General features: G+C 44.3%; 2 protein-coding genes and 1 long non-coding RNA gene across 4 annotated transcripts; 2 read left to right on the top strand and 1 right to left on the bottom strand.

Annotated features, from left to right (window-relative positions):
* Nucleotides 1-5,769: 5,769 nt before the first annotated feature.
* On the top strand, nucleotides 5,770-15,651 carry LOC307209175. Its single transcript, XR_013835381.1, has 5 exons — nucleotides 5,770-6,289; nucleotides 8,766-8,873; nucleotides 11,681-11,787; nucleotides 11,938-13,021; nucleotides 13,399-15,651. It is a non-coding gene; the product is annotated as an uncharacterized lncRNA (long non-coding RNA).
* An 8,679-nt stretch (nucleotides 15,652-24,330) lies between these two features.
* GPR27 (G protein-coupled receptor 27) lies at nucleotides 24,331-26,509 on the top strand. Its single transcript, XM_079967779.1, has one exon. It carries the CDS (start codon nucleotides 24,459-24,461, stop codon nucleotides 25,608-25,610), a length of 1,152 nt encoding a protein of 383 aa, XP_079823905.1. The 5' UTR covers nucleotides 24,331-24,458; the 3' UTR covers nucleotides 25,611-26,509.
* A 7,784-nt stretch (nucleotides 26,510-34,293) lies between these two features.
* PROK2 (prokineticin 2) lies at nucleotides 34,294-46,046 on the bottom strand. 2 transcript variants are annotated; one of them, XM_079957347.1, is made up of 4 exons: nucleotides 45,841-46,046; nucleotides 39,744-39,869; nucleotides 35,532-35,586; nucleotides 34,294-35,127 (listed from the first exon to the last, which is right to left on the bottom strand). In XM_079957347.1, the coding sequence occupies exons 1-4, from the start codon at nucleotides 45,910-45,912 to the stop codon at nucleotides 35,078-35,080; spliced, it is 303 nt and encodes a 100-aa protein (XP_079813473.1). In that variant the 5' UTR covers nucleotides 45,913-46,046; the 3' UTR covers nucleotides 34,294-35,077. The 2 variants fall into 2 exon arrangements, with proteins under 2 accessions (XP_079813473.1, XP_079813472.1); XM_079957346.1 differs by lacking the exon at nucleotides 35,532-35,586 and having other exon boundaries at nucleotides 45,841-46,040.
* Between the last annotated feature and the right edge of the window lie 25,760 nt (nucleotides 46,047-71,806).

Below are 71,806 nucleotides of genomic sequence, written 5' to 3'. Positions count from 1 at the left end.
ATTATGGCCTTGTGGAAAAAGATAAAGTTTAGGAGCTCAGATAACTCTTTGGTTTTTTTAACCAAGTCAAGCTATTTCTCCATTGTCTGCTTCAGCTAGTCAGGGATAAGGCTCTTTCGGTAGATCCTAGTTCTTAATACCTTATTTCTTAATACCTTATTTCTGGTTCCTAGTTCCTTACTGAATCGTTTCTGCTTTCTTATTTAAGATCCATCCTACACACATTAGGAATGCTTGTGCTCAATGAAATCAATTACTTGGGCTGCAATCATACTCGGGAGTTTGAACACTGAGGCTTATTTCTGTTTCAACATGAATAGGATTTACTCTACATGGCATCCAGAATAAGACAGAAATGGATTTAGATGCAGCGTGCATATAAAAAAACCCCTTAAGATTTCAGCAGCTCTGGGCCCCAAATAATGTTCAGGCCACTCCAGTCCATGGCACCACAACACTGTCCAGCATGAACTGCTCTGGTATGCCTAACTCAACGCTTAATCTAGGAACAAACCTAGGCACAAGATCTCCCTTGGTGAGCCACTAAGCAAAGCAAATTCAGAACACAATACTGTATAAATTGATTATATAATCTGGCCATTAGAGGGAGCTTCAATGGTTTTTTATGAATGGAACCAAACAACTTTCCTGGTTTGCTTGTGCTTCCACCAAGGCTGCATACTTATTGAAGCAACCATATGCAGCACCATTGTAGATAAATCAGATTTCAGAACAGTAAACTACCTCTGGCACTGGCATTTACTTTACGAAACCTCATTCCCAAAAAAATCAGCAGGCTCAAAAGAACCAGGACTTTATTTCGATGGATGCCTATCTCAAGTGTGCAAACTGTATTCTCCCATAAGTTCTATGGTATATGAGCAATGTTAAACCTTATGCAAAAATTCAAAGGGGATAAATATTTATTATAATCAGTGTTTGTGAACTAGTCTTTCTGTCCACATTCTGCTCCTTTAATAATAATAATAATTTATTTATTTATTTATTTATACCCTACCCATCTGGCTGGGCTTCCCCAGCCACTCTGGGAGGCTTCCAAAAAATATTAAAATACTGCAATACATCAAACATTAAAAGCTTCCCTAAACAGGGCTGCCTTCAGATGTCTTCTAAAAGTCTGGTAGTTGTTGTTCTCTTTGACATCTGGTGGGAGGGCGTTCCACAGGAAGGGCGCAACTACCGAGAAGGCCCTCTGCCTGGTTCCCTGTAACTTGGCCTCTCGCAGTGAGGGAACCGCCAGAAGGCCCTCGGTGCTAGACCTCAGTGTCCAGGTATAATGATGGGGGTGGAGACGCTCCTTCAGATATACTGGACCAAGGCCGTTTAGGGCTTTAAAGGTCAGCACCAACACTTTGAACTGTGCTTGGAAACGTACTGGGAGCCAATGTAGGTCTTTCAAGACCGGTGTTATATGGTCTCGGCGGCTGCTCCCAGTCACCAGTCTAGCTGCCGCATTCTGGATTAGTTGTAGTTTCCGGGTCACCTTCAAAGGTAGCCCCACGTAGAGCGCATTGCAGTAGTTCAAGCGGGAGATAACCAGAGCATGCACCACTCTGGCGAGACAGTCCGCAAGCAGATAGGGTCTCAGCCTACGTACCAGATGGAGCTGGTAAACAGCTGCCCTGGACACAGATTTGACCTGTGCCTCCATGGACAGCTGTGAGTCCAAAATGACTCCCAGGCTGTGCACCTGGTCCTTCAGGGGCACAGTTACCCCATTCAGGACCAGGGAATCCTCCACACCTGCCTGCCTCCTGTCCCCCAAAAACAGTACTTCTGTCTTGTCAGGATTCAACCTCAATCTGTTAGCCGCCATCCATCCTCCAACCGCCTCCAGACACTCACACAGGACCTTCACTGCCTTCACTGGTTCTGATTTAAAAGAGAGGTAGAGAGGTAATTGGGTTTGGCCTCCCTTTTTATTTATTTAGAAAATCCGATCCCAATTCTTCAAGTGTTTCTTCATTACTCCTGCTTATGACCATATTCCCAAGAGAAATTTAGAAAATACCTGGGGAGGCAGACTTACCTTTGTGACACTGGCAGCAATCAATCTACTCCCTCCTCTTCTCACACCTATTTGCATAATTACAAGCCCTATTGCCAGCCATGCAATACTGTTAGATCAAATGGTTGCCTAGCAACCGATTGGCCCTCAGTGCTAATTAACCTCATGTAGTTGAGGCCCTTGTCTATTTATGCTGCACTGAGGTGCCCACCCTTCACCCCTGACATTCAAAGGGGACAATTAACAGCATTGGGAACATAAAAAGCTCCCTTATTCCAGGCTACACAACACCTCCATCTAACCCCAGGGTACATGGGGAACCTTCTTCCACTTGAGAGCTGCATTCCCTTCTGTAGAGACATGCAAAATAAAGTTTATACACATCTAAATCCAATATTGTGGACTGTCATTTCACTACCTGAAAACTCTCCACACAATACAGTATCTTTTATTTTAGCTGTATGTCTAGGGGAGCTAACCCATGTCCCTTTGGATGTTGTTAGAATCCAACTTCCATGACCCCTGTAACTATATTAAAAATGGTAAAGGTAAAGGACCCCTGACAGTTAAGTCCAGTTGCAGACGACTCTGGGGTTGCAACGCTCATCTCGCTTTACAGACCAAGGGAGCCGGCGTTCGTCTGTAGTTTTTCTGAGTCATGTGGCCAACATGACTAAGCCACTTCTGGCGAAACCAGAGCAGCGCACGGAAACGCCATTTAGCTTCCTGCCGGAATGGTACCTATTTATCTACTTGCACTTTTGGGCTTGCTTTTGAACTGCTAGGTTGGCAGGAGCTGGGACCAAGCAACGGGAGCTCACCCCCTCACGGGGATTTGAAGCACCGACCTTCCGATTGGCAAGCCCAAGAGGCTCAGTGGTTTAGACCACAGCGCCATGTAACTATATTGGAAACCTAATTAATTGCTGGGGTGTCAGGGGAGGGATAGTACCTTTGGTGGGGGACAGTTCATGCTCCTTCTGGGGTAGTTTGCCCACTACCCAGCTCTCCCCAGTGGCTCCTAGAAGCTGTCAGCATGTGACAGCAGGAAACTGCTTCAATTGGCCTGCTAAACAGGCAAGGGTAACCAATGAGTCTCAAAGCCTTGGTGAGTTAGGGACAGCCTCTCCTTTGCATGTGAAGACAGACTCTGGTGGATCACACAGATGAGACCAATAGTTGGTCCAATGGTCAAGAAGGCGGTTTCTGCGTGTGCTGTAGAGGGAGGTGAGCAGCAGATGGGGCTTGGCAACCTAGGTAGGTAGCCCATTTAGAAGGAAAGCTGATCCTAAACCTCTGCTGCCTTGTGGGGTATCTTCAGGAAAATAAAAAGCTGAGGACTAAACCCCACACAAATCCAGAGGAGTTCCTAAGACAGCTGGATGGCGCCTTGTACGTCTCCTTCCAGAAAATCCTGCAGCCAAGCTGGTGCCAAACATATTGCTCTGCTTTCCTTTGGAGTACATCAGCAAGGTCGAGAGGAAGGTCCTGTCTTCTGGACAGCCCAGGACCCCTATACACACTGACTGCCAAGGCTTTCACCCTTGCAAGGTCACTGCTGACAACACAGCAGTTTGACTTCACCCCCAGAGGCATACTCCATTATCTCGAGACAGACAGATGCCAACAGCAATTAACTGCAAGCCACAAAATGCTTGCCTCTCACGGAAGGGGATTTTTTTTAACTCGAGAGGAATAATAGATTTAGAGCAAAGAAGTAACAGAGCTTTTAAATGCTGCAAGCTACTTATAAATGGACTAAGGAGCTTATTCAGTCATTGTATCTCCACAAGCTCATTAGCTTGTTGCTGTAGTAGTCCGTGCTGTGGTTTAAGGCAGTTAAGGCAGGTTCCCAGTCCCTCCCTGCTCAAATATATAAGGAAATAGTTGTAGGAATCAGGTAGCTGGGATGAAAAAAACAAAACGGGATTCTAGAGAGATTTGGGTAATCCTTTAAGAAATCGGATGAAAAGTCTTATGAAATCCAAACCAAAGCTGGCATAACCATAGAGACGCAATTCATGGGCAACTTGTACGCTGCTGCTTAAAAGTCAAACCAGGTGGGTTCCTGATTCACATGAAAACTCACTCGTATGAAGCAGTACCATGTGATTCAGCGATATTAAAGTACACCAGGGAAATGTCCTTGGAAGCGTTTGCTTATTACTCAAATCACACAGGGCCCACAAGTTGTTTGTCATACAGACAGTAGCCTTATCTTCCATGAATTTATCTGATTCCCTTTCAGAGCCATCCAGGTTAATGGCAAATTGCAATCGCCACATTCTCTGGTAAGGAATTCCATAGTTAAACTACACACTGTGTGAATAAATACTTCCTTCTATCCATCCTGAATCTCCCAGCTTTCAGCTTCATTGGATAACCCCAGGTTCTAACTTTTTAAATCGTTAAACACATTTTTTCTAAATTAAAATGTCCCAAGTGTTGTAACCTTTCCTTCTAGGGGAGTGGTTCCAGCACTGTAATTCTGGTTACTCTTTTATGCACCTTTTCCATCTCTACATCTTTTTCAAGTGGTAGTGATCAGAACTTCACAAACTTTCAAGTATGGCTCTACAACAGGTTTTATATAAAAGCATAATGCTTGCAGATCTATTTTCCATCTCTTTTCTAATAAATGCATGTGCAGGTAGAATATAGGGCCATATAGAAACGTTTTGATAAAAATAAGTAGGGCTCTCAAACAACTGAACCACCATTTTAATACAGTGGTACTTCGGGTTACAAACGCTTCGGGTTACAGACTCTGCTAACCCGGAAGTACGGTAGTACCTCAGGTTAAGAACTTTGCCCCAGGATGAGAATGGAAATTGTGTGGCGCCACAGCGGCGGCGGGAGGCCCCATTAGCTAAAGTGGTACCTCAGGTTAAGAACGGTTTCAGGTTAAGAACAGACCTCTGGAACGAATTAAGTTCGTAACCAGAGGTACCACTGTATAAAGCACTTTTCTATCCACCAAAACAGCAGGTCACTCCCTTTTTCTTCTGTATCTGCCTTTATTTTGTTGTTGGGTGGTTTGGAAAGTCGTGTGTGTGTGTGTGTGTGTGTGTGTAAAGAGTTTACGTAGCTCCCAAGCTGCAGAGCGAGACCCTTTGTGTGAGAGACAGAGAAGAGAGTGGGCTGCCCTAGAAGGGGGACGGTGTGCGAACTGCTACTAAGGCTATTTGATTGTTCAGATTTAGTTATTTATAAAAGTATTTGCATACTGCTTTGCATGTGTCCTTGGTTTGTATAAGCAGTTTACAACAATAAAACCATACAGTAGAAACATAAGCAAGTTAAAAGCAAAAAGGTTAAAAACAGACATCAGCAAACCATTGAGGAAGGATAGGCCTAGCAGGACAGAAAGGTTTTCAGCAGGTGTTTTCAGCAGGTGTTCAGATGGTCGGATGTCCTTTTTTTTTTCTTTTAACCAAGGCATTTGGTTAAATTGGACATGCCAAGGAACAGCAGAGGGTTGAAAGGATCGGTGCGGGGCATGCTTTGCAACACTTTCCACATGCTCCCTTTCAATTTCTGATGTGGGATTTGGACAGGGCAACCTGTATGCCAGTCATGTGACATCACAATTAGGTGTCGTCCACCCCACCCCCGGGTCTAATGGGTTGGGGAAGGTTGGCAATGTGTAGGGGGCTCCGGGCTGGGTTTTTTTTCCACCGGGAGGTGGAGCTGTAGGCAGGGTTGTGAGCAACATGAGCAGGGTGGAGTTCCTAGTTATTCTATCCAACTCTGGAGACATGGTAAGAAAGAGCCATCAGCCCACCATTTATTTACGCTTTCTGTAAGAAATTGTCTTAAGAACACCCTGTTCTCATTGATAAATCAGATGCCTCTGGAAAGCTCACAAGCAGGATGTGATCACAATACCACCCTCTCAACGCTGTTCCCCAATGCAAAGGCGTAATACCTTTGATCCTGTGAGTAGTAGTAGCCACTGATAGCTATATACACCATGAATTTGTTTAATCCCCTTTTAAAGCTTCAAGGTGACATCAGCAGAGTAACATGCAACAGCAAACACCCAGTCCATCAGTCACTCTTCACAGCTTCAGGGGTGAACTTCCGCCGGCTTACATCTACAAAAATCACCCAACTTCAGCCATGCAACATCTACCTGCTTCTTTTTTTATTTTTTTTATTGCATTTCACAAAACTAACGTTTTCTTTTTCTTTACAGAAGAACAAAGAACAATTAAGTCCAACCCAGAAAGTTGCTGTAGAAATGCATACATAAAATGGGTAAGTACAACCATAATTCAATTTATACATATATGCTAATCAGGAAATACATATTTCTTTTTTAGGTGCAGGTAAGAAGTCTTGTAAGTTGTCAGATATAAGATATAAGATATCTTGTAAGATATAAAGTCCGACCAAATCACATGTACATGTTCCACAGGTTCTTTGCCTCTGATTACAGCAAATGTTGAAAGTTAACTTTTTCAGCAAGAGACCAAATAATTTTGCACCATAATGCAGGCGGCAATTCATGTTAAGTCTTCCATTTTTGTGCTATAAGGTAGTATTGCAGCTGCCAGCCACGAAGTTAATAACTGTATTGAAGAAAACTGTTTCAGATTGTTGTCCCACACATTTTTTAATGCAAGTTGTGGAGTTGCCTGAATTTCAGACTTAAAAAATTGTGCAATTTCTGTAAATACCTCTTTCTTGTAGCCAGAATAGGCCTGGATCTCCTGTATTTATTTTACGGAATGTAAATGGGGTTTCCCCGCCCCCCATGAAAGGATTGTACTACACAAGGCTGAATCCTGGACTTGAGGGTGAAAACTGTGGCATTACAGGCAAGCATAAAGGAGACTGACAGCGTTGCCACCTTTTCCATACCTGTAGCATATTCAATGTGTATAGGCTATGCATTGTATCTAAAGTTGTTTTGGAGAGCCTAATAAAAGGAAGCACCCATATTTTTCTGTCTGGTATCATTTCACCTTCCACGTCAACCCATTTCTTATTGGATCCGACGATAACACAACTTAGCGCGAGTCATTTGTTTAAGCTTGATTTCTTCCATCAGACCTATGTTATAACAAGTTATCAGCAACTTCTTAAGATTAGTTCTAAGACCCAGTATTTTATTTTTTATTTTCCTAATGCTAATTTGAATATTGGTAGGGCTTCCTGAGGGTTAGGTAACATATACATCATGTCATCAGCATAAAAATTTAATAAATGCTATTCAACCTTTCCCCGGTAACCCCTGATACAAGAGTAATGAAACTGCTAATGGTTCCAGAGAAACAGCAAAGAGCAATGTGGACAGGGGACAACCTTGCTTTGCTCACTTGCCAATATGAACAGAGTTCAAATTCACAGCATTTGTGCTAACAGTGGCCTGGTAAGCGGCACAGAGGACTCTGATAGTAGTCATGAATGTTTTGCCCATCTGATAGTGTTCTAAGACTTTAAAAAGTACCCCCATTCTAAAAAGTCAAAGGCCTTGTAAATGTCCAGTGACACCAATGCCAGAGGGCTGGGATTCTTCCTCTTAATTACTGTCATATATTATATTGACTAACCTGCATGTGTGATCTGCATTGTGTCTGCCTGGGATAAATCTGGTTTGGTCTGAATTGACAATTGTATGGATCACCCTGCTGGAAGCCATGACTGATGTAAAAAAAAGTTGGTTGAACAGGGTGATCCATCTGTAAGATTCCACTTCCTTAGGATCTCTACCTGGTTTAGGTAAAACAATTGTTTTCAATGGGGACCAAATGTTTGGGAGGGCTCCACCCCTCCAAACAATATTAAACAGCAAAGTTAAATATGGTGCTACTGCAGCGCTATACAAAAAGTGCTACCAAAGCCATCTGGTCCATCAACTTCCGAATGTGAATTCCACCAGCATCCATCCACCTACATCTGCCAGCTTCTGCTACCAAACATCAGCCACCTTCCGGCTACTTGTCCGTATCTGCTTGGTCTGTCATTGGACATCAGCCAGCTTCTGCCATGGATATCAGCCACCTTCAGGCCACAAACTCGCCACCCACTCTGTAAATCCACTGGCTTTTCCAAGCAAACTTGCCTTCTCATCTGCTCCACAGTATCCTGATGCCAGATGATCACCTCCTTCCACCTGCCAACTTGCTTCCATCACATGTGGTCTGCATGGGAGAAAAAGGTGAAGCAGTTATTTCAGTGTGGCTCATCAAAGAACTCAGGGGCGGGGTCTAACGCACTCCACTGAATGACAGACAGCATACCCAAGGAAAAGGTTTCCACTGTGTACAAATCATGGAAATGTTCAGTTTGATACCGTCACAACCATTGCCCATTGTGTTCTGTTGGGTGAGAACAAAAGGAAAATAGGAAGGGGACCAGGGAGGGAAAGGAGGAACAACTACGCTTGCTCACAAACGCCCCTTTGTGGGGTAAGTTGCTTGCTAGAGTGGTAGCAGACCCACGTGGATGAAATTGAATATGTTGATCCATTTCGTTTTAGTAAAAAACATGAATCAAAAATCTAAAGATACATTACAGGATCTGTCTGACAGGGTTGAAAATTGAAAAGAAGGTTGAATATCTGGGGGTTTGGTTGATGAATAAAAATGCAATGTTATGTCAAAATGACTGAAAATATGAAATGTGGTTATAGTAGACTTACAGAGATGGAGAAGAATGAACTTATACCTGATGAGTAGAATCTCAGTAGTGAAAATGAATGTACTACCAAAAATGCTGTTTGTTTCAGACTGTGCTGCTGATCAATTCGGTTACCTGTTTTAAACGACAGCAGAGACATAACGGTGCAATGCCAACTTGCATTAGGATAGATTTTATTCACTCCTGCAGGTGCAAGGTATCATCTGATTATTAATTTATGAATTCTTAAGATTAATAAGATAATTTTTATCAGTTTTTATAATTCTGCTTTCCTGGTTTTTATAACTCTGTTTTTATGATGCAGTTTTATTCTATTTTTATGTTGCTGGTCTGCATACTTCTTAGAGGTTTCTAAATATTAAGTAGGTTGGAAAGGTTTTCAAATGAACAAAATAAATAAATTGTCCTCACCTTGCTGAAACTCTACAGTTCTCTTCATTGCTTTCTTTTTTACACCCCAATCAAGGAAGAAAAACTTAACTTTATTTTCATGCAGAATTATTCCTGCAGCTTGAGAGAGGCCTAAAACATGACTCAGCATTCCCAGAAGCCTGCATTTCCTTCCTCTCCCCCAGGGTTCTACTGGGCTTTTTCTTAAAGGGACAGTAACATATCAACTAACAATGATAACAAAGCTTTGAGCAGACAATAAATTTACAAAAGATTAAAGCAGGCTTAGATTACCTTCTACAGATGGTGCCTGGAAAACCTAGAAGTTCTCAGATATTCTTGGAAGGCAAACAGAGAGTGAGTGGGATATCTCAACCATGGACCTGGTTTTTTTCCACTGGAAAAAAAAGCATTTCCCTTCATATCCACTGAACTTCCATTCCTTCATGACATCATAGGTCATTAGCAGCCAATGGTAACAGCTGGTGGGGGCCATCACCATTTAGACCTATTTTATATCTATACATCGATCTATTGTTGTTGTTGTTGTTTAGTCGTTTAGTCGTGTCCGACTCTTCGTGACCCCATGGACCAGAGCACGCCAGGCACTCCTGTCCTCCACTGCCCCCCGCAGCTTGGTCAGACTCATGCTGGTAACTTCGAAAACACTATCCAACCATCTCGTCCTCTGTCGCCCCCTTCTCCTTGTGCCCTCCATCTTTCCCAACATCAGGGTCTTCTCCAGGGAGTCTTCTCTTCTCATGAGGTGGCCAAAGTACTGGAGCCTCAGCTTCACAATCTGTCCTTCCAGTGAGCACTCAGGGCTGATTTCCTTCAGAATGGAGAGGTTTGATCTTCTTGCAGTCCATGGGACTCTCAAGAGTCTCCTCCAGCACCATAATTCAAAAGCATCAATTCTTCGGCGATCAGCCTTCTTTATGGTCCAGCTCTCACTTCCATACATCACTACTGGGAAAACCATAGCTTTAACTATACGGACCTTTGTTGGCAAGGTGATGTCTCTGCTTTTTAAGATGCTGTCTAGGCCTGTCATTGCCCTTCTCCCAAGAAGCAGGCGTCTTTTAATTTCGTGGCTGCTGTCACCATCTGCAGTGATCATGGAGCCCAAGAAAGTAAAATCGATCTATAGCTATAGCTATATGTGTGTCGGTTTTTTGGGGGGAGGTTTTCTAAAAAAACAACTTTGCAGGTGATAGGAACTTTACTTTTTTGAAATATGGCAACCCTAATTTTATTCATTGCACTTACTCCCCACTTTTTATCCAAGGAGCTTCAGGGGCCACACACTGCGTTTCCCCTTTCCTCATTTAATCCCCACAACAACCCTGTGAGGTAGGTTAGGCTGAGAGGCAGTGACTGGCTCAAGGTCACCCACAACTGTTTCTTAGATTTCTAAATGTGTCCCAAGGCCCAAAAGTTTTGGGACTCCTGGGCTAGAGGGTTCAAATCCCCACTCAACCTCACTAGGTGACCTTGGGGTTGTCTGTCTTTCAGACCAACCTACCACACAGGGTTGTTGTGAGGATTAAAGGAGGCCAGAGGAGAAATGTAATAATATAAAGTCATCTCCATTGGTCATCTAGGACAAATGCTGTCCTAGGAACACTGCAAGCCCTCCTGGATCTGATTTGCTCAGGATGCCACTGCTAAAGGGGCACCTTTCCCCCTATGAACCTGCAACGTTGTTGTTGTTGTTGTTTCAGATGATGGGTTTGTGTTGTGATATTTATGGATCCACAATGATGAAGGGCATGCTAGATAATTCATTTCTAGCTCTCTCTTAGGATAATGGAGGAATCTGAAACCAAGGCTTAAAGTCATTGCTTTCTTGTGCAATAAACGAAAATCTGCCCTTATTCCCTTATGGGGGACACAAGAGTCCTTTGTTGGTTCTCCATCGGTCGGAGGAAAAAACAGAGGCCAACCAGAGAATATTGAGAAGCAAAGCAGCTTGTAAGCTTGATCTTTATTGAACTGTTGCAACAGGGTGCCCCCTCACACGCAGGAGGAGGAGGAGGAGGACCCAGAACCAAGGTGTGTCCGCCCTTGTATAGACATTTTAAATTGCCCACCTTGGAGTCCAAGACCATCCCCAGATACATCATACCTACATCACAGAAGGGGTGTAGCTCAAGACCACCACCCCAGATACATCATACCTACATCACAGAAAGAGCGGGCTAAAGCAGAAATCTGAGTGGGTTGTTTACCTCATAATCTGAGTGGGTGGTTTACCTCCTGTCTGGCAAGTTACCTGTTAATGTTTACTGGATTGATACCCTGGGGAGCTTGGCCAGTCTTTTGTAATGATAAGTACTTAGTTCCTGTGCCAAGTCACAGGCTCACCCTATTCATACACAGACATACCCTTAAGACAGGATTTGTGAAGGAGAAGACAATGGGGAGGCTCCTCCATTTGACCTTGCAGAGACAACACCTGGTCAGCCTGGGAGTCAAAATGGCTCCATGGCTGCTCTCCTGTGCAGCTTCAGGCATGTGGCCGTTTGCTTGGTACATTTATGAACCTTTATTATATACATAAGACCTTAATTTATTTATTTCACTTGAAAAACCTTCTTTTCTTATTTAAAGGACAGCATATACTTTAATAAATCTCCAGAGATCTGTCTCCTGTGTCCCAGTGAAGTTCCTGTAAATTGTGGCAGTAAGAATTGCAGCAAGGTTGAAACAGGAAAACGGTAACGTAGAAGAATCTCCCCATTTTAATTATATCCCTGAATCCATTTTGTGCAGTTAGAGCTTTGCAGTTTGAAATCTGTGCACGAGCTTTCCTACCAAAACAAACAAACTGTTTTGAAGTGGGTGTGCAAGCCTGTGTTCTCTTGCAGTTCCTAGTACAACTGAAAGGAATGGGATGTATGGAGAACGAAACACTAGGAGATCGGCCAAGCATAGTAATGACACTAAGGACTCGGCTACATTAGTAAAGAAAAAGCAATTTGAATGCGCTATAAACATGCAACACCAGATGGCACCAGAGAGCAGGAAATTTTAAAAAGCAGTTTTCAATGGAGATTTTTTCTTTCTTTCATTGTAACGATCTAATTTCTGACTTCGTCATAGTGTATGTTTTCCCTGTGTCTAGATCCACCCTAAGTCCTAGAGCACGGAAGAAAACAAAAATATCAGCACAGATAACCGAAAGCAGACATTGACAGACCACTAATACACAGAGCAATTACTCAGAAGACAAAGACAAAAGACACAGAAAGATGTATTCAATAAGAAGGTTGGGGTGGGCTAGTCTGAAAAGCCAAAGAGCAACAACAGTGTGTTGTGTGTACTTGTGATGGGTAGGATTGCTCTAATTGTCTGGTTAAGTGGTCATCACCTAGTAATTGGGCATGTATAAAAGCCTCCCTCTGACTTTTTAGGGGCTGATCTTATGTACATTTGTACTAATAAAGGCCTAATTTTTCACTCAAAGCCAGCTGGCATTCTGTTTGGGAGCCCCGGCTGGGCCAAACACTTTACAAATTTCTCCAACCATAACCTTATGCATCGGTTCCCAACGCAGAACGTAGCTGAGGGACACTCTTGAGTGTGGTTTAATTTTTTTTTCCTTTTTATATCATGCCGCTCCTCTCTTTCTCTCTTCCCCACTGCAACACCTAGGGTCTCGCTGACTTCCCTGAGCCCACCTGACATACCTTCTGCAACTTAAGCATATGAATGAAGTGTAGCTTCAAAAGATTGCCTTAATTCACACTGACAGAACACCCACTGTGTGATGACAGGAACGCAGGCTGGTTTCAAAGTCGAGCTGCCTACACTTTCTCACAAAAAATGACACTGAACTTCTGCCTCATGTCGAGATAGCCACTTGCCAAGCTAAAGTGTTTCAGGGGGATATAGAGGTAAGGCATAACATTCGTTTGCGAGCCATGATATGATTAACAATTGCCATTTTCAGTACTAGTAAAAAAGGTAAAGGTACCCCTGCCCGTACGGGCCAGTCTTGACAGACTCTGGGGTTGTGCGCCCATCTCACTTAAGAGGCCGGGGGCCAGCGCTGTCCGGAGACACTTCCGGGTCACGTGGCCAGCGTGACATCGCTGCTCTGGCGAGCCAGAGCCGCACACGGAAACGCCGTTTACCTTCCCGCTGGTAAGCGGTCCCTATTTATCTACTTGCACCCGGAGGTGCTTTCGAACTGCTAGGTTGGCAGGCGCTGGGACCGAGCAGCGGGAGCGCACCCCGCCGCAGGGATTCGAACCGCCGACCTTTCGATCGGCAAGTCCTAGGCGCTGAGGCTTTAACCCACAGCGCCACCTGCGTCCCATTTTCAGTACTAGTGGACTGTAAAAGAAATAGAGTGATGGAGATGAGGGGACACTTCTCAGGCTCCTGGCCAGTCTGCGTTATCATGCAGTGGTGGTTCAGCTGTAGACCTTCTTGGGAGAAACTGACTATCTTGACCTATTCCAGTTGGGTTCAGGACTCCTCTAGGGACACAATTGGTGTCAGGAGTGCGTGCAGGAGCCAGGCCCTGTGACCAGTAGGACTTTGCAGGACTGGGGCATTCCTAAGTTTGTTCTGAAGAGGCAAGGCGTGGCAGCACAGGAGAGGCCGATTGGTAACTCACAGCACCTGGTGGCAAGAGCCGGGAAGGGATATAAGGTCAGCATTTCCCTTCAGCTCTTTGCCACAGCAACACGCTTCCTGCATTTGGCTTCCAGCTTCTTGATCCCCGGACCCTTGACTTCATGACTGCTTGCTTCCTGCCCTTGGACCCCTGGCTTCTTGACTCCTGGCTCTCTGACCCTTGGACTCTTGACTTCCTGACTCCTGGCTTCTGGACTCTTGTTCCTGCTCCCACCCTGCCATCTTGCCCCCGGCCCCAACGTCCTCAGCCGGGACTTTGATTGCCCATAAACCAGACCATGACAATTGGCCTTGGTTGCCCTGGTGAATGACCTTCTTAGGGAGATATTAAAGAAAGCACTTATTCACGCAGCACATAGTTAAACTATGTAACTCACTCTCATAGGGGGAAGTCGGGGACACAAACTCAGGTGGCTTTGAAAGAGGATTAGACAAATTCATGGAGGAGAAGCCTATCGATGGCTACGCTCTTTCTCCAGAGTTGGAGGCAGTAATACTTCTGAATACCAGATGCTGAAAACCCACAGGAGATGGGAGGGCTGTTGCGCTCATGTCCAGTTTGCAGGCTTCCCACAGGCATCTGGTTGGCTACAGTGAGAACAGGACTCTGGACTAGATGGGCCATCAGCCTGATCAAGCAAGTTGTTCTTATGAGAGGGATGGGGAGTGTGGCCCTGCCGATTCTCTCAAATCTCCCAGAAGTGTTTGATACTGCAGGATCAGTATCTGCAGGTGCCCAAGCCACCGCATCACTCCCAGGAGAGACTCATGGCTTGGGCATGCTGCAGGCCCTGCAGTTAAGTGCTGCTCCCCGTGGTGTGGCACCCAGTGCCCCCCACCAGCTATTCCTGAGTGCAGGCCATGATTTTGTCCCCAGTGGTATTTAATACCCCTCACCTTGTCAAATTTGGTCCATTAGCAAATGACTTGATCCTCTAAGTACTTTGCCAAAAGACTACAGAGGTTCTTTGGGAGTAACAGAGGGTCACCTGCTATTATTGGGCAACCTCTGAACCATGCAGAAGAGCTTCCCTAGCTGGCAGCGAGAGGATGCAATGGAGGCAGCAGGGTATGTTTTCTTTACTGCCCTCACTACCCACTACCACATGGTGGGTACAGTCATGTGATCTAGCCCATGCTCAGTTGGCATCAGCATGAGACCTCTTCCATCTGTCCTACAGCCATGGTCTGGTACACCAGTTTGAAAGATCAACACTAGCTGCCTATTAGTGTCCAAGTTTTGTGTTATTTGAAGCCCCAAACAACTTGGGACCAGCATACCTAGCAGACCGCCTCCCCAGTACAGACCAAGCTCACCTTCAAGATTTTCTGAATATATCTGGCTGGCCATTTCATGTCCAGTGGATCTTCACTTTATGTCAGAGTGGAAGAGGGCATTCACTGTGACAGCTCCTACCCTTTGGAATGCCCTCCCTTGAGGTGGAGACAATAATGACCATTAAGTGCTCCCTTAAAAAAAAAAGATGTTAGTTACGTCTACCCAAGCTTTCCTGAACTCTGATTCTTAATTCTTGTTTTCTACATCACTCAGTTTAATTTGTGATGTAAGGTAGTGTTTTGAATGTGCCTCATTTTCCTCTTTGTTCTTAGGAATATTTACTGAATGTTGTTCGTTGTTTTATTTTTATTGGTTTTATGCAAAACACAGAATTTTTGTAGAGTTTTGTTTTGTTTTGTTTTAAAGTGCAGTGTAGTTAAGAACACTAGATTTGTTACTTTGCAGTAATCTGGGAAGCATGAATTCCCCTTCGTGGGAAACATCAATGTTTGTCCTGGTTTTATGCCAGAATTGTTTTATCCTACTCTCAGTTTTATGGCATGTAATGGATTTTAGTAGTTTTAATGTATTTTTACAATTCATGTGTTTTGATAGGAATTTTTTGCTATAAGAAATTCTGAGTTTATATTTTCATAAAGAAGGCATGTCATTTTTTTAAAAATAAATAAATTAAATTAGTAGCTAAAAGCATTGGATTGTATTCCCTCATGCTGATGGAAGTCTTTTTAACTCCACAGAGATTTTGGTCAGCAAAACAAGAGAAGAGGGCAGGATATTATTTTCTGATTCCCTCATTTTTCCTTTCAGCCTCTGCCCCACACCACTTCCCCTACTATTCCAAAATTATCCTCCAGCTCTCTCTAGCACATTTTGGGTGTGCATGCATGGGGATCTGTAGAGGGGCACGAGGAATCTTTGAAAACTGCTTTCCCTCCTGATTATGTTGATGGAGGAAACCACTGCGGGATCAGGATCAAAGAGCCTACTGGCTGGGTTGCACCCAACCCTCTACACCAAATGTCTGGAAAGCGAACCTCCATCCAACACATTTCAGCCTGCACAGCATTTGGCAGCGGCAGCAATCAAAGACTCATATTGAACAATGTGAATGCATGCTTACTGGATGATACATCCTCCCTCATGGCTCCTGCTTTGGCTGTGTCCCGTTGTCACAGGGGAGCTGTTCCACAAAAGCTGGGTCTCCAAAGAGCGGTATGTTGCCTGTGGCACACAGGCATCCGACTTACAAAAGGCAGGGATGAAACTGAATATCGGCTTATTCTCTCTCCCCCCCGCCCCCAACTCCTTTGAGCCAGCCTTTTTAGGATCCTACATGGGTAAATAAAAAAAACCTCTAAGCAAATGGAATCGATGGAGAGGTATTCATAGGCGTGCTACTCACGTCTGGTTGTTTCCAGTCAAAATAATCTCCCACTCAATTATGGAGAAGAATAGAGATGCCAACCCTGCCTGACTCACAGTCAGATGGAGAAAAAGAAGAGGAGATGTTCTTGTAGCAGAGAAGGTTTGCGGGCAGAGTGGAACTTACTCAGCAACTATTTTAAGAGCGTAACTGGGAACAAAGCCACCCATTAGGAAAACAGGATCCCGGACGAAATGGAATCCTTTGACAGGGGTGCTCACTAGATTGAGCAGCTATAGGTCATATATCAGTCACCAGTTCATAAAACAGCTACCCACTGGCATAGAGAGAAATACAGTAGTAACTGGTGCCCATTGAGAATGGAAGGGCAGAAGGCAAGGAGGCCAACAGTAGGTGGATCCAGAGCCAATGGCAAGCAGAATCGACACATTCTAGCTTTGCCCCCATCCTTGCCCCTGCTGTGTTCTTCAAGGGCAACACAGAGACTTGAGCAGGAACCAGGCAGCCGGGGCCATCCCCTAGGCTAGTTGGGCTTGGGGATTGGAGGGTCAGCAGTTTGGATCCACATGATGGGGTGAACTCCCGCTGCTCAGTCCCAGCTCCTGCCGACCTAGCAGTTCGAAAGCTCACCAGCCTCCACTGGGTAAAGAGCTCACAAAAAGTTATTGCAGAATTACATCTGCACGCAGAGCAACTGGCTTGGTTTTCCTGGTATTGAAGTGATGTCAAGCAGTGGAATTAGGGTGACAAACAAGGACCATCCTTTTAGAGCACAAGTCCTGAAAGTGGCTCTCATTTGCAACTAGCTCCTCAGCATAGCAGACTGAAGAACCACCTGGTTTCATTATCCTGACATGGCTTGCTTTTTGGATTTCAGAACACTTGTGGCCCTGGTCGTATTACCTACCCATGCTTGACATTCTCAGACCTGAACCCTGAATTATGTCTTTTCAAACCTAGAATGGTCCTCCAAAACAGTTGCCTATTTGTTCATGGATCTTTGCCTTGGCTAACTGTGAATTGACCTCTTGGTATCTACTAATCTTGTGGCATGTTTTGCCACTGGCAGGAATCAGACATTGTGCTAAGGTGATCATTCCATCAGGGCAATGATGGTCCCCCCCCCCAATGCTATTCTGGGACATCTCCTGGGCCCCCTGAAGAAGAAGAAGAAGAGTTTGGATTTGATATCCCGCCTTTCACTCCCCTTCAGGAGTCTCAAAGCGGCTAACATTCTCCTTTCCCTTCCTCCCCCACAACAAACACTCTGTGAGGTGAGTGGGGCTGAGAGACTTCAGAGAAGTGTGACTAGCCCAAGGTCACCCAGCAGCTGCATGTGGAGGAGCGGAGACGTGAACCCGGTTCCCCAGATTACCAGACTACCGCTCTTAACCACTACACCACACTGGCTCTCTGAGCCATTTGGGGGGTGGGAAGCACTGTTGCACAAATGAAAGCCCTTGTGCAGGGTTCCAGCTGACAGGACTCATTATTTGAATTGTGCCCCCTATGTCCACTCCTACTGAGTGCAGTGCTTTAACAATTCCCAACTGACATCTGAGCAGCCTTCTTGCAAAGTCACCACAGCTGACAAAAGTGTGGCTCATGATAGGGCATTTGTAGTTTCCTCGTGATTTGGCTCCATCATATGCTGAACCAGAACCACCACCTTAGCTGCTTTTCCCTCAGACAACCTTTGTGGGAGCTGTTGCCTGGCAACCACCAGCAAGGAAAGACTTGCCTCCATTGTGGGCTGTGTGAATTCTAGCTTCTCAGCCCCCTTTCCTTGGGTTCCGCTGCTTAGAAGGTGGAGGCAAGTCAACATAAATGAAGACCAACAATATAGACAGCAAATGCCACTTGGATAATCCTGTCACATGTTTGTTTCCGATACCAGACACACACACACACACACACACACACACACACACAGAGAGAGAGATAGAGATAGAGATAGAGAGAAGTTGATTTGAGACCCTCTTGGGACTATAAAGTGAGGTGCAAGTATTCTAAATAAATGAATAGCATCCTACCCCATAGCATACCTAATTCTCTCAGCCTTCCTAGCTCCATCCATCACATCTCAGTAACACAACCCAGCACTTAAAGGCTCCTCTGTGGAACTGTAGTTCAGTCAGTGTGAGTGCCAGGCTATTTTGCATTTTGATACATATATTTAATTCTGGGCCCAATATCTGAGTCTTCTTGGCAAACAGCATGGTCTCACTTTGTGACACATTTGGATTTCTTAACAGGCAATAGGAATAACACTGCTTGCACAGACCATGTTCAAAGGATCTGCAGCATTGCTTTGCCATCAAAATTCCTTATCTGGGAGGTTGTTGCCTCTGTTTTCCAGATAGGGAACTTAAGGCTAAGCAATGGTGCTTTACTGCTGGCAAACCGGGCTTTCTTGACTGCATGCAGTTTGAACTTGTAGCAGGAACCCCCCACCCCAATCATTCAGTTTGTACAAACTTCACACACACTCACACTACATACGCCACGCTTCTGTTATAAATTCATAGAAAAATCAACCATACATCGGATTTGCACTGTTCCACTTTTATTTTACTCCATGAAGGAAAGACTACAAAATGGGGAAGGTTTGATACAGGGCACCATAATCGCTTCATCATCCCAGCACATCCACAGGAGCCCTGCCCAGTTGCTATGCCAACCCTGATGGTCCTAGACAGAAGACAATCAAGATCACAAAGAACTTCCATATGGGAGTGGATTCAGCATGGACTGGAACAAAGGACAATGATCAGATCTTCCCTCAGGGGGCAGGAAACTGCGACTACCTTTTGTCTTCAGAAAATGACTCATGGGGGGTGGGGAGAAGGGAACCAGCCAGGTGACAGGACACTCAGGTTACCACCACAACTCCTCCCTCAACCCCTCCTTTCTGTAATGTATGCATGATGTTTCTGGGGGTGGGCTTGACCTAGAGGATGGGAATTTCAAAAGTTTTTATAAAGTCTTACACACCATTTTTCTGTGTCTTTCCTCTCTCCTGCAAGTGAGGGGAACACCCTGTTGCAACAGTTCAATAAAGGCCAAGCCAACAAGCTGCTGATTTGCTCCAAATTACTCTGGTTGGTGTCTTTACTTTTTGTCCAAGGGAGCCCTCGGATTTTTCCAGTAACAAACTCAGGCCTCCCAGTTACAGCCTTAACAACACACCATCCAATGGGACCACAATAGTTTCTCCTACACTGTTTATATCACTGCTGTTAGCTACCTTCTCAAATATATTGCTGCTGACTTCAGAGGGAGCCTTTGGGTGAATAATTCTTCAGCCTAGAGGGATGGTGTCCATGTACTCTCTATAAAAATGTGTGAAATGTCTCAAAAGCTGCACAAACACTAACCAACCCATTGGCAATGTACTGCATGCAGATGAGAAACCTAGCAAGTCAGACCAGCTTGTATGTGCTACTGGTAAGCAAAACCCCCAAATTCAATTATCTCTTATTTTGCTACCAGGGCAATGTCAAAAGCTGCAAAGGGAACAAAGCCACGGGTCAATGAAACCTATTTAGGATACATGACAAATTAGCCTAAATTGCCCTGGATGAGTCTTCAGGCTGCAGTCTCACATGACCGTTTCATGGCGTCATATCACATTTGCAATGGTGTAAAGTGAAGGAGACTTTGGCCTTCTGGCATACAAAAAACAGTGTTGGAACTGAGGAACAGACAGAATGATCTGCTGAATTGTGCACAGCTTTTAGTACCTTTTTATTTTCATAACAACAATTTTTATCTATTTAAAATTGTTTTATCTCATGTTCAGGACGGAGTAAATATGAATTGTTCATTTACTATTCAATAAGTCCTCTCCCAAATACCCTTTTCAGAAGTTGGTTTGGAGAAATAATAGACTCTGATTTGGAGAAAACACACACACAGAAAATATTATGTATCTCATAACCCTTCACTACAAAAGTCTCTAAGCGGCTTACAAAGATACAATATAAAAATAATCAGTTAGAAATATAAAATCAAATTTCAATCAAAATGCCTGCTGCAATAAAAATCTTCAATAGGTACTGGACGTTCAGCAGGGAGCTATCTGACCTCAGCTGGAAGGAAGTCCCACAAAACTTGTTTGTTATTTGTTTGCCATTTTTGTGCCTAATGGTATCTAGTGCTGTCAGGGCTGAATTATTGGGCAGAGGTCCAAAGAGAGCCAGCAGAATTAGCAGCAGGGCTGGCTTACCACATGTTAAAAGTGATGTACATTGCCATTTAAAGCAGGCTTCACTAACCTGGTGACTTCCAGCTGTTTTGGACTACAACTCCCATCAGCCCTGGCCAGCATGGGAGCTGCAGTCCAAAATATCTTGAGGGAACCAGGTTGGGCAAGACTGATGATCTAAAGACCCTGCCCCCTGTAAGCAGACAGTCTCAGATGACCAAAGTACATCACTGATGGCAACCAAGGAGCCTTAACAAGATCCCATTAAAACAGTGGTTCTCAACCTGTGGGTCCCCAGATGTTGTTTGACTACAACTCCCATCACCCCTGAGCTCTGGCCTTGCTAGCTAGGGGTGATGGGAGTTGTAGTTCAACGACATCTGGGGACCCACAGGTTGAGAAAGGCTGCATTAAAACATCAGCCACTGTATAATGGTTTGAATCTGTCAAGCAGCTGAAATGGTCATCGGAGGGTCTCCAAAATCAGTCTTAACACCACTCAGCACAGCAGCAGGTGGGTCTTTGGCTACCTTAATCCCAGACCATTCTGGAACATAGGAAGCAAGCGACTACTGCTCAAAGTGCATCCGTATTGTGTACACTGGCTGGCAACTGCTATCTGAGGAATCTTTCTGGGCCTTGGACCTTTCGTGTCCCAGAGCATCGTGTGCTCTCTCATGGAGGTAAAAACTAGCGCTTTCCATTGTACCTGAAAACCAACACTGTAGCTCACTGAATATATGTGCAATATGGTCATACTGGTAAATGCCTGTCAACGATCAAAACCAGCCAGCTCTTCTTAGTGAAATAAATGTGCAGTCCTACAGAAATAACCTGCAACTGTTAAAATCTGGCCCTGTAAATTACTTTGCATATAGCCCCATTCCATATTATGCTGAGAGGCCTATAATCTGCCGCCAGCTGTGTGCCACTGCTTTCAATTGCGCTGACTGCGGACTGGTCAAAATGCCAAGGCATTAATCTGGGGATTAGTGAGCATTAGGTGAGGGGTCATTTCCCCCTCTTTTAGCTGCAAAAGGAAACATTTTTACCTCTGTCCCTGAGAACATGGGTCATGAATCCTGCCTTTTAAACAGTGGCCAAGAGGAGCAAGCCAAGGCATGAGAATATGGGGCTCCAGCAATTCCCTTTTCACACGCTAAAGCAGGGATTTACGGTGACCATCAGGAATTTGAGATCCTGGCTGAATGTCAGGCTCATCATGTCAAAAGCTGCTGCGTACATGGATATCGGGCTCTGGCTGCTGAGATTTCTGAAGCCTCTGCCCTTCTCTAAAGAGGCAGAGAAGGCTGGAGGGGATCCCAAACAACCCGTTTATCTCAGCTTATCATCTCTTCTAGAGGGGCTAATTATGCCTAGGGGTTGAGAGGGAGAGAAACAGGGATGATTAAACCTTGAAAAGAGAGAGACAAGATAAACAAGGAGTGACAAACAGAGACAGGCAGCCAGCTGTTCTTGCTTCCCTGGGTGTTTGCCTTCTCTACCACCTCCAGGGGAGTTTCCGACTTCTGATGTTGGAGCTTGCCTTCACAGGGCTGTTTTTGACATCATGATGGATGGAACACATACCCAGATGCTAAATTTGCCAACCAGGTAAGAGCGTGCATGCCTAGGCCATTCTCTTTCATAGATCTTTTTAAAATAAATTTTATTTTCAATGCAAAATTACAACAAAAATTACATTGAATCCAAAATGAAACTATACAAAGAAGAAATCTCTTTTGTATATTTTGATTGCTGGCAATAGGGAGGAATGTTGAGATGAAGGTAAGAGATATTTCGGCAGAGAATGTGGGAAATGGGGCCCATGAAGTATTTGTTCACGCCAAAGCCACTGCGTACATACCATCCTTTTAAGGTAAAGGTAAAGGTACCCCTGCCCGTACGGGCCAGTCTTGACAGACTCTGGGGTTGTGCGCCCATCTCACTTAAGAGGCCAGGGGCCAGCGCTGTCCGGAGACACTTCCGGGTCACGTGGCCAGCGTGACATCGCTGCTCTGGCCAGAGCCAGAGCCGCACACGGAAACGCCGTTTACCTTCCCGCTGGTAAGCGGTCCCTATTTATCTACTTGCACCCGGAGGTGCTTTCGAACTGCTAGGTTGGCAGGCACTGGGACCGAGCAGCGGGAGCGCACCCCGCCGCAGGGATTCGAACCGCCGACCTTTCGATCGGCAAGCCCTAGGCGCTGAGGCTTTAACCCACAGCGCCACCTGCATCCCATCCTTTTAGGACCATCCTTTTAGGACACATTTAAAGCGCCTCCTCCTCTCTCCTTAAGAAAAGAATCATGGGAACTGTAGTTTAAGAGTGCTGGGAATTGTAGTCTCCAGGATTCTTGTGGGCAGGGAAACACGCTTTAAACGCACAGTGGGTACACAGCCAACGCCTCCCAAGGGTTCTAGGTAACGCCAAGATTGCAGGTTCGATCCCCGTATAGGATAGTTGCATATTCCTGCATTGTAAGGGGTTGGACTATAGGATCCCAAGGGTCGCTTCCAACTCTTAAAATTCTATGATTTTATGAATTCTGATGGGCGAGAACTTCCTATCATCGTGGGGCCCAGCCCTGGTGTTCAATGGTCACACAGCCAGTCTAGAACTCAGGTGTCTTTTAATTTTAATTTTGCTTGCTTCTCTACCGCAGGTCTTGTGGCTCGCAGGTCTTGTGGCTCGGATCTGTCAGGATGCTCACGGACGGCGGATGACTGTGGCAGCAGCAGCAGCAGCAACAACAGGACTGCTGAATGGCCATTGTTCCCCCATCTGCTGCTGAGAAACCCTCCCCGCCCCGCAGGCGCCGATGCCTCTGAGCGCTTTCGCTGGTCCTTAGAGGGAGAGGCAGAGGAGAGGCAGCTGCCGCCGCCTGCGGCTTGCCTCTGCCTCCGCGCTCCCCTCCACCTCTCCTTCCCCGCCCCTCCAGCTCTCTGCCTTCCTCTTTGCGCAGGCTCAGCCTGCGCCCCCTACTACCCCACCCCACCCCTCAACCTGATCTCCGGCAGCAGCAGCAGCAGCAGCCTCCCCGCCGGAAGCGCGGCCCCAGCCAATACCTGCCCTCGATCGCGAGCCGCGGCCCCCTGCGCGCGTCGTGGCGGCGCGCTCGCCCTTCCCCTCGGCGCTGCCCCTGGCTGGGAAGACGGCGGCGGCGGCGATGGCGCGGAGGAGAAAGTGGCCGAGGGAAGCCCGGCCTCCGCTGCAAAAGCCGTGCGGTAGGAGTCGGTAGAGAGCGAGCGAGAGACGAGGAAGCAGACAATAGGAGGAGGGCGGCGGGCAACAAAAGGCGCGATGCTGGCAGGGCGGCGGCGGCGGCAGCGGCAGCGCGCCCCAGGCCGGGGAAAGGGGACCCTCGTCGGTGCCAGCCTTTCCTCCTGCTTCTTCTCCTGCTGCTGCTTCCTGCCGGGGTCGCCTGCTGCATCCCTCCCGGGAGCCTTTTAAAGTTGGATGGCGACGGCGATGGCCGCCCCCTAAGGAGCCAGGAGCCGATCGCGATGCTGGCGGAGACGGAGGCGGCGTCGGCTCGGCGGAGCTGAGCGCAGCGGCGCGCGGGAATGGGCTGCGCCCGGCGGCGCCCGCACAGCTCGAGGTGGCCGCTGCTGGGGGGCGAGGCGCGGGGGAGCGAGCGGGGAGGAGGAGGACGATGCCGCCCTCGCGGAGAGGAGCAGATCGGGCGGCGGTAGGCGAAGAAGGCCGCTGGTCTCGCAGGCGGGAGAGCCCGGCGGGGCGAGGCGGTGGCGCCGCTAGCTGCTGTTGAGGAGAAGCCCCGTCTGCTCGCTCCTTCCGCAGCGTTTGTGCCTCAGGCTCGGCGGGGAGGTGGGCGATCCTCAGCCTCGCTCCATGGCGAACGCCAGCGAGTTTGCAAGCAGCAGCAGCAGCCCGCACTTGCCCGGCCCCGGCGGCCTCCTCAGCGCCTCGGGCCTCAAGCTGACCACGCTGGGCTTGATCCTGTGCCTCAGCCTGGCGGGCAACGGGCTCTTCGCGTGGCTCATCCTCAAGGAGCGGCCCCTGCACCGCGCGCCCTACTACCTGCTGCTGGACCTGTGCCTGGCCGACGGGCTGCGCTCGCTGGCCTGCTTCCCCTTCGTCATGCTGTCGGTGCACAGCGGCGCGGGCGCCTGGCCGCACGGCGCGCTCAGCTGCAAGGTGCTGGCCTTCCTGGCCGTGCTCTTCTGCTTCCACGCCGCCTTCCTGCTCTTCTGCGTGGGCGTGACGCGCTACATGGCCATCGCGCACCACCGCTTCTACGCCAAGCGCATGACGGGCTGGACCTGCCTGGCGGTGGTGTGCATGGTGTGGACCCTCTCCATGGCCATGGCCTTCCCGCCCGTCTTCGACGTGGGCACCTACAAGTTCATCCGCGAGGAAGAGCAGTGCATCTTCGAGCACCGCTACGTCAAGGCCAACGACACACTGGGCTTCATGCTCATGCTCGCCACCGTCGTCGCCGCCACCCACCTGGTGTACGTCAAGCTTCTCTTCTTCATCCACGGCCACCGCAAGATGAAGCCCGCTCAGTTGGTGCCGGCCATTAGCCAGAACTGGACTTTCCACGGGCCCGGGGCCACTGGCCAGGCGGCTGCAAACTGGACCGCTGGCTTTGGCCGGGGTCCCACTCCTCCCACTTTGGTGGGCATCCGGCAGAACACCACCCATAGCCAGATCAAGAGGCTGCTGGTCTTGGAGGAGTTCAAAACGGAGAAGAGGATCTGCAAGATGTTCTACATGATCACCCTTCTCTTCCTGCTTCTCTGGTCCCCCTACATTGTGGCCTGTTACCTGCGGGTCTTCATCAAGGCTAGCGCCATCCCCCAAGTCTACTTGACCACTTCTGTCTGGATGACCTTTGCCCAGGCAGGGGTCAACCCCATCCTGTGCTTCATTTTCAACAAGGAGCTCAGAGTCTGTTTCAGAGCTCATTTCCTCTGCTGCCAAAGCATACAAAATACTCAAGGCACCATTCTGTGTGATCTGAAGAATTTTGGGATGTAGTTTTATCTTTCCAATTGAAAATAGTACTCTCTATGCGCTTTTTTTTTTTTTTTTTTTGGTATATGCACTTGAGAAATTGTTATCTAAGGAGACACCTTGACTTTTCCCCACACCCTTCGGTTTTAAGATATTTATTTATTTATGTGTTAGGGGGATTTGGGGGGGGGAGGGGAGGGGAGGAAATCGGGGAAGTAACACAGGGCTCCAACTTTCTTGGCTGCTTCTAACATTTCTACAAATGATTCTGACATGGATAAAAAGGCCATAATTTTGTGTTGTTTTTTTTAAGACCCTACTGGTTTTGATAAAGGCTAAGCGATTTTATTCATGTAAGATTTGATAAAAGGCCAAGATGAAATTTTATACTAAAGTGTTATTTTTGATGACCTCAAGATATTGTATTACAGTGTTTGTTTTTAAAGGGTGACCAAGAAGGAGAAACTGTACTGTGTTTAGAAGTCGTTTCTTGCTGGGGAGCTTTTGGATTAATTTTTATTTCAGTACTTAAAGCAGTGAATTTCTAACTTTGCCTGAAATAGAGAAACGTGAGATGCTACCCTAACCTACATCTTAACCTTGCTCAAGTTATTAGGTCGTTTCCTATTGACCTGAAGAGAATTAGGTTCACTTGCTTTGACGTAGACTAACTTACATTTTCTTGTTGCACTGTTCCTTTCATAGTATTTCAGAACCCCTTTGGTGGGGCGGGGGGAGAGGAAATGATAATTTAAAAAAGCAAATTGATTACATATCAACTTTAAAAAAAAACTGTCAATATCAGGTTTTTAAAATCACACTGACTTTCATACTTTATTGGCTTTTTAAAATGTTATCTACAAATACTGGACAATACTTGTACATCTTGACTGTTTTAATAAAAACACTGTTCAATTCTCGTACATCAAATGTTTATGCTTTGCTTTCTACTCTTGTTTTGGCATGGCTTGCCTACAGCCTATGCTACAGGAAGAAAATAATAATTATATATGGGCGCATTTCTGTGGTTCCTGGCCGGGTTGTCCCAGGACTATAGGACAGGTTGGATCAATTCCTCTGATTTGGGAGACAACATGGAAGAGGGAGATCTGGTGTGGTGCCTCCCTCTCAGATGTGCCAGCTCAACTGAATCTCTGACTTAACTGAGGCTGGTGTTGTGGCACTAGTATGTCTAGTGAGGGAAAATTTCAGGGCCATTCTGCACAGCAGTTTGGCTCCAAAGCCCTTCTGGATCCTCAGCATCCCCAAGTGTGTGTGTGTGGGGGGGGATTTGAGCATTTCCCTGAATGTGTAAATTTCTCTGTCCATTGTTTCCAGTGGGAAGAAAAACCTGGGAAATGGGCAGGTTTTTTTAATAAGGCGGCAGAAGCAGATCCCCTACCCTCAACTTTGCACTGTGATTTGTTCTTAGACCCTGGTTTCGCAGGTAGCGCTGTGGTCTAAACCACTGAGCCGATCGGAAGGTTGGCGGTTCGAATCCCTGCGACGGGGTGAGCTCCCATTGCTCGGTCCCGGCTCCTGCCAACTTAGCAGTTTGAAAGCACCTCAAAGTGCAAGTAGATAAATAGGTACCACTCTGGCAGGAAGGTAAACAACGTTTCCATGTGCTGCTTTGGTTTCACCAGAAGCGGCTTAGTCATTCTGGCTACGTGACCCGGAAAAACGGCTCCCTTGGCCAATAAAGCGAGATGAGTGCCGCAACCCCAGAGTTGTTTGTGACTGGACTTAATTGTCAGGGGTCCTTATCCCAGTTCTATGCATCCTAAAAAGGACTGCACATTTCTAAATAATAATAGTAATAATAATAATAATAATTCTAAGTTCATGCTAAATAGAACTACTCTTCCCCTCCCCCACATCTGTTAAAACAAATGTCTATTTCTAAATGGCTCCTCATCTGTTAATGTCAGAAGAGTCTCTAGATAATTTGTGTATCACTAATTTTAGTAGACAAAGCAGTTCCTGCACATAATTGCTTATCTGCCTTGCACGGTAATACCAGATATCATTTTTAAATTATAAATGTTCTAGGTTTTTTTTTTAAAAAAACTGCAGATTATGTGGTAAACAGTTTCTAAAAATATCACTAAGCTAACTGTTAACTACTGTAACTACTTTTGCTGAGCTTACTTTTTGGAAATACAGGAACAGTGTGCACCATCAGATTCGTTTTTTAAAAAACAAATGAGCTTTAGTGGTATAGCAGAAGTTAACATTTTAATGTAGTTCAATAAGAAGGCGAGCAAAGAAGAACTGAATGCTATCTCAGCAGCCATCATATTAATTGCAGAGAGAGAACTTGACATGAAGGTGTGGAAAGTTCACTCTCTTCAGGGCAACCCATCCAAGAGGGAAAGACGCTTTGGTCAGATTTTGACAGTTGTGGGAAAGAGGAACATTGGGAGGTGTGGATTTCTAGGCAGCTTGTGGGGCCCTAGTCATCTGACCCTGTGGGGAGAGAGGGGAAGTAAAGTACACTAGTGGCCAAAATTGTGGAAAGCTGCATATCAACCTAAGCAAGTTGCATTTTCTTTTTCTGGTTATTTGGCTATAACTCTTGATAGAATACAGATAATTGAACAAACTTCATTGCAATACATTCTTCACTGAATTATCTTTCCATTGATATATAATCTTATGGTATTACTCCAAAAAAAGGTGGTGTTATGAGCCATCAAACCTCGGAAATACACTTTCCCCAAAAGGTTTCCACAATTTTGGCCACTAGTGTATACACCCAGAAGATAAAGAGGAACATAGACATCCAGAAGGAGCTGACAGGAGAGAGAGAGAAAGAGGAGTGAAACCGCGATTTATTGTTCTAGCAATCTGTTTTGATGTATTGGGTTGTCTATATGTTTGTATCTACAGTACTATTATAGTAAAGGTAAAGGTACCCCTGCCCGTACGGGCCAGTCTTGACAGACTCTGGGGTTGTGCGCCCATCTCACTTAAGAGGCCAGGGGCCAGCGCTGTCCGGAGACACTTCCGGGTCACGTGGCCAGCGTGACATCGCTGCTCTGGCGAGCCAGAGCTGCACACGGAAACGCCGTTTACCTTCCCGCTGGTAAGCGGTCCCTATTTATCTACTTGCACCCGGAGGTGCTTTCGAACTGCTAGGTTGGCAGGCGCTGGGACCGAGCAGCGGGAGCGCACCCCGCCGCAGGGATTCGAACCGCCGACCTTTCGATCGGCAAGCCCTAGGCGCTGAGGCTTTAACCCACAGCGCCACCACACACACACACACACACACACACACACAGTACTATTATACAGGTGTGTTATTGAGCTGTTTTACAGCCTTGTGGGAAATCTACTGCCTCATGAAATGGTTAAAAGGTGGGATATTATTATTTATTAAATTCCTACACTGCCTTCCATCTGAAAAATACAGGGACGTGGGTGGGGCTGTGGGTTAAACCACAGAGCCTAGGGCTTGCCAATCGGAAGGTGGACAGCTCGAATCCCTGTGACAGGGTGAACTCCCATTGTTCAATCCCAGCTTCTGCCAACCTAGCAGTTTGAAAGCACGTCAAAGTGCAAGTAGATAAATAGGTACCACTCCGGCGGGAAGGTAAACGGCATTTCCGTGTGCTGCTCTGGTTCGCCAGAAGTGGCTTAGTCATGCTGGCCACATGACCCGGAAGCTGTATGCCGGCTCCCTCGGCCAATAAAGTGAGATGAGCGCCGCAACCCCAGAGTCGTTTGTGACTGGACTTAATGGTCAGGGGTCTCTTTACCTTTTTAAAGATATGTAAGGAAGGTGCCAGGTGAGTGCCCCTGGGGAGAGGATTTCACAAATGGGTAGCTGCTACAGAAAAGGCCTGTTCCTGTGTTGCCTCCAGAATTCTTGTGGAAGGGGCACATGAAAAAGGGCCTCAGGTTCATATGGGGAGAGGCAGCCCTTGAGGTATAGCGGTCCTTAGACGATACAAATAAAACTGTCTTTTGTTTAGTTATGACCTTCAATACAGTGGTGCCTCGCAAGACGAAAAGAATCCGTTCCGCGATTCTCTTCATCTAGTGGTTTTTTCGTCTTGTGAAGCAAGCCCATTGACGGCTTAGCGGATTAGTGGCTTTTAGCGGATAAGCGGATAAACGGCTTAGCGGCTTAGAAAAGGGGGGGGGAACCCGCAGCAACTCGCAAGACATTTTCGTCTTGCGAAGCAAGCCCATAGGAAATTCATTTTGCGAAGCACCTCCAAAACGGAAAACTCTTTCGTCTAGCGAGTTTTCCATCTTGCGAGGCATTCGTCTTGCGGGGCACCACTGTATTTGGGATTTGGTTGTGCCATCCATCTGTGGGAGTTGCAATTTTGTTTCCTCCCCTCCCCTTGCAACTGTGTGCACTACATTTGATGCTGAACTTCTAATTTTTGGGAAAGGGTACCTCTTCCTTGGACAATATTAGCAGCGGCCACAGAGAAGAGGGTTTGTCACTTTAGCAAAAGCTTATCATTTGTGAGAGGAAGGGTGGAAATCATGATCCTTCCTAGCTAGAAAAAGAAAGATTTGAGGCTTGGAGGCATGATTCTTTGTGACAGTTAGAGAAAGTGGAGTGATTTAGTAGAGTATTACTTCGCTCCATCAAAATGTTGAGTTTGTTCCTGCCTGTCACCCAAGCTCTACAAGAAGGATGATGGGAAGGAAGTTGCTGAGCAGTACCACTGGCACAAGTAAATCAAAGGAACAGTTTGCTGGTATTAGGTTTTGCAGTCTACTACAATAGTTTCCAAGCTGGGTGTGGTGGTTGCCGTTCTTATAGCCCCCTTGTAAGCAATTAGTTGTTATTGTTTTTTTTTTTTTGGGGGGGGGGGTCATTTTTAAACAGGCACGAGGAAAGATGTGCCAGCACTTCTTCCTTGTAAAAAAGGTCTTCTTGGCAGATGATGTTGCCTCTACTTTCTGGTGCCCCCTTATCTGCACCTCTGTTATAGATTGCAACCTATGGCCAACAAATCCAGTATTGTCTATAGGCAGCAGCTATTGGGGGTCTTTGGCTCAGGTTTTCCATCACCTGCTATCTGACAGCACTTTTAATTAGGGCAGGTTGGCCAATGGGCCTCCAGGTAAATCAGGTTTGTTTCCTTTATTTCCTCTCAGACTGTGAGTAGGTGGGCATTGTTAAAATAGAAAAAAAGGAATGCAGAATAATGAAGTACTTGCTTCCATTAAAACAATGTTTCTGCCAATACATCCATGAAATGTAAATTGCTCCACAAAGAACATCCTGTCACACCTCCTAAATAGATCACTTGCATACATCCATACAAAATATAGTCCCTGTGTGTGCTTTCATAGGTTGAAGTTGAACCTTTGCTTCTTGTCAACCCAGCCAGATAGGTAGGGTATTATTATTATTATTATTATTAATTTATTACAAGCAAAATAACTTCTCAAAAACAGACACCACTAACTGCTGGCCTCTGTAGTTCATAAGAATCAGAATATAGAATATAAAATCTTCTCATGTCTGTTTCATTGTCCTGCCAATTTTTGTGATACTAACAACTCCTCCTGGGAAACATGTTCCTTTTTGTCAAGGCCACTTACTTTATACTAGAGACCTCTTCTTTAAAAGATGGTTTAAGTGAAGGTATTCTTAGCTGTTACTTCTGGGGTTTTCTCCCAAAGCACTCACCTGTGCAGCATGCACATATTTAAAAATGTGCATATGTGTGTGTGCAAGAAAGCGAGCTACAGTCATTTGAATGTGGTCCTGCTTGGAACAATATGCACATCACTATGTCTTACTATGCTGAGACGGCTAATTAGTCAGACGTCCCTTGATGAGGCACACTGGGGACGTATCCTACAATGAAGAATTCTGTCTTTCTAGCCAAGCTGAGAGGATGATTGAATAGCCAAACCTGATTGTTATATACCTGCTGCTTCTGTAAGGACACTGGTAAGCTAGAAAGGTATGTCAATTGAGCATTTGTCACGGCAGGTGCAAGATTTAAAATGAATTAACAGGGCCGCTTCCTATGTGCAGCTTCATTCTGTCGAAGCCCCATTTTAAAGCTCATGTATGTGATAGGAAATAAACAAGGAAAGGGTAACAAATGCAGTACATTATTCAGCCATCAAAGTTGCTGTCTTTGGACTTCCGGTTTGGGATCGCTAGCAGCAGGGAGCGCGGAAAAAGCCGCTGAGAGCTTTTCCGAGCTTCACGGGGGCTTGGGGGTGACGCAAAGGCACTGCGACCCCCAAAACCTCATGGGGGGCCCCCCTGAGGGATTAGCCATTCAGCAGCGTTGGAGCGGTTCCAAAGCTTTTTCGGGGTTTTTTTTTAAGGATCCGAGCGCGACGGGACTGAGAAACGCGAAATGGTAAGCTCTGCAGACCCCGTGCAGCAATGCCTCTAGCTCCCACTGAAAAAGCGACAAATACTGGGCATTGCTCAAAAGGGACAAAGGCTAATACTCCCTTGTGAAGGTAATGGAGGTGCAAAGATCTCATGGAAGAATTCTAATTAATGGTGATTCCCCATGGCAGTTGCCACACTGATGCATCTTTGAGCAGATTTCTAGACAGAGCAGATCTAGGTTTCCTAAAGTTATAGGAGAGCAAAGATTAGGATTGCAGCTTTGATGTTTTGTTGGCCCCAACTATAGAATTTAATGAAGATTGGGAGTTCTCCATTCTTCTAGATCTGGCTCACTATAAGTATATACTGCTGTAAAGTTTGTTTCATGTTTTTTTTTTTAATGTTGTCTGGGTTTATGTTTTACATGAACTTACATACGTGTGTGCAGCAAATGTATGTTTTTAATTGTGAATCTGCAAATGTGTTTTCCACAGCTGAGGAGCCACACATGAAATGGCCTCATTTTGTGGTGCTGTTTTCTCATTTGTTCCTAATTAGCAGGGAGTTCTGGCAGCAAGGTCAATACATTCTTTTTGATACTTTCAGTTGATGAGTTCTATGGGTCAATGAAGACCTGATAGTCAAGTGCCAATGGCTGTGTGAAAAATAGCTTGCTGGTTAATGAAAGGCAGCTTTAGTTCTGACAAAATTTGACCTACGTGAAATAATGCACATAGCTAAATTCTTCTCATAGCTCCATGAATCGAAAACAAATTTATTGCTGTTCCACTTTAGAAGGTTTATTGTAAACTGGTGCTTCTGGGTTTCTTCACATAATACTGAAAACAACATACATCTCAGAAGCTGAAGAAAGACCTCACTGGGTTGCATTACATTATTACATAAATCTACACATTTTGGCGAGGGGAGGGGGAAGTTAAGCAGAGAACTAAATAAGGATCTACTAAATGGGTATATTTGAGGAACACATTTCCAGAGTGACTCATATAGACAATACATGGGAACATGAACAATTAATCTTGATGTGCTATAGCAAAATTACTTGGGGAGTGTTTCCTAATGGAAGAAAAAGCCATGGAGTGCAAGGTTATAAGTCGCCACCCAACACAACTATGGTTGGTTATCCTGCACAGCTTCTGGAATCATCAGTTTTTCTACTATACTTGGTCTAAAGCTGACTTCTGATACCCAAGGATTTTCAAACATTCTTTTATTAGAAATACACCTAAGATGCATGACATGGTGTGCTTCGTCTGCCTTCAAAAATACTGGGACGAGAAGTCAGAGCCAAGTTGTGATGAATTTCCTACTCATCTCAGTCAGTTTATGCAGTCAGCTCAGCAGAATCTAATGTTAAAACTTTTCTGGACTTTCCTCACAACGAATGCAGTCCTACACAAAGGTATCTTGGAAAAGCTCAGTCTAGACTTTTCTCATGTGTTTCTCACTCTACATACCAGTTTTGTTTTTTAAAGGAAGCATTTAAATATGCAGCCATCCACCAGCAGCATAACATGGTGTATAGCTCAGGGAATGCTGCTTCCCTTCATGGTTATGCTGATGGTATAAACTGGTCCTTATTGACATCAGCTAAAGAGAATGTGCTTGATGTGATTGGCCTTAGCTACTTAACACTGCGGACTCGGGCAAATAAATGCATGTCAATTGTCTAGATACACTTTGCACCAGCTTTCCACACACAGAATCGCTACGAATATAGGAAATGTATAATACTATACTGCAGTCCTACGCACATGAAGATAAGCCTCAATTCACTAAATGGGGCTTACTTCATAATAAATATGCATAGGATTACTTTGTTACTTTTTTGTGTGTGTTATATTTAACAAGGATAAGTAAAAAAAAAAGTAAGACTGAAGACAGCTTCTATGGCATTTTATAATTTTTCATGGAGCATTGAATTGTATAGGAGGTTCTTATGTCAAATTTAATGGTAACGTTCACAGAAATCTTGAGTGATGCATACTTTCGTACATAAGTTCTCAATTTAGTGTTGATAGATAACAATAACTCACTGGAAAAAATCAAAGACCACAGTGCAAAAATAAATATATAATTTTAAATAAATAAATATACTGCCATTATTCTGATACAGAATTATTACATGGTGATATTGTTACATTTACATAACAAGTCATGTACTTTAATTAAATAGACTTTTCCGATTTTTAAAAAATATATAAAGTACACTTCAAATATCTGACAAGCTGCTAGTTTATGCCAAATAAAATGAAAAGAATTCTTTCTCTTCTCATACTCAGAGTGTATTAATTTTAAGCAGTATTTTTACTACTAAAATGCTTTGGTCTGGTTGTCATTTTTAAATAACGCAAAGAACACAGTTGAAGTGTTTAAAATAATGTTATTTCTAATCTAAAATAGCATAATTATTACAATAAATATGTACCTGGATTATCATAGTCTAACAAATTGTCTTGTTCTTAGCCCTATATTGCAGTGCAAAATACTTTAATTCAATCTTAGTAGATTCAGAAAAATCTTGAGCAAATTTATGTAAACTGACTTGGTAATTATGGGCATCCGTTTTCTAGAAGGCTAACCTGATCATCCTTAAGCAGGCCAGATTTTAGGAGAGAGGAGCTATCTGTACTATTCCTTCAGTATAAGTCTGCACAGTTTGTGATCTAAGCCAAATGCAACACAGCAATGATGCATTGGGGCCTGCCAGTTTCTTCTTGTTACCTGTTTTTGTAGGCTACACAAATAGGAGGTTTATTGAGCCTCAGGTAGTCTGTCACACATGACTGATGTGCTATGTTTGAACTGACAAGTCTCAAGTTGTACAGGTCTACTTCAGCACATATTAGCTTGTGCTGTTAAGAATATGAAGAACTCCCTGAAATTGTCCCGCTGAAAACATCTTGGCTGCCGTGAACTATGGTATCATAAAAATGATAATGGTTACAATGCAAGAAAATATATTGGAAAATTTCCAGTGACAAATGACTTCATCACAATAACAAGTAAGGATCTTAATACATGGAATACAGTAACGGCACAGAATCCTTCCCCATGCTTTCGCTAGAAAAAGATATCTTCGTTTTTGAACTCCGGTAAACATTTGTATTTGCTAGGAGAAATCCAGACACAAGCCAAATTAGGTAGGCATGGACAGCTGTGATGAATTCTCTTCCCCCAAAATGGAATCTGAAATCAAATAGTTAATGTTAAAGAAATGAAGGCAAGAAGACAACTCAACAGTAGGTGCCTGCCATTAACACTAAAGTTTCCACACTAGTATATTAAACTAGTTCAAAGGGATCCCCCAAAACACATCCCATCTTCCTTACAGGTGTACTGACCTATTTTCCTCTCTTGGTGTTTATTCTTAACTATATAATGTGAAACTGATCCTCTGTGTGCACAACCATCATTTCAAAAGAGCAGTAAGTCTGGTATAGATTATTATGGTGTACCAATGGGAGTATCACTTTCGGCAAAGACCAAATCCAAAGTTTTGCAGTGTTGGTATTTGCTATCCCACATATGCTACCTTGCTTCAGATTGGGCCTTCCAATAGGATCATCCAACAACATATACCTATGTCGTACCTGTGGGAGAATAAATATTTCTAGTGCTTTCCTGGAAACAGCACTCAATATTTGCCTGTAAAAAAAGGAAATGGGTTCAACAGGAGCAGCATAGGACTTGTAATAGGGCATGAGACTTGTAAGATTGCACAGAGCCTCAAAAATATTCTTACCTACCAGCTGCACAGGCAGGTTTCACCTTATTTTTGCCCAATGTTTCTGTTAAGCACCTCAGAATTTTTTTCTCAATGGGGCAGATAAATCTGTTCATCTTTAGAGTACCTTGCTTTTACAAAATGGAACCAAATGGATTCCTTTCAGTCAGAAGTTTAGGAGCTGATTATGTGCAGCTCAGTGCAATGCCACACTTTCAGCCAATGAGAAACACAAGTCAAAATCAAATTTTATTATGATGTAAGCAGGACAAATACATATGAAGACACTTGAGCCAACGCTTCAAAAATTATTTCAGAATGACTCAGAATCTGCTCCATATTGATGATGCTGGGAAGGGAATGGAAGCAGGCAGTTGAACTGTATATACAGTATATACAATTTGTCTGTATATACAGTAGCCAAAATATTTTGCATATAACAAGTCAAAAGAATAGGATGGTGCTATTTACTGCAGCATACCCCTTCCCAATGCCTTATTATTGTTTCTCCTCTTGTACAACTGAGCTGGGAAGCAGTACAGTTTTGGAGGAGCATATAACCGTAAATGCCAAAATCTATGCCTAGTCAGGTGTGTGAACTCCCTTACTCTCCTGTTCCTGTTTGCTTTGCTATAAACCTCTACAGTTTGTTTGATATCTGTGGCAGGGATAGGAGTAGCCAATGTGGTGCCCACAAAATGTTCTGGACTACAACTCTCATTATCTCTGACCACTGAGGCTGATGGGAGTTGCAGTTCAACAATGTTTGAAGGGTACCATGTTAGCAACATGGTTTACAAGTATGGTTGACCTACTTTTTGCTAAAAACCATGGGCTTGGAGGTATTATGCATTTCTCCAAATCATACACCCACAGCAAAATTTTCCTCTAAAAACAAAACTGTTGCCAATAATGCTGTTTCATAGTGTTACTGCAAATAATTGGTTGGGATTATGTATCTAGTCCCATCAGAATAACACAATTCACTGGGGTCAACAAAACCTTTTTTGTGTGTCAGATTTTCTTCTCAAAGACCAATGCATTTTGTTCTTGCATTACAGTATTATTGTCAAAGCATCATGTTGTGTATTTTTTTCTTTATAAAATGTTGCACAAATAATATTTTATTCACCTTAATGGAAAGAAAAAAAATCTATAGAAGTGGTAGCAGGGCTAAATGAATTGCAGCTCAATCTTATCTGAAAGACTAACATTTAATCTGTGTTCTGATTTAAGCAGTATGCCTTTACTGATCTCTGATCAGCTTATATCAGTTGGTGGTCCACTTTACAAGCTCTCCATGTGTGATTTAACAAAGGGCACTCAAGGCTAATCTAGTATGAAGACAAAATTGCCTTTCAATTTAGGCTTGTCCTTGCAGATCAAGTTTAAACTCAGTGGTGTGGTAGTGAGGGAAAATAGAAATTGAATATGTCTACTTTGTACCTGACCAGCAGGCAAATGGGGAATGTCAGTGTTTTGACACTTTGAATGGTCTTCTATAACCCCTATGGATAATATGAGCTTTTTTGCAAATAAATTGGATGATTTTGAGCTATTTCTGAGGAACATCGGCTGCAGTATTCTGGATATGATGCATGGCAGCCCTAGCTTCAAGGCTAAATTGCAAGGACTAATTTTACTGAACAGTAAATACTTTGAGAACCAGTGCTGGAAACAATACAAAACAAGACCAAGATTTTCAAGAATATGCAGTCAGTGACATTCTTCCCTGCTTCTTCTTTAACAGCAGACCAAGAAAGAAATGGGAAGAAAGGTAATGGCTCCACCCCTCATTGCATGGAATGAGCATGAATGTATTTAGGGGAGAAAAAGGATGGCAGTGCCTTCTTGCAGCTTTATGGACTATCCCGTCCATTGTCTGCCCAGATACAACAATATGAAGAAAAACCAATGATTTGTACATAGGGTACTAGCAAGCAACTGAGTGTCAAACTGTCAGTTGGGTCTTGCCAATGCTACTTAAAAGGATGAAGAGAGCTTCATTGTTAGGTTATGTTACGGCTAAAATCTGGGTGCGGGGCTACTCTGCCACCCAGCTCGTCGGACTAAGTGTCTGCGGGTCCCTGCGGAAGAAAATGAGCTCAGCCGGGCACAGGAGCAAACTGCAGAAGATCCAAGTTTATTGCGCAACAGGTTCAAGACGAGATTGAACAGCGAGAAAGGGGTGACATGAACTTTTGAAAACTCCCTCCATGTCGGCAAAATACATCCCAGTTACATCATGAATATATTAAGGAAAGGTTGGGTTACACAGATTACATCATGAATACATTAAGGAGAGGTTGGGTTACACCGGATTAACATATGGAGGAGGGAGGGGGGAATATGCAGAGCTGGAGATATGCGCAGATAAGCGCTTCCTGAGTGCCGGTGATGGGAAGACAATGGTCCATGTATGCATGGTCTGCCACCTGGCATTGCCCGGAGGAAAGGCTTGGCGGAGTGATTTGACAGGATTAGGGTCTTGACACCTTGCTTGAGGGATTATGGAGGACAGGGGAGGGGTGATGGAGTCCTAGAGAAATTGAGCAAATTGGCACGTTGATTTTCTATGGATTTTATAGATTTTAGTCCCTTTAGACATTGACAATTGTGAATAAATGGATATATTGTAGCGAAGAAGGTGAAGAAGACATGCCTCCCCCTTCCGTAACAGTTACAAGCTGAGACTGAGCTATATCCTTAACAAGAAAAAGAGGCGGAGCAGTACAGTAAGTCTAAGTGCATGGTGCAATAGTGAAATGTGGATATGGTAAGGAACAGAGTATTGTCATAAAGTCTAGCAATGGTAAGAGAGTACAACCATAAGCTATGAACCTTAATATTTTCAAAATATTTTGGACTATATTCTCAGACTCCTATCAAAAGGGGTGTGGGGGTGGCGGCGGGCAGACCATGCATAATTTCCAAAAGAAGAGGTGGTTCAAAATGCAGCAGCCAGATTACTGGCTGGAGTTCCATTTAGATCTCACATAACCCCTCTTTTAAAACAGCTGCACTGGTTGCCTGTTTGTTTCTGGGCCCAATTTAAGATGCTCATGTTAGTGTTTAAAGGGCTAAACAGCACAGGCCCCAAATACCTGAACAGCAGTGCCAGCTCCTGGGGCTGAGCTCTTTCGGCCTCCCTGAATATTTTTGGGGTGTTTGGCCACCTTGAATATTTTTGGGGTGTTCAAAAAGCACGAAGGTGAAGCATGGAGCCCAGCGTAATGTGGCTCCAGTGGCCAGCTCCTTCTTCTCCTGCCGCTGGGGGAAGGAAGTTTGAAGCAACTTCCTGCAGGTGGCAGCACCAGGAGGTGGTGGAGGAGGAGCAACCAGCCATTGATGCCACGTGACTGCCATGTTCGGCTCTGCCCCAGGCTCCTTCTGACTCCTGATGTAAGGTTACCAGACGTCCCTGTTTCCCAGGGATAGTCCCCAGATTTACAGCTTTCTCAGCATTCACATGTATGTAGCGAACAATAAGTGTCCCCGGATTCATTGAAAAACATCTGGTAACCTTATCCTGACATCACATGTGCAATGCCCCACCCCAAATCGCCCTTGTGTACCCTTAAAATCTGCCCTAGAGGGTTGATGAGAGCTGCAGAGGAGATGAGAGAAAGGCATGTGATCAGAAGACTACTCAAAACAATGTTGGATTCCAACCTCTGGAAGAAAGCAATGAGGTACTTTGATTACCTGAACAATTTGCCTACTCAAATGATTAATAGCTCTGGAAATCAGCAGGGTTTGAATGATCACTTATAAGAAACAAGAGTATAAGGATAATTTTAAGATGCTTATATTCTGTAATGTGAAAGAAAAGCATTGGACTTTATTTTTTTTACCTTAAGACCTCTTACAGAATAACACTGACAGTAATATATTTATTTGCGTATGTTCTTATGATGCTGTTTCCATAAAAAGAAAACTTCCTCTGTAAAGTATATGTTCTTGCACTTTTGCAATGGATAATATTTTATGCAGTGTGACTCACAACAAAATATATTCATATTTCCTTCTACCCTGTCAGTTACGGTATCACACAGGGTACCAGAAAAAAAATACTAACTTTATGACTCAAAGGATGACAGTCTTCTCCCAAGGTTCCCATTGGTGTGCACATCCGCAGGCTCCGAATCCAGAGGCTAACAGCACAACACATGCCTCCACCACACTGTATATCTCTGTCACAAGCCTTAAACATAATAAACAAACACACAGTATTAGATTAGTAAAATTACTAAAAATAAACTGGACTACTACCCCATTATCTTATTGTACATCTAAAAACCTGTACTTTCAAGACGCTTTGCTAACACAAGGAAATTGTGGGGTTCGGGATTCACATGGTCATATAGCCCATTAGAAGCTGAAGCAAGTTTGTTTGTTTCTTTAAATTAAAAATCCTTAAATTTAGTAATTGGAAATCTTTTAATCTTAACAGGTGGAACCTACATATCAAATGTCACATGCTGTCTTTCCTCCAACCACCATCCTCAGTTCAAGTAAAGATAACCTGTGGTCTGGATCCAGCAGCTAAAGTCAGCCACAAAGGCCCCATTGAAACCAGTGGGGATTATTTAGTTGGATCCAGGCCACTAAATTATTTTATACCATCAGTGGTGCCAGACAGAATGAGATGATGGGTTAAATGATTATTTTGTTGCCAAAAGAAACATGCATTGCAAGAGGTTCTATATTAGCTCTTATGCCACGGAATAGCAGAGCAAACATTTGTAATATTTAACAATACAATGTCTCAACGTTCAGGCAGCGGTAAGATCTGTCTTATCTTCACCAGAATGCCTGCAATCACTTCTGAAACACAAAAACAATATTAATCTGGTCCAACAAAAGCAGAAGCCCCTTTTTCTTTCTATTAGAATACTTTTAATGTTTTGATTTATTTATAGCAGGCATAACTCTGAAGCTAAAAATGGAACAAGTCACTGGAGCTTGTTTCTCTGGATATTAAGTGAAGCTCTTATAAATCAAGCTTGCTCACGCAAGTATATAGTGGTTTACTCATGCAAGTATATAGTGGTTTACAAAAATCTAAGTATGCTAAGAACAAAATTACACAAAACCACAAGAAATTCAAGAAAATAAATTACAACTTCCATGAAAACATGTGCAACACTATTCCAGTCATTCCTGTTCAGAAGTACCACTGAATTTAATGGATTTCACTCTCATGTAAGTGACAATAGGATTGCAGCCTAAAGCTTTTCTGTTATTGATTGTCTATCTTATAATTTCTGGTAAAAGTTGATTTGAAAAGAAGATTCCTAGAGTATTTATTCATTTGTGACACACATAGGCCACAATTTATCAGGGAACAATCTGAGGCATTCATGCTGACCATAGTTATACTAAATACCATGTCATGTCAGCTATAAAAGACTGGCAGGCATCAAATGTTAAATATATTGAACATCCTATCCCCAAATATTTGGTTAACACTTTATATAAAAATTTACTCAGGAGAACCTTCAGACAAAACGAGGATTCATTCAAGCTCTTAAGTCTTCTGCGTGTTCGTCTCCCACCCTTGCCTCTTCCATACTGTTATGACCAGAACAGGCCACAACTCCTTGCCCATCAAGTCAGTTTCCTTTTAATTTCTAAATAAAAAGTCTTTGTACTGTTTTATTATGTTAAAATCAGCAGGAATCCTAGACTGGTAGAATGAATGGTTGCTTAAGGATTGGTGATTTAATGCCTGTTAGACAAATCCATGCTAATGTGTGGCAGGTGAGTTGTAGTATACTACTCCTGTGCTGTTTGATTACAGACAACTTGTTCTCCTCAAAGGTCACTTTCCCTGGACAGATCTTCATACATAGTTATGCATGAGCAGCCGGTTTCTGTATACAAAGATCTGTGAAGTTGGGGTATGACAACGATACCGAAAAGGAGAACATGATACTGCTGGCCACCTACAGATACCATGTGTCACCTAAAACCACCATAAGAATGAACTTCAGAGTCTTAAAAGGGCCAGCACTTCTTCTGCATCCCACAGCTTCCCTCCAAGTGTGCTCTCTGTACTGCAGGATCAGTTAAGTGCAGTGATAGGTATCAGGTTCTTTAGGGAAGGCACTTGTGAGTCCTACAGCTATGGGAGTTCCTTCTGTGGGTTTCTGACAGGTGCCATGGCCTTCTGAAAATGAGTAGGAAGCTTGGAACCCTCAACTTGGCTCCTTAGCTGATGCATCTGCTGCCTCCAGCTCTGTATCTGGAGTGCTGATGAACTCTGTGGTCATGACAATAGCATGAAAGTACTACAGCTGAGACAAGGCACCTGCCTCTGTATCTGTAAGATGCTGACAGGCTGAGTATAGACTGTCTATATTTTTTATCTTATATCATTTTAAAATAAAAAACAACTTCATAGTAGAAACTTCACTTGAAAACAAAGGTGATGAGTCAGCTAAGATTGGGCTAAGATCAGTTTAATGCCAAAGTGGATTTTGAATGGTATGTGAAAATGCCCTAAGTGCAGATGTGGAGAACCTTTGGCTTTTTAAATGCTGAGGAACTACAACTCCGATCAGCCACAGCAAACATGTCCAATGGTTAGCAATGGTGCAAGTTGGAGGTCAGCTACATCTGAAGGACCAAAGGTTCCTCACACCCGCCTTAGTGAAATCAAGGAATACATTCAGGCTATAATTCTAACCCCATTTACCTGGCAGCAAATTCCACTGAATTTAGTTGGTCATGTTTCTGAGAAGACATGGTTAGGACTGCACTGCAAAAATAACTTTGCTTTTGTTTCATTTCAAATACTTGGACTGTGAAGCTCTATAAGATTCTGCTGAGCAATGGCATCATAAATAAGCAGATTCACAGGAAAGTGTTTATGAACAGATAATGGCTCTGAGGGAAACATTACTGTCCACTGAAACAAATGCTCACTTTAGAACATTTCATTATGAATATAATTATACTCTACTGCATAAATATTATGTAATTTTAATAAGAAAATTGATATCAGAGCACATATTTACATAATAGATGGTAGCTTTAAAAAAAGTGGTTGTATGCTAATATTCAAAGTCATTACTACAGTTTTATTTTGAATTCTGAGATGAGGCACAAGGTTATGTTAGTTTACATGTCAACAGGGAAAGAAATGCAAAACCAATTCCTAAGATTTGTATAAAATATTAATTGCTAAATACTGAAATATTAACTGGATTTTAGCTGATTTCATTCTATTTTAATGTTTCATATATATTCTTAATATTGTAGAAATTTCAGTTCTATTCACTAGTTCATTTTGTAGGGCAGAGTTAAATCCTAGATACGTCCCTATGTGTGCAAGAATTGCTGCACATTTACTTTATTTTTTGTTTTTTATAAAAAACACACACAATATAAACTACCAGACAGAGCTCTTCACTGCAGATTGCTGCCACAGAAATTCTCTGCTTTCAGATAGAGACCAGGCGGGTAATTTGAAAAGGGTAAAAGCAGTAGATGAAAAGTCCTTTTCTTGACCTTGTCACTTTTTCATCTTGCCCTTTCTACTTAGTCAAGGCAGGGCTTTTTTCAGCCAGAACTTTGCAGAACTCATTTCTGGCACCTCTCAGTTGGGTACCAGCACCTCTCAGGTGGATGCCATTGCCATTTTAAGAGGAGGTTGGCATTCATGGTGAGTTCTGGCATCTCTTTTTCTAGAAGAATAGCCCTGACTCCAGGTGTCTCTTCCTTTGCTAGGATGCCTGAGTAGGTTGCTCTGTTTACTTTCTCTCCTCCCTCAGTCTCAAGGCCACTGAGGAGCCTCCTCACACATTTTAAGATGTTCTCAGAGGTCTGGTCCCTACACACCTCCTCTCAGGATAACTCCCAGTGTGTGAAGGGCTTATGCTACCTAGGTGCTTCGAGTTGAAGGACAAGAAGGTAAGCTTCAAACCATTCCATTATGAAAAATAACAGATTTAAAAGAGGGACTTTCTTTGGAATTTGTTTGTTTCAGATATTTATATACCCCTGAATTACTGAAGGATCTAAGCAGCATGTAAGCTGCAGGCTGATTGAGTAAACATTAAGAACATGATATGTTCAGAAATCAGCATATGTGTATTGTCTGCCCTCAAGCATTAAGCAGATAGTGTATATTTAACAGGGAGAAGAAAAGAGATTTATCCCAAACACAAATATTACTTTATATTACAGTTGTTCCTTTTGTTACTTCATTAATACAAATGGAGAAGTCAGGGGAACCCTGCTCAAGGATACAATTCAGTTTCTTGTCAAATTATTCCTGCACATGCTGCTGTCATACGCAAGATTTGCTCTCTGCTTCTACCACTGGATTACCTCTTTTACAAGCTAGCATAGGCTGGATCATACCCCACCTGAATATATAGAGGTGGTCATTTAGCTAATTTCTTTGAAATTGTATTTACACCTGTAAAAAGAAAGTATAATGCAATGGTAAAATAAAACAGAAAGTATTAGAGGAACCGGACATGAGCTTGTTCCTGTACTCCTTTACTGAGTCTGGCCATAAGTTCCAGCCAAGTGCCAAACTACAGAGGAGAATAAAAATGCCACATTAAGCGCCTTTGAAGAGACCCGCTATTAAGTGCAGTATTTTGTACTGAATGAAGGAATCTGTGCAGCATTGAGTTATAGAGCCTAATTTCCTTCATGGTGCTAGAAATCTATCAGCCCTGCCAATATGACATATAAGTCTTGCAACTTGTTAGCTTCCATCCTGCCCCTCCTGCTCCTCTCTTTCCTTCTGTCACCTGGACCTTAACAGTGAATCAAACTGCAGGAGGAAAACAGATTCAACGAAACAGGTTCAAGATCAAAGGCACAATGGATCCAATCTAAGGCAGGGGGGAAATGGAGCAGTTAGAGAGTCAAGACAATTGTTAAATAAAGCAGTTTTTAAAAATGCGTTTAGAGAACTTCTGTCAATAACAACACTTTGTAAGGAATAGCCAAGTCCTTAGCAAAGGAATAAGTAGGGGAAATCTTAAAAAAGCTAAAAGTATTGCAGCCTATCCACCCTCCAGCCACAGAAAAATGTGGCTATTATAAAGTCACTTTGATTTCAAAGTCTTTCCGTAAGCTGAAATACCTGGTTGGAGCTTTTAAGAGAAAATAAACCTTTCAAAGTGTTACTCAGGCTCTTGTTGTCGTCCTTCCCCAGAATCGATTACATAAAAAGTTTCTTGGCAAGACAACAGGGAGTTGCGAATCGTTTAAAACGCCTCTTTGAAAAGGGGAGCTGAGTGAACATCTCCCCTGTCTTGAGAAATTAAATGTGACAGAGGAAGGAAGATTCTGAGGAACTCAGCACAGGAGTATCGAATCCAGGAGGTGGTTTCACCTCAGAAAAAAACACGCTTCTCCACAGTTGACTCAACTTCCAAACTGAGCGCAGCTGGGGGAAGCTTTTGGAGTTACAGGTTGCGACGGCGCAAGGGCAGCTGGCTCCCAACTCCCGCCCAGGGACAACCCCAGCCTTAAATTAGCCAGTTAAAGCAGATAGTCAGTGCGGGAGGCGACTCAAGTTGCCTCAGTATCCCTCCGAGGCGACTGCCATGAGCGCGCCTTTGTCTCCCGTCCCAACCCTCTTTCCCCAGAATAGCCATAATACTCCAGGGGACAAGCTCCATCCACCCCACAACAGCCGGATACCACCAGGCACGCACGCAAAGCCTCAGGATCAGGCCCGCCTCACCCCATAAACTTCAGCAACTCGTTTCAGGCGAACGCCTCCCCAAAAGCCCCTGAGGCACGCGGGGAGTCGACACAGGCGCGCACCATGCCCTCGCGCAGGAAAAGAACCGAGCAGCGCGCCTCGTCGGTCCTTTCCTCCACAGAAACCCCCCCCCCAACAGCACACTTAAAAGCCATTTTTGCCTCTCGCACTCTCGACAGCACTCGTCTACCCGCCACCCCCTCTCGGCTGGTGGTGCTGCTTTCAGCCAGTCCCGGATTTCCCGCCAAAATAGCCACCAGGCTCAGACGGCAGAAAGGGCGCACAGGCGCGCACTTGTCTTGCCCGCTCCAACCGTCAGGGTTAACTCGTATCTCGCCATTCCTTTCTTTCTCGTACAAGGTGTCAGCCCCACTCCACCCCACTTTGCCAAGTCTATTTGGTGGCGATAATCCCTCGTCCCAGAGGCTGCCCTTCTCACCCCAGTGATAACTGCAGAATCTCCCGTGGAGAGCAGCAGGAAGAGGAGCGGGACGCAGCTCAGGCTCCTCATGGCTCCCTCTGTTCTCTCTCCCCGGGGCTGCGTGTGCAGCTCTCCGCGCGCTTATGCCTCGCTCAGGGCTCCCCTCAGGGCAGCAGCAACCTTGAGGAGCAGGAGTGGAGCCGGGGCCGCTCCAGCCCGTTATAAAGCTTAGGGCTGCCATTCAAAGGCAGGATGAGTCACTCACCCACCTACCCAGCAACGCTGCCGTCGGGGGAGAGGGACGGGGGGGGGGCACGCGCAGGAGCAGCCACATAAACACACAACACAAAACAAGCGCGCACCTCCTCCCCTCACGCTCTCAAGAAGTAGTAGCGCGGCGATTCCCTCGCGCAGAAAAGTGCACAGATACGAGGAAGGGGGGCGCTTCAGGCTGGGTTGCGTTCAGTTGCCACACGTGGGTGGGGTGGGCAATAGGTTTGTCAGCTTTATATATTTGCCGTGCGAAGGACAAATGGGCGGGGGTGGGGAAGCAGGCAAGGTCATCGTGGGGATGCTGAGGAAATAAAACTTGCAAGAAGAGCACTGATTCCACAGTAAACACGCGTCTGGAAGCAGGAGCCCATGCAGTCCTACCAAAGAAACCCAAGTAAAGGTACGTTCTAACATGGAAATATATGCACACAGGCAGTGCCAGATTTAAGTATAAGCTAAACAAGCTATAGCTTAGGGCCCCACACCCTTGGGGGCCCCCAAAAAATTTAAAGGAAAAAAACCACTGGATGTACGTTTCCAAAATATAAGATAAAAAACAAATAAAATAAAACCTACATACAACAACAGTGTTTTGTGTTGTATAGGCTCCTATGATGTACATATTTTGTAATGTGCAAATGGATTTAGATACCTATTAGGTCCATAAATCATCATATAGCATATATTCAACACAAAAACAGTGACAATTTGTTGATGACAAAGGACAGCTGGACAAATAAAGGGCCCCATTACCAGTGGTGGAACTTCATGCTCCGCCACCGGGGGCAGAGAACAGGCGGGAGCGTGGCTGGCGCACATCCCGGGGGCGTGGCACGCTGCCCACAGGGGCGTGGTGTGCTACCTGCGGGGGCGTGGCACCCAGCGCACTGGTGGGCAGCCGTGATGGCACCCCACCAGGATCGTGGTGCCAGGGACAGTGGGATCCCCCTGACCCACTCTTCCTCCACCAGTGCCCATTACCTTCAGTAGCTTAGGGCCTCATCAAACCTAAATCCAGCCCTGCACACAGGTGCAAACACACTTATGCAGATTGTGTCCCCAAAGAGACACAGTAACGAAGTATCCACCAAAGCACAGGCTGCCATAGGCAGGTTGCAAGAGAAACACAAAGGACAAATGAATGGAAGAGTCAGGTATCCACACACAGGTGTGCAGTGTACCCAGAAACATACACACACTGGAACACAACAGGGTGATGCTGTTGGGTTTGGGTGTAGGAGAGGCAGTTCAAATCCCCTCCCAAGCTGTTAGACTTTCTGGAGTATAACAGAAGGAGCATCTCCACTCCCATTGTTAAGCCCAGACCCTAAGGTCCAACTCCGAGGGCCTTCTGGTGGTTCCCTCACTGTGAGAAGTGAAGTTACAGGGAACCAGGCAGAGGGCCTTCTCGGTAGTGGCGCCTGCCCTGTGGAACACCCATCAGATGTCAAACTGATAAACAACTATCTGAAGGCAGCCTTGCATAGGGAAGTTTTGTAATGTTTGATGTTGTATGGTGTTTTTATATTTTTCTGGAAGCTTCTCAGAACTGCCCAGTCAGATGGGTGGCATATAAATAATAAAATTACCGTATTTTTTGCCCCATAGGAGGCACCGGCCCATAGGACGCACCAAGTTTTTTTGGGGGGAAATAAAGAAAAAAAATTATTTCCCCCCCAGGCGCTTGTGGGGCCAGCAGTGGGGAGAAGCGCTCTTCTCCCCACCGCCCGCCTGCAGACCAGGTCTGGGGACAGCAGGAAGACGCACTGCGCCTCCCAGCTGTCCCCGGAGCTTGCGGGACAGGCAGCGGGGAGAAGCGCTTTTCTCCCCGCCACCTGCCTGCAGACCAGGTCCGGGGACAGCGGGAAGACGCGCTGCGCCTCCCTGCTGTCCCCAGAGCTTGCGGGGCAGGCAGCGGGGAGAAGCACGCGTCTCCCCGCCGTCAGCCTCCAAACCACATCGGGAGACAGCGGGAGGCGGCGTTCCGCCTCCCCGCTGTCCCCCGACCTTGTGGGGCTGGCACTGCGGCTCTCCTGAAGCCTGCATTCGCCCCATAGGACGCATACACATTTCCCCTTCATTTTTGGAGGGGAAAAAGTGCATCCTATAGGGCGAAAAATACGGTATTATTTCCAAACTTGTCTTTCAATGTACTGGTTGTGTGGTTGAATGAGCTTGACTGTGGATACAGTTTGAGTTTACTGTGCAAAACCCATCTATAAATAAACTACTTTGTGGTGAAAAGTATCAAAATGACATATCCAAGGATTTTCACACACAGGATATGCTTCTGAGATGATACCACACAACTAAGTTTTGTAACACATACCTCATCCCTGTTCACTACACATTTGTCAATCCCTGACCTTTCTGGACCTGAGTAATGTGCATTTTAAACTTTCTAGGCCAGGGGTCAGGAAGGTTTACCTTGCCTGGGCCGGTTCACTCCCGCGGAGATTGCCTTGTGGCAATTGCCTTGTCTGCGCAGCTGCCGCAGAAACGAGTCCCCACTCCGTGCTGCACTGGTTTAGCGCAGTGTGCAGGGATTCACCAAGCGGGAGGCTCGGTTTGGGGGTGGCTCGGGGGCAATTTAAATGACCCCTGTGGGCCGCTTGTGGCCCATGGGCTGCAGGTTGCTGACCTGTGTTCTAGGCAGACAGCTCAATCTACTTAACCTTTTTTACTCCATCTCTGTCATACACTTGCCTTTTCCCCCTTTTATTTCAAATTTTGATTTTGCAAAGTTGAAGGTAGAATCTTGTGTCTTCACATGTAAATTTGATTTTTAAAGTAACCTAATTGTTCATACAAATTAACTTTAAAGGTGTCTGAGTGAAACATTTAACTATGTTGAGTATGAAATCCTTTTTTGTTCATTTCTAACCAGGAATTGTCAAGCTTGTTGGCTGGGCTATCCCATTTAAGGGGAGCATTTTGACATCATTTTCATTACAAAAAATGGCTATATATAGTATTTATAATTTGGCGATAAACTTGCAGGAGACAAATAATCCATTCATGGAGGTCATTTCAAAGCAAGGAAATAAGGGTCTTTGGATAAACAGTTCGCGCAAATCTACATAAACTCACTGAAACCATCAGCTTTTAATACTTGCTGAAAATACTTGCTGAAAATCTTACCGTAATCTTTAACTTTATTCAGAACATTGATAACAGCCACAATCTAGGCAAAGCTCAGCAATTTTAAGCACAATTGATAATATAAGAATATTCTTATATGTATATTCTTATGTCTCTCCCACAGAAATTAAATCTGAATGGAAAAATATCTCTTTAGGATTAAAAATTTTTTTGAAACCAAAACATATTGCCCATTGTTGGCTTTTAACAGAACAACAGACATGAAACTAAACTCAAAGATACAATTGTCCCATATAATGTCACTCAAACTTTCTATTTTTTTAAAAAAATTATTTTTACAATTAAATTTCAGTTTATAAACATAAGCTATTCAAGACTGTCAAGCCTAAAGCAGAATATTATATAGTGAAACAAGCATGGAATTTTCCTGCAAGTATTTTTGCATTTCACTGCAAATTTCTTTGGTCAAGATCTAGAAGTAGCAGGGCAGTCTATGCAAATCACTTTTTTGGCCTTCAAGATGAGAATGGTCATGAATGGCAAAGCACGACATCTCTGAAATGAAGATGAATACCTGGGGGAAACTGGAGCAAAATGACAATTGCATGACTCTGACATTCAATCCCTGCTATCTTGAGATAGATCTAAACTGGTGCCATGGGCTTAATTGCCCATTGTAAAATCCCCTGTGGCAGACTTGCTTGAAAGTATAAATGTCAATTTGTTTTTAGAACCATAGAACCATAGAACTGTAGAGTTGGAAGGGACCCTGAGGATCATCTAGTTCAACCCCCTGCAATGCAGGAATATGCAGCTGGTCCATACAGGGATCGAACCTGCAACCTTGGAGTTATCAGCACCATGGTCTAACCAACTGAGCTATCCTGAGTTTTTAAAAAATAAAATAAAAAATAAGTGCATACCAAAGCTGCATTTGTTCTTGAACCAAACATAGTTTGAAAGTAAAATTTAAATTAAACTTTATTGATTTTGTGGTTGTTGTTGTTTAGTAGTTTTGTCGTTTCCGACTCTTCGTGACCCCATGGACCAGAGCATGCCAGGCACTTCTGTCTTCCACTGCCTCCTGCAGTTTGATCAAACTCATGTTGGTAGCTTCAAGAACACTGTCCAACCATATTGTCCTCTGTCATCCCTTTCTCCTTGTGCTCTCAATCTTTCCCAGCATCAGGGTCTTTTCCAGGGAGTCTTCTCTTCTCATGAGGTGGCCAAAGTATTGGGGGCTCAGCTTCAAGATCTGTCCTTCTGGTGAGCTTTTAGTTTCAGTAATTCCTCCTCTTTCATTGAGCATGGGGCCAGACCTACAAGCTTCTTCAGTCCTACCTGCTTGCGTGGTCACTGGTGAAAGTGAGCTTATTCCCTCCTTTGGGATTCTAGATTAGATTGAGCAGGACTGGGGTGCCAACTTGAATAAAATATTGGGGAGGGGGGGAGTAAGCTCTACCCTGCATAATCGATCACAGGACATGGTGCATGCATACCATTTAAATGGCAATGCCCAGCAACTTTGTGGAGTCCTGCCCTCTCAAATATTTGATTGAGGGGAGTGAGGAGACCTTGGCACCAGGAGTTGGCTCCTATGAGGAGAACTCAAATGCACACATTCTCCACTTAGGTTAACAATAATGTGTGAAGCAGTCCCAACAATATCAATAATATAGATATATAAAGATAAAAACAGGGAGAGGTGAGAGAGCCCTTTGAAATGGCATCTGATGAAATGACCTTGAGTCCACAAAAGCATATGAATAATAAATGTGTTAGTCTTTCAGGTGACAGAAGATCCTGACTGCTTTTGCTGCAAACGTAACTGTGAACTAGAAAATTTGAAACTGTCTTAGTGGTACAGTATATTTCCCTTGTAAATGGCCATCTCTTGCTTCTAGCACGCACTGCCATCCATTAACTGAAAACTCCCAGACTTTGGAAAGGACTTCAAACGCAATCTAGTCCAACCCACTGCTGATCCAGGAAATAGTGTAAAGTAAAGGGACCCCTGACCATTAGGTCCAGTCGTTACTGACTCTGGGGTTGTGGCGCTCATCTCACTTTATTGGCCGAGGGAGCCGGCGTACAGCTTCCAGGTCATGTGGCCAGTATGACTAAGCTGCTTCTGGAGAACCAGAGCAGCGCACAGAAACGCCGTTTACCTCCCCACCGGAGTGGTACCTATTTATCTACTTGCACTTTGACGTGCTTTCGAACTGCTAGGTTGGCAGGAGCAGGGACCGAGCAACAGGAGCTCACCCCGTTGTGGGGATTCGAACTGCCGACCTTCTGATTGGCAAGTCCTAGGCTCTGTGGTTTAACCCACAGCGCCACCCACATCCCTAGCATTCCTCAAATGTTAAGCCTCTACTTAAAAACCTTAACTGTAAAAACTTAATGAAGGACAGCCCACTACCTTCTGAGTCAGGGGAATAGTGTAGTGGGGGGGGGGGGACTGTTGGGGCAATCACCCTGGGCATATTTTCCTCTCCAAGCCAGCACTGCACTGCTTTCGAACTGCTAGGTTGGCAGGAGCAGGGACCGAGCAACAGGAGCTCACCCCGTTGTGGGGATTCGAACTGCCGACCTTCTGATTGGCAAGTCCTAGGCTCTGTGGTTTAACCCACAGCGCCACCCACATCCCTAGCATTCCTCAAATGTTAAGCCTCTACTTAAAAACCTTAACTGTAAAAACTTAATGAAGGACAGCCCACTACCTTCTGAGTCAGGGGAATAGTGTAGTGGGGGGGGGACTGTTGGGGCAATCACCCTGGGCATATTTTCCTCTCCAAGCCAGCACTGCACTGCTTCAGGAGGCTGGGGCACCATGTGCCCTTTGATCCCAGCCTCTCCCCCGAGGGGCTGGGATCAACATGAGGACAACATGAGGAGGACACAACAGCCACGCGCCCTTTGATCCCAGCCCCTCAGATCAAAGGGCGCATGGCTGTTGTGTCCTTCTCATGTTGCCCTAAGTGGATCCCAACCTCACAAAGCAGGGCTGGCTCAGGGAGAGCTGTGTGACAAGGACGTGGGTTGATGACTCTGGGACATGCAGTTTAAGGCGATTCTCTAAACCACAAAGTGGGACATAATGAAGTCCAATAATTTAGTGATCCACAAGTGGATGATTAATTTCTTAGACCCATTTCTGGCCACCCATTCCTGTGCCGAGATGCAGTAGTAGGCCTTAGGTTCCCATGACTGTTCTCCTGCTCCTGGACCAGTACCATGTACAGTGGTACCTTGGGTTACAGACGCTTCAGGTTACAGACTCTGCTAACCCAGAAATAGTACCTCGGGTTAAGAACTTTGCTTCAGGATGAGAACAGAAATCGTGCTCCAGTGGCACAGCAGCAGCAGGAGGCCCCATTAGCTAAAGTGGTGCTTCAGGTTAAGAACAGTTTCAGGTTAAGAACGGACCCCCAGAATGAATTAAGTTCTTAATGTGAGGTACCACTGTATATCACTGTTTCTACCGCCCCACCCCTTCTCTGTAATCTCCTCTGTATCATATCTGAATCTCTTCATACTACTCCCCTTCAGAACTACAGTTGTACCTGGGAAGTTGAATGTGTTGCGAAAGGAACGTTTTGACACCTGAACGCCACAAACCTGGAAGTGATTGTTCTGGTTTGTGAACATTCTTTGTAACCTGAACGTCCGTCTCAGCTAGTCATGCTTCTCTGAAGTCTCTCAGCCCCACTCACCTCACAGAATGTTTGTTGTGGGGGAGGAAGGGAAAGGAGCATAGCTGTCAACTTACAGATTTGAAAATAAGGGACCAGCAGCCTCGAAAATAAGGGATCAGCAGCCAAAATAAGGGATTTACCGGGCACAGGTATGTTCAGCTTCTGAGCCCCTCCAAGCTAAAGGCAGAAAGCCCAGGCAGCAGCCAAACGAAGCCTAATCAATAAGGAACAGCAGCGGGACATGGCGCTGGGATAAGGGACTGTCCCGCCAAATAAGGGACACTTGACAGCTATGGAAAGGAGAATGTTAGCCGCTTTGAGACTCCTTCGGGTAGTGATAAAGCAGGATATCAAATCCAAACTCTTCTCTTCTTCTTCTTCACACAGGGTGCTGCTGAAATATGAAAGACCAAAATCTGCCTCTGCCCACAATGTCCTAGAATGATGCCAATCTGGAGATTCGTGTAGGTTGTTAAATTATGACCAAGCTACCAACACACACACACACAAAACCTCCCTGCTCCCAGCGTAAAAGTCTTAGGAAAAAAAGAAAGGAGATGTACTACTGTCACTGTTAATGGTAAGCCCCGCTCAAAGTAACGATTGGAGAATTTCTCTGCCACCTGGAGAAAATAAGTGAAATGGTCCCCTCTCTACCCCAGCTGCCATTTTTCTGGTCACAAATAGGATGGAGAATTTCAAGAAGCCATTTGCAAACAACCATTCCTTAAACCAGGCACCCCCAAACTTGGCCCTCCAGCTGTTTTGGGACTACAATTCCCATCATCTCTGACCACTGGTTCTGTTAGCTAGGGATGATGGGAGTTGTAGTCCCAAAACAGCTGGAGCGCCGAGTTTGGGGATGCCTGCCTTAAACTAATTTTCCTACTTCGCAGAAACTTGAAATTAAATAAAACTACATGGCACTTTCTGGTCTATTTACCATTCTTGTACCTCATGTTGTTGATCTTTATTTATCCCTTACATTTTATTTTGGAAATGTTATTTCAATGAATTTTTCTCTGGAAGTCAAAGCATTCTCTTTGTGCTCTTTTGTAATCCCTGCATGTGCAGGATAAAGAGAATTGGACTTTTCCATTGTTGTGAGCACATCATTCGAAAACCTTGAGTGTAATTTAACAGCTACTCCTGATGTGAAACCTCTATGAAAAACAATCTCCACTGAAATGATTGAAAGTTGGTTTGGAAATTGGGAAGTCATACCTGATGGATTGAACTCCAATAAACATGTTGATCGAATTCGTTTCTGCTTATGTTCAGATACTGTTTCAATTAGTTTGGCATCAAAAGTACACAAATTATTCCTACTTTGCCAGCTCAGCAGTAGTTAAATCTCCAGTCCAAAAATTTCACCCACTTGCTGGTAACAATATGTGCTTGGCGTTTTGCTAACCTAATGTCAAGTGACTATTACCTTTGAAAGCTAATGGAGCTTAGCATGTCCATCTAATCAGTGTTCTGATAAAGAGCTTGTCTATATAATTAAGATAATTACCCAGACATGGATATAGGGATGAGATTCACCATCTAAACTGTACGCCTGGGGTTGTCCTCCTCCCAGCGCTTCACAGACATGAATTGATGTTGATTAGCTGAAACTGCCCCTTTATTCTTCTCTGGCTGATTAATGTTCAGAATGACATGTACAGGAGACCCAACAAATAATTTTGTACATCTGGAAAATGATAGGCAGATGCATGCATTCAGATTTTGCAATTTTCCTGTGGAATAGTTTGTCTATTCGCTGCCAAAAAAGCTTATGTCATATGTACAGAAGATGATCAACTGTGATTTAGAGTCATGGCTAATTATTAAAAAATATGCAGTGACATTGTATCAGTGTGATTCAAAAGGATAAAAGAATAAGGCATATGGAAAAACAGAGTTAAAGAGTTAAAGACAGCGCATTGACCGTTTTTTACAAAATGTTTAAGACCGCTGTTGCTTACACTGCAGATACAGAATTTGTAGGGAATCAAGTTGGCCGTAATGCTCATTCATGACTTTTCATGGATATTTCAGCCTGGGAATCCCCTTTGATGAGATCCTCTGGGTGGGTAGAAGCTGTAATATATGATTCAGTCTTCTCTGTGAATGGGAACTGTTCATAGCTCCTTGGAGTTCCATGTGTTATAATTAACAATTTCTATAAAACCAAAAATGAGCTAAGGCACGTAAATGAAGGACAGAATAGTGATTACTCAATTTGGTCAATGGTGGACATTGAGGAGATTTCACCCCTCCCATATCCAAGAATCTCCTGACAAGTCTGCTGATTCTCCAGAGAGGAGGAGCAGTGTTCTGCCTTCTACTTATTCAGCTCCAGCACCAAGTCAGTCAGTCAGTCAGTCAGTCAGTCAGTCAGTCAGTGTGTCGGAGAGAGAGAGAGACTGAGTGTTAGAGATCGTGGGTAGAGATAAGGTTGCTGCTAAGAGCAGCTGCAGACACTCAGTGTAGCATTCATTTATGCTTAGACCTATTTAGCTCTGTATATAGTTTTGTATCATAGTTGTAGTTATAGAATAAAAGAAGATATTCTACAGAGCTGCTCTCCGAGTCGTGTATACACTGCTAGACTCTGCTATACTCTGCTGTGCGACGACTGTATTGTGGAAGTGAATCCGGTGCTCACAATTTTAAGCTGTGAGTCCACAGCACTCTGACCTGGTGGTCTCTGGAAGTGCTACCCAGCTCGCCTAGCCCAGTCGGGGTTGAAGTGCATGAGTCCAGTTGGTGACACTGGCTCAAGGGCGATGCTGACAAGGGCTTTTGGATTTCAGTGGTGCCCTGTCTCACTCTGTTCTACAGCATTGTTGCGGCGCCCTCACCAGTTTGGCACCAGTCATGCTACCCTAAAATTGCTTCTGCTTTGGTTAACAACAGCTGAATCTATCTCCATCTCTTTATTCCCCTCTCTTCAAATGGCAGCTGCAGAGTCATCTCAGTGCCTCCTCTGCATCCGAACTGGCCATAGTGCAGGGTGAGAGAGGTTTTGATTTTTTTTAAATTATTATTTCTTCAGGGAACCCCCACCGGAAGCTTCTATTTGTGCCATTTAAAAAATATTCGCACAAAAGCAAGGTGGCAGCCCAGCGAGGAGTAATGTTAAGAATTTGAAGGGGACGGTTAAGCGATATGCCAAGCAAAGCCTATAGCTATTATTCTTTGCTTTAGTCTAGGGCTCTCATTGTTTCTAAGCCATGAACTTGGCCTGGATAATCAATGAAGTCTGCAGCCTTCTGCTAATAATAACTGTATCTACAGTGTCCCCTCTGTTGCTGGTGGTTTGCCGTAGGGTTTAATCCCTCTGGAGGAAAGGAATCTATCCAGCGAGTGTGCCATGTTCTTTCTGAGTGACAGCTGTGATCAAACATATAGGAAGGCACTGAATGTCCTTGAATTCTAAGAAATCTCATGTACTAACACTGAAGCAGGCCAAGTTGGCTTGGAGTTGTTCTGAAGTGAGTGTAATGCTCATTCATAAAAGCAGGTTATTTTCAGTCTGATTTTGCAAAATGAAATGGTAGTAAAAGCGTGCATTTAAAGCTAGCTTGGGCTTGCTCCTATCTCATCTGCTTTTAGAAGAGGTAGCAACAACAACAAACATCACTGAAGCAGTAACCAAGGCCCAGGGGTTTTGTTTTTTAAAAAATTAAAAACTCAACTCAAGCTAGCACATCATCTAAAAGGTCACGCAGCAGAATTCCTGTTTGAACGGAAGTCAAGCTAATTTTAAGCAGGACATATAGAAGGATTTCCAGTCCTATAGCAATTAATGCTTTCAGAGCTTTAAACTATTCCCTTCTAAGTTGCTTCCCAAGCTCCCCACTTCCCTTAGTGTACAAAGAAAACATACATTTGGTAGGTTAAATATGACTTACTTACAAACCCTTCAAAGGTCAGATTCATGTGCTTTTCCATACAACAGCAAGAAAAGACAGGAAGTGTAACAGTTTCAAAATGGTAAAATGCTTCTAAATTATTTGTATAATGGCTTGCTAAAGATGGCTTGCTAAAGCCATGGGGTCTAAACTTGGAGCGTCTAACTTAGGCATCCTTACTGGCCAGGTTCACATGGTGGAAGAAAGGGAGAACAAAGAGTTCCTTTCCTCCCAGTGTGAGGAAGTATATCTTAGCTAAGCCTAGCAGGATAGCTTACTCTGTGGTCTTAATCCCTTCATGCATTCATTAGAGTTAAGCATGTTGGTTATATGAAGTTGATTTTCCCACACTTTAAAAGAATTCAGAACTCAAGGGCCTGATGAGCTGCACCCAAGGGTATTCAAGGAGCTTGTAGATGTAATCTCAGAGCCACTGTCTATAATTTTTGGGGAACAGGTGAGGTGCCTGCAGACTGGAGGTGGACAAATCTTCCCATCTTCAAATTGGGGAAAAAGAAGATCCAGTCAGCTTGACATTAATACTAGGAAAGGCCCTTAAACAGATAATTAAACAGTCGGTCTATAAGAAAAAGCTTCTGTGATTACTAAGACCCTGCATGGGTTTCTCAAAAACAAAGCATGCCAGATGAATTTCATTTCTTTTTTTAATGGAGTTACAAGCTTGGTGGATCAGGCGAATTTCAGCAAGACTTTTGACAAGGCTGCCCATGATATCATTGTGGAGAAGTTGGCAAAATGTGGGCTGGATGAAGTAACTGTCAGGCGAATTTGTAGCTGGGTGACTGACTAACAAGCCTTTCTTGTGCTCCCATATCAAAAACTTAGGAACATTCAAGTATTACTGCCTGTGTTTTCTGAATGCTAAAAGAAAAAGCATATGAACCTGAGAAGAGTTTGTAAGCAAACCATTTTTAGCGTATGGTCTTTCTCATCGCTAGGAGAAGTGGGAAACTTTGGAAAGAACATAGAAAGGCCTATTTTTAAGATCTAATAGCCTATATTTTGACACTTTGCTCATATTTTGTGATTTTGAATCTCTGCTGGGGTTTTCTCACCAAAGAGTACTTGCCCCAAACCTGGATCTTAGTATCCAGGGAATTCTCCTTGTATTTTTCCTTGCTACCAACATCAGCTTGTGTTTTTTAAATATTTTAGTTGCAACAAATTATACAACTATTGAATTACATCTAAAAGTTCCCTTCTCTGAATATAAGGCAGCTAAGGCTGAATAAAGGGGTCCATTGGAGGAAGACCCATTTATAGTAGGGAACTTGTATTTATTTTTATTTTTAAGGATTTAGATAATCCTTTTTTTAAAAAAAAAATCTCATCTTGGCTTTTGATCAAAATCAGTGAATTAAAGCTGAAATGCATGTTTTCAAAGCAGTTGTTCTGCTCATCACAATGAGTTCTAGTTAACCGAGCTTGTTGTGATCTAGGTGAGTGCGTATGCTATTCCAAGGGCAGGAACAATCCTAGCCCTATAGCTGACTTGCCGTGGTTTGTCCTTGACTACTTCACTTAACATCTCACTGTGTCATTCCTTGCAGGGTTCCAGCAATGTTTCAGGCAGCTTTCCAGATCGCTTGTTTAAACAAGCAGCGACCTTAGGAGTACATACAACAGATATACTTCACCTAGGCAAATCAGTCTCCTTTTATTTTATCTTCCATTCTCTTTGTATGTAGAAGAATTAAAGATTATGTGCAGGGATTTAAAGCAGGATCCATTAAATGGGTTATGAATATGTGATATGCTAAATGTACCCAGGATTAAGATACACAGGGTGCCACATTCCGATGAAAACATTAATAAATACCTTTGCATTTATTTATTTATATTAATATCCATATTTATATTCTGCTTAAATTTCAAGATAAACTCAAGGTTGGCTAACAAATGAAGGCATCAAAGCAATATTAAAACATCTAACAATCCTTATTCCAACCCTCCAATCAAGTTCACAAACACCTTGCACACAGTTCATCTTCCAGGAAGCACAATCCCACTGTTCACACCAGTGTTATGTGCACTTTAAGTGGTGAGAAATTTCAGGAGTGCCATTGCATACCTCAGGTTTGATTTCCTTAAAGAAGGAGACTGTGGTGGAGAGGCAGATAGATTTGCAGCCAACAAATCTGGAATTGGCTGGCAGTGGGAGTGCAGTTCTTGTCTCTGGAAATTTGAAATCTATTTTTGTGAGTCTGACTGCTTCCTACAAGTTCTGCTTGTATATTTGTAAACATAGTGATTATTCCAAAAACAGTGTAAGTCTTCAGTGCTCTCTTATCCAAAGGAAAGTAAATCCATAAAGCATGAGCTACGAAACGTCTCACCTCTTGGAAGTGGGGAGCATGTAACAGTACCTTACATGCAGCTTAAGGAATTTCTTTTTATGCTTTACACATTTGATGATTACATATAATTGGGGAAGCGTGATATGGCAGACTGGGAATGCATAAAGTCTATGTACCCTATTCTGACTTCCTTGTCAGGTCTGCTCAGTCTGTTAACGGAAAACATACACTTTGTGCACTCTTTATTTCACAATGAATCTGTTTCATGAGACTCACACACACTGCATTCCTTGCATTTGGTAGATTATCATTTGGTACCAATCGTTCTGCAGTATAAACTTCTTTTCCAGTATCTAGTCAGTGATGATAATTCTACACTGATAAAACAAGGAAAGAGAAGAAGAGCATGTTAGTGTCATCTCATGCTTATCCTACCGTATCTGAGAACCAAGACTGGTGTAAGCTAAACAAAGCTCTCTTGGGTGAAAATCAAATAATCTTTCTCAGGGGTTCAGCAGAACTTTCACAAAACCTAATGAGTCTCTAGCTTGGGGTAGTTCACATGGTGCCCACCGAATGTTGTTGGATTGGATTATCATTTTCATCAGCCCCAGCCATCATGGAGGTAAAGTCCAACAAAATCAGGAGGGCACCGCATGGTGGATAGAGGCTGAAATCCAGGCTGTGTGCATACCCATGTGGATTTTTTTAGTGGTTCCTCCTCTAAAGCTAACCCCATTGAACTCTCCAATTGCTCTCCAAACTCTTCCAAGTTAATAAAGCATTGTGGGTATTTGACACAAGAGCTGCTTCAATGAAAATGTTGTTGCTCTGTATGTGCTGTTCTCTTCCACTCCCACTTTTTATTTTAAACAGCTCTTGGGTTCTGCAGCAGCAGCCTTTGAGAAGAAAATTCAAAACAATTCAGGTTTGCATGTGGATTGTGCATGTGTCTCGCTAGCTTACAGACATAGACATAGATTTAAGTGCTCTAAAATGACTGTAACACAGTAGGAAACTCCTCTCCCCCATAGTTGTTGTTTAGTTGTTTAGTCATGTCCGACTCTTCGTGACCCCATGGATCAGAGCACGCCAGGCACTCCTGTCTTCCACGGCCTCCTGCAGTTTGGTCAAACTCATGCTGGTAGCTTCGAGAACACTATCCAACCATCTCGTCCTCTGTCATCCCCTTCTCCTTGTGCCCTCCATCTTTCCCAACATCAGGGTCTTTTCCAGGGAGTCTTCTCTTCTCATGAGGTGGCCAAAGTATTGGAGCCTCAGCTTCAGGATCTGTCCTTCCAGTGAGCACTCAGGGCTGATTTCCTTCAGAATGGATAGGTTTGATCTTCTTGCAGTCCATGGGACTCTCAAGAGTCTCCTCCAGCACCATAATTCAAAAGCATCAATTCTCCCCCATGGACCACTTGATAAATGCTGAAGGTCTGGGTGGACCCCTTAATTCCCCCCTGCCTTTTGTAGCAAGTGAAATTCACTATGACAGATGCTGTATGATTTTTAATTGTATTTTTATTGCTTCTTTTATATTTTTATATAGTCATTTTTATTGCATTACAATTTGAATTCCACAGAATGAAGGGAAGTAAGGAGGGACATGAAACACACATACACGGACACCCACCCACACCTTGTTCTTCTACAAAAAACATCATTAATCAGGCCAATCAAGGCCAGTTCAGTGCTGAAGCTCAGCTGAAGCAAGGTTGAAGTGGGTTTAGACCATCAGTTTCATTCAGGTGCACCTGAAGCTGACTGGTCACCACACTCTCAGTTCTTGCCCGGAAAAGGGACATTTGTGACTGAGAGTTGTTTACTATATCAGGGTTCAAGGAGGGCCTCTTAAGGGGCCTTATCACCAACCTATTCAATGAAGCAGGCATCACCCACTATCTCAGTAAGGCATTAACCAGCACTCCTTCAACTAATTTTTATTAGCTGTGACAGACAAGGGTCAAAGGAGCACAAAGGACTGATGGACCTTGGGGTCTTATGTTTCACCAGTGCCCTGTGTGATACCTAAATTAAGAGGCCCCTGCCTCTCACAGTCCATTCTAAATACAGTGGTACCTCAGGTTAAGTACTTAATTCGTTCCGGAGGTCCGTTCTTAATCTGAAACTGTTCTTTACCTGAGGTACCACTTTAGCTAATGGGGTCTCCTGCTGTTGCCGCGCTGCCGGAGCACGATTTCTGTTCTCATCCTGAAGCAAAGTTCTTCACCCGAGGATATTTCTGGGTTAGCGGAGTCTGTAACCTGAAGCGTATGTAACCCGAGGTACCACTGTAATAGTTGTGGCACTCCCAAGGCTCCTTACCCTGTGCGATTGAATCGTTCATGCTTCTCTAAATCCGCCTCAGAGTGAGCATGTTGAAAGCTGGTCTCCCTGCATGCAACCTATCTGCATACCCAGGCTTCAAAACAGAAATGGTTCTCAAGGACTAAGATTAGAGTGCTCTGGACACTTCTAGTTGACCTGAATTGTGACATCAAGGTCAGAGCAAATGTGAGTGACTTTGCCCTTATAGTGGTTTGCATATTTGTCACAGGCTCTTATAGGCTCTTATAGGAACATTCCTGGTCCTTCAACCAGATCATTCACTACTCTGCAAAGTGCTTCTGGAAGACACAATGGTGGTGACAAAATTAGAATTCTTTGCTGCCATTGACACCACATTGACACTCTGACCTGTGCTCAGTAATATTTGCTGTGAAATTTGCACGCCAGTCATCATCTGACTTGTTTCCTTGCCCGGAGCTCTTTAAAGAGCCAATGAGCACTTCAGGTTCTATAGTGCCATAGACTGCACTTAGGAGTGATTCTGTCAATAGTCCTCTCCATCTTGCCATTCCATAGCAAGTCTAGGGCCTTAAAAAAAGCGCCAGCAGGAATATCCTGTCAGAACATTCAAGAATTCCTCAGATAAATCTCCAGGGGCTGACTTCCACCATTAGCCTCTTGTCCCTGCAGGGAGGGAATCTGCTGCCAACAATCAAAATCTCATCAAGGAGTGATCTATCCATGACAACATCCATGTTACCCTTCCCACTACTTCATTCATTCATTCATTCATTCATACATTCATACATTCATACATTCATACATTCATACATTCATACATTCATACATTCATACATTTTCTGTCTTTCTGTAAAATGCTCAAGGTGGTTTACAACAACATAATTAAATTAAATTAAAATAAAATATGAGAGCATAGTAGCAAAATCAGCCACATCAGCAAATAGTAATTTCTCTAGACCTTCCTCCCACCACCAGTCTTAGCAGCAAAAAATAGGTGTCTCTCTCTCTGCATGTATGTACTTCGAATCAGCCCAAGAGTTTTTGTGTGCCTCCATCCCTCAGGTGAAAGAAGAAGACACGACAACATATATTGGATTAAAATGACACTTTGGGGCCGACTGTGCTTCCATTGGTAGCTTCAGGCCCCTTTTGAACTCTAGGAGCAGAGCAGAGTGGAGAGTACCCCAAGCACCTCTGTTGCCCTGCCCCCAGGCCACTGCAGATAAGCTGGATTTGAATCTGGGTTTGGCGGGAACCCAGAAGACACCATGCCGGCCATGGGAGTGAAGAAATGGCTGAAAAGAAATGGCGTGGCTGTGGGAGGACAAGAGAGTCCCACGCTGGGTTGCAAACATCACCCACCGGTGGATTGGGTGAGCAGCCATTATGAAAAAGCAGCTTTTGCCACATACAGAAATACCAGACATGAGATAGAAATGCTGTAGACCTATTTGGGGGTGATGCTCCACAACTGAGGTTCTGCAGTCAAAATGCTCTCATTGTGCATTCTCTCCAGTTGCACTGATTATAGCTGGGGATAGGTGGGAGATAACTTCTTGGTTGCTAAACAATGTACAGACAGGTTTATGTGGAAGGATACGGTATTTAAGATATCCTGGTCCCAAGCTATTCAGTGTTGAGTTGTTCTCCAAGCTCTGTGCCCAAAATCAAATCAATCAATCAATCAATCAATCAATCAAATTTCTTCGACAACCAACCTGCCCAATACTCTGCTTTTATTTTTCTTGAAACAGCTGTGAAATTTCAGCTAAAAACACCACAGAGTTTTCATGATTTGAATACCGAAAATATCGGAAGCCGCGCTTTGGTTTCCAAACATTTTGGAAGTTGAACTGACTTCCGGAACGGATTCCATTCGACTTCTAAGGTACGACTGTACTCAATATTGTTACAGGCAGCCAAAGCAGATGCTGCTGCACACAGCTTTTTGAAGTAAATCAAGCCACATGATCTTAAGGTCCTGGTCAGCTTGGCTAGTCAGTCCATCTGTCATGGTGGAATCATTGGACTTCCTTGCAGGTAAAGGTAGCTCAGCCAGGGCAGTCAAATAGACAGACAGGTGCATTACCCTTTTCCATACCAGCCAAGTGGGCACTGACTGGGCACTTTCTGGAGTGCGCAAGCATGGTTCCCTTTCTCATCCCAAGGCAGTCCAAAAGGAGAATGGGAAGCTCACTTCTTCCCTTCCGCAACTTTAAACTCAGCACCAGCCAATGAGGAATGCAGGCAGTGACATACTGATCATTACTCAGTAATCTTTCTGACTGAGAAAGGAATTGAATCTAGGTTCTTAATATCGGGACACAGGTGATGAATGATTCAAACTGTGAAGCATTGTGCTGCAGTGGACAGATGCCCAGAACCAATGGTCTGAGCACACAGCAGGGGCGCCATCTGGGGGGACCAAGGGGATGAGGGCTCCCCCAATTTTCAAGGAGGGGGCCAGGTCCCCTCAGTATTGCATGGTGATGTGTGCATGCTATGCGCACATGCTGCACAACGTGCTCATGTCAATTGCACACGCCATGCAACATGCTCATGTCATGCAAACAAGCTACATGTCATGGCTGCAACACGCCAGCATGTCATGCAGCATGTGCATGCCACTTTAGCATGTTGCTCAGCATGTACACATTGCACAGCATGCACATGAGATGTGAGCACATCCCATGTGCATGCGCCTGTCCCCTCAATTGCAGAGACAAGCTGGTGTGCCTGGCACACAGTCAGATGTGGAGAACCAACACTCCACCAAACAGGAATGAGCTCCTTAAGAGTGTAAGTAGGAGAATAAAATTGGGTTTTTCACATATTGGTTTCTGTTTTGCAGTTTTTCAACAGTGTCGTTTTGACTGAAAAAGATAAAAATAACCATAACCTCTGCATTTACTCAGAATTATTATGTGGCAGGAACTATTGGAAGAAAACAGATTCAGAAGGAATTTATCATGTCATGCTTCTCATACGCAGTTAGAGAGATACAAAACGGAGGCTATGGGCAGGATGTGTATAATGGCTTAATGTGTCTTCTTTTTAGAAGGCTGCCTGATCAAGAGCAGAGACGGGAGCAAGACACTGTTTCATTAGCATCGAGGAGGCATAAATCTAATAACAAATAATGGGCTTTTATCTGACCAAAATACAAAAACCCATTCCCAAAATCATTAGCTCCAATCGCAAATGAATTTTGCAGGGTTGCAAGATAGTTTGCACCTTTGTAACGAACTCTAATAAATTCATTGGACAACATGTTAAATAAAGAGATAGAAGGGTCTAATTTACTGGTTCATTACACCAGCTGATTTCTAGGGCGCCTGGCATAATACTTTGAATTTCATATCTCTGAAACGTGAAGAAAGTCGAAGCATCTGGCTCTAATGTAGTGTGGCGCGCAATTAAGAGCTCAAAAGCCTTGAATCTGTTTTTATCGCAGATATACAACGCTATTATTATTTCATTACCAAAAGCTGTCAAATATTACATATCTCCAATACTTACTGTGACACCTGATTTGAATGTTTAAGCATATGTTGCCTGTTGCAAACTCAGTAGTTTGAAAATGCCCAAGCTATTCCCTTGGAGAGTTTTCCCATGCATTTCGATGTCTTTTGCTCCATATTAAATTCCCCTGGGGAAGTTGGCACGAGTCCTCATAGCACTAAGGGCAAGCTGTTATTACCTCCTGGAAAATCCTCATGTAATTCTAATCAGCTAGCCACTGCTTAGGCATGGTCAATCATTTATCAAGAGGAAAACACAGCAGATATCTGAGCTACGATTGTGTACAGCGGCTAAGGGCCTTCACAGGGAATCTTGTAAAATAAATGTTCGGCCATTGTGGGGATCCAGACAACTTTTTCCAAGATAGTGAGCTTGTTTTGGAAAAATCACATTTTCTGCACACTGCAATCTTTGGGCCCTCTAGTAACTGGTCAGTTACAGAAGTTGGTGGAGGGTAGTTATATATGTTTGTCTTAAGGCAATTTTTGTAAAATGTAGTATAAACACCAACAATGGGGAAACACTTGCCTGTGAGCGCTCCAGTTGGAGAACAGCCTTTACCAAAGGTGACATGGGCTTTGAAGACACTCAAACTCAGGATGCAAGGGAGATACGTGCTAAGAGGAAGGCACGCTTGGCAAATCCACACTGTGATCAACTCCCACCCGGAAACCAATGTCCCCACTGTGGAAGGATCCAGAATTGGCCTCCACAGTCACTTACAGACTCATTGTTAAAACCGTGTTTATTGAAGACAATCTTACTCAGCTACGAGTGATCAACAAAGAAGATGTTTGTGACTACCTAAAGAATAATGCTGATCAGAATGATTACAGAGTTGCAAACCTCAACAACAAAAACCCACTCGAAAAGATAGCGTCCCAAGTCTTTAAAAAGTAAATTTATCCACATTGCAATGTTAAAACCCCCCAATAATGAACATACATTGGTTTCTTTCGGGTTTTCAATGACTTACCCTTGATAATATGATTGGCTGTGCTTTTTAATTATTCTTAGGCTCTTTTGGGACATCCTCCATCTTGACTGCCTTTGCAACAGCTGAATACATGAGCCACTGGGGACATGCTGCATGTCTTCTCTCTGTCTTGGATGGAAATTAGTATCCTTCACACAGTAAATCTGAACATGAATTAATGCCTCATTATTCATTTGTATTTAATAAAAATGTATGTGTTAATGTCAAGGATGTGCATAGCATTAGGCTCTCTGTTCTTATAAGCTGAAACACGTGAGCAATAGCAACACAAGTTTTAAATTACATAGCGTATGAAATGAATTGTTACTTAAGAAGCTGGGAACAAGTGTTGACCCTACACATTCCTTCCTTGCCTCTTCACATGATAGTTTCATCTCAGAGATCCTTGTTTGTTTAAACCAGTGCTCCTTGTTATGCCTGAAACAGGGACTTTTGGTTTAGTATCAGCTTACTAACCAGGAAATTAAGTCAGGGATACAAAGGTAAAGGGACCCTGACCATTAGGTCCAGTCGTGACCGACTCTGGGGTTGCAGCTCTCATCTCGCTTTATTGGCAGAGGGAGCCGGCGTACAGCTTCCAGGTCACGTGGCCAGCATGACTAAGCAACTTCTGGCAAATCAGAGCAGCGCATGGAAATGCTGTTTACCTTCCCGCCGGAGTGGTACCTATTTATCTACTTGCACTTTGATGTGCTTTCGAACTGCTAGGTGGGCAGGAGCTGGGACCAAGCAACGGGAGCTCACCCCGTCGCGGGGATTCGAACCGCCGACCTTCTGATCAGCAAGTCCCACAGCGCCACCCACGTCCCTAGCCAGGGATATACTGGTTTGTAAATTGACATAATTAGATGCTGTGGAGAATTGACATAATTAGATGCTGTTTGTTTGCTTTAAACAAACCAGATTCTCTGAATTTTGTACTACAGTTTTCAGCTTAGAAAATGTAATAAAATGCTGCATATCTTAGGGTAAGTATGTTTATAAATAAGTGTGTTAGGATAAAATATGTATATAGACAGTATTTAGTGATAAAATACATAACGGTAAATATATAAATACTAATTTTCATACAGACCTGCAGAGTCATGTGGAAACAGGATGGTACAGATTTATGAATAAACATATGTGATATTGACACAGACCAGAAATAGAGTGACCTCTCCATCCTCCTTCAGCCACAGCATAGAAACTCTGGTCCCTTTTTGAATGGAGCATGCAGTATGCCTGACTTGTGAAACCAAGGTTCCCAGTCAGTCCAATGACAGGTCTTGCACCCAGGGGCAGAGGAAGCAGGGTGCAGTAGGGGCGGGCCGACCCGGGTGTCACCACTGGGGTGTGTGTGACAAAATGCCGGGTGACACTCACCCCGGGGCCTGCAGCACGCCAAAGCCATGCGTCTCTTCTGGGAGTGGCGCAGTGGCTTGGGCACCCGCAGGCTCCCCCCCGGCTGTGGGGCGGCTGAGTGGGAGGAGGCAGGCAGACTCCTCGGAGGCCCCACGGGTGGCTGGCCCCACCCCTGGGCGCAGGGCATGCGCGCCGCCCCAGATGTCCGATCGGCTTGCTCCACCGCTGCTCACACCAGATCCTGGGCACCATTCAGGATCAAGTCTAAGGCTTCTTTAGCCAGTAATGGAAATGTATACAGCTGACAGAATCCTACAAACCAAAAATGTATTTTCAAATAAGTGATAATGCTATTTCAAGGGCAGTTTAAAGCCTCTTCACATCCCATATTCTCATTATCATTCTAAGCAATAAACTGAAGCCCCTCGATTCTGGCATAGTTCTGTTAACCTCTGTTCACAATATTCAATTTCCCTACAATGATTTGGCTGATTTATTGGCTCTCTTTTATATTTTAATGGCAAGAGCTGCCGAATAACCCCATAAATTTGTTTCACTCCCTCAGCTTTGATATTCAAGGTCGTTAAAACCCCTAAAAGATTCTCTGCTTGTATCACAACTAGAAATGTTCTCCAGGTTACCCAGTGGCTTGTTTTATAATTACTGGAGGCAATACCATCGTGTGTGTGTGTGTGTGTGTGTGTGTGCGTGTAAGTAAGAGATGGAGAGAGATTTATGATTAACAGGGAAGAGAGGAAATGAAAATTGAATAAAATGTTTAATATAGATAAAATATAGTAACCATCATGGCTGCAATCTCACATATAGTGCTAACGGAAGTTATAGATGAGCAGCTTTGCATGGGGAAAGCTCAGAATTGTGCAGTGCATTGCAATTGTGCATTTATAACACCCAAAACACTTTCTATATCCCCCGACCCCAACTTTCCTTCACTTGCATGCTGTCATCATTTACTCTGCCATAGGCCATCCCACACAGAGTTCTGAAGTCAGTTATGGTCATCACATCCCCCTGTCCCTTATTTCATTTAAGAACATATAATAGAACATCGATTTGCAGCACAGTCCTATCCATGCCTACTGAGAAATACGCACACACACCCTAATTGTGTGCCTCTCTGTGTGTTGATCTTCCTGGAGAGTGCAGCTAGGGATCAAGCAATCATCTTTTCCCCTGCCCCCGCCACCAGCCGCATCTCCAGGATTAGTATGATCACCTAAAACAATTAGGTTTGAAAGGAATATTCTATTGGAGGCAACAGAAAGCTTTTCCAAGTCTAACTGTAGCAAGGAGGGACATTTTCAGAGGGTTACAGCTGGGTGTCTTCCAATTTCAGAGTGGGGCAGGAGTGGGGAGACCCTGTGGGTTTCTGCCAGAGGTCCACTTAGACAACCCATGGCTTTAAAGGGCTGAAGTCAAGGTATCTTAAACTCCTGAACTGCATGGCCCTTTTATCGCTTCCCGACAAGTCATTCAGAAAACGATTAAGGCAAGCACTTGGCCACCATCTGCCTGATGATGAATCGAAAGATAATGTAAGTGACTCTTTAGGCACGGAGCTAATTAATAAGGAGTTTGTCCAAGAGCACAGCAGGAATAGGTTGCCGCAGCGGTTTGGAGTAAGCAGACACCGATGTTGCTGAAGGGAAAGAACAAGATATAAAAATCTGGATGGAAGAAATGGGCCTTTTTTGAGACAGACTCCTTCCAAGATTGAACATTCGAAACTAAAGGTGACTGGGAAAGGACTATGGTTTAGAGAGATGTGGGAACTCCAGGAAGACATCAGACGTCGAGGAACATTGGGAACGCAACCGGGAAAGGGGGGAGGGAAATTTGGAATCCAAAGGGCGTAAAATTATTTTTTTTAATTTTTCTTCTATTGTAATCTGTATTGTATATTAAAGGGGGGAATTCGTGGAAGGGAACAGGTCGATTTTAGGGGATGGGAAAATATTTTTAAAATTGAGTCAATGATAATAAGTTTAAATTTGGGATAAGAACTTGTTGAAATTCTTTTTTGTTTATTTGTAAGAATTGGAATACAGGAGGGGGAGGGGAGGGGAAGTCCTGAAAAGATGTTATTGGGAAAAAGATTTTATGGAAAATCTTAATAAATATCATTTAAAAAAAAAAAAAGATGTTGCTGAAGGGAAAGAACAAAGCATGCTGCAAGCACAGTGTACATTGCAAAGCTGGGACTCGGGAGGTATGAAGAGCTAATCAGCACAATTAAACAGATATCTCAGTGCCACTAATGGTTTTGCGATTAATTCATAATCTGTTTCTACAACTCTGCTGGAACAATTTAATGACATAGTTTCATGTGCCTATAAATGCACCGGTCAGATTACAGGTCTTCTATGGGTAGTGAAAGTGAGTGTTGAATCCCAGGCAGAGACGCAGGTTGTCTAGGTGATCTCGGAGAGAGGAGAAAGCGAGTGTCAACATCAGAAAGCTCTCAACAGGCTGCAGATGGGCAGGCAAAGCTTGCTGCTTGCATATAGCAAGTTGCTGCTATTTGAAGACTGTTCATCCTGTTTCCAAAACTTATCTTTTCTAGACAAGGACTGTCACGGACTGGCTGGATGCAGAAGAGTGGTAGGAGGCACCAGCTGCGGGAAGCCCCAAGGGAAGAAGGCTCAGAGCCAGGGGATTGGTGGTGGGACAATGAGTGACAATGAGTCAGAGGCAGAAGAGAGAGCAGACTAGGGGGAGGAGGTGTTGGAAGCTGAAGAGGCAACAGGGTTTAGTGAGCAGGAAGAGGCTGTGGCAGAGAGTAGTCCAGGATCAGAGGCAGAAGTGGAGGCTGGTAGGGTTGCCATATTTCAAAAAGGAGCCAGGGAGTCTCCCCCTCCTGCTGTGACCAGCTCCCTTCCTTCCTGGTATTCCAGAACCCGAAGAGCACGGAGCAAAGAGAGACAAGATGAAAGAGCTTCAAGTTGCTAGGGAAGGACCCGGGGGGGGGGGGGGGAGGAGCCTTAAAGCACGGGGGAAGGCTCGCAGTCCTTGCAACTGGGGCAAGACCCACTGGGAAACATTGCTGTGATCACCAGGCCTGAGCTGTTTTGTTTCTTTGAATAAATAGTCGACTTCACTGGCACCTTGTAAGTTATTGCTGACTTGCTCCCATCTCCCACCTTAACAAAGACAATGGAAACTCACCTTCTGGGGCTCATCCAGACTTGCCCCTGTCCCCTCCCAAGGAAACCTGATCTTTACTGCTGAACTGTAGAAAACACCACTTGGATTTTCTAGAATTGACGTTCCAATTTATTGCTAAAGAGTGGGTTTCCAGGGAAGCATTGGGGGCAAGGGCAAAACTGCTTGGATCTCTGCTTTCTAGGCATGGGCCAAGCACAAGGCTGGATGAGCCTTTTCTTAGCATGTATCCAAAGCCTGTATAATCTGCCTGTAGGCATAGTGAAGGCAGCTCCTTTCTAAGTGATGCAGCAAGCTTCAAAAAGCAGGAACATGAATAATTTGCACCATGCTGGCATTTTGCTGGAGGCTGTAATGTCCAGAGCTGCCAGGCCTTTCCAGCAGAGAGTGACCAGTGGGAAAGCTCTTCACGGGCTGCACCTTTAAAGAAATGCTGGAGCCAAGTCGGATTTACAGGTCAAACTCTGCACCTTGGATTGTGGAAGGCCCATAGCTCAGCATGCAGGAGAAGCCAACTTCAGCACCTGACACCTCCAGTTACAAGAGTCTCAGACAGCAGGTTATGGAGGCCTTGGAGAGCCACTGCCAGTCAGAGCTGATTTTTACCATATAGAAGTTAGCTTTCTATGTTCCAGTGCAGTGCTGATGTTATTGCAACTTAGTCCCCATGGAAGATGTTCTTCTTAGAAGCTGCTCTGCAAACATAGGAGCCAACTCCTAGGGGCTGAGGTCCCATTGCCCCCCCAATAAAATATTTGAGGGGCCAGTCCCCCCCCCCAGGTTGATGGGCATTGCTATTCAAATAGTGTGTGCACACTGCATCATGTGATCGATTATGTGGGGTGGGGCTTCCCTGGGCCCCCCAATATTTTATTCAAGTTGGCACCTGTGTCTGCAAACAAATATATTCTCTCTCTCCCCCTGCTCTCACTCTAAACCTGTATCTTTGAGGAGCACCGTAAAAAGAATGCTGGCATGACAATGCTTCTGGCTTTTAAAAATCTATGCTTTAGTTAGTATTATGTTTTTTTATATTATCAGTACAACTGTGCTTTTAGAAATATTTTTGCACTTGCTTTTTGACTGTGTGTGTGTGTGTGTGTGTGTGTGTGTGTGTAAATAAATGCCAAACAAATGAATAACCAGCACCAAAATGTACAAAAACCAGACAAGTGATCTAAAGTTGTGCAGTCTCCTGCTAAAACAGCTCAGAAAAATGTGATCTATGTGTGCACCTTTTCCCTCCTGCATTAGGATTATCATTCTTTCTGTAAGGAGAGACCTTGAATAGCCATTTTAAAGAGGTTTATCATTGTAGTTGAAACCCCC

The sequence above is a fragment of the Podarcis cretensis genome (genome assembly GCF_951804945.1).
Source record: "Podarcis cretensis genome assembly, chromosome: 2".
Lineage (NCBI taxonomy): Eukaryota > Metazoa > Chordata > Lepidosauria > Squamata > Lacertidae > Podarcis > Podarcis cretensis.
Note: the sequence above shows the minus strand (reverse complement) of the source record. Positions and strands in the feature narration are given on the sequence as shown.

Bases quoted from the DNA above. Each gene is read 5' to 3' on its own strand.
- GPR27 (XM_079967779.1), top strand. From the start codon at position 24,459: ATGGCGAACGCCAGCGAGTTTGCAAGCAGCAGCAGCAGCCCGCACTTG.
- PROK2 (XM_079957346.1), bottom strand. From the start codon at position 45,912: ATGAGGAGCCTGAGCTGCGTCCCGCTCCTCTTCCTGCTGCTCTCCACG. The intron at 39,870-45,840 runs GTGAGAAGGGCA...ATTATGTTTAAG, and splicing joins ATTCTGCAGTTATCACTGGG to GCTTGTGACAGAGATATACA. The intron at 35,128-39,743 runs GTTAGTATTTTT...ATTTGATTTCAG, and splicing joins GTCATCCTTTGAGTCATAAA to ATTCCATTTTGGGGGAAGAG.